The sequence below is a fragment of the Lytechinus pictus genome, chromosome 3 (genome assembly GCF_037042905.1).
Source record: "Lytechinus pictus isolate F3 Inbred chromosome 3, Lp3.0, whole genome shotgun sequence".
Lineage (NCBI taxonomy): Eukaryota > Metazoa > Echinodermata > Echinoidea > Temnopleuroida > Toxopneustidae > Lytechinus > Lytechinus pictus.
This window is the reverse complement of record NC_087247.1, coordinates 45,197,924-45,270,012: the sequence shown is the minus strand read 5'-3', so window position 1 is coordinate 45,270,012 and position 72,089 is coordinate 45,197,924. Positions and strand designations below refer to the sequence as shown.

Sequence of the window (72,089 nt, the reverse complement as noted above, 5' to 3'; positions counted from 1 at the left end):
CAGTCGACTGGACCATGTGTATACCGGACTAAGAAATATCGGAGCTACATTAACGTAAACGTTCACCAGTACCGTACATTAACCACAATGCGCTTGCTCTCTGCGCTGCATGCATAAAGCACAGCTTTTTAGCTACGTAGCTCTTTAGTTTAATTTAGGTAGACAAGGAGATGCATCGCATAGATGAACTGCATATGCTTGCATACGGTATGATCAGGCTAGGCTCGGGGAATTTTTGGAAGGGCGCCCCATTTGCGTTGTTACCGTACATAGATCGGTGGGCGGCGGCTCGGCGATCCTGGGGGGCGGGGTGAAAAGTGCCCCTCACTTTTTAAAGCAATGAAAAAGTGCCCTTTTTATGCAAGATGAGTGCATTCCCCCTCACAAACGTGTACAGTGCCCCTTTTACCTGATAAGGACCCGTTTTATGCGTGAGCAAGTGCCCCTTGCGTTCCTACGTATAAGTGTCCTTTCTTGAATCAGTGCCCCTTTTTACTCAAGAATAGTGCCCCTTAATTCGAACGTGTTCTGTGCCCCTTTCGTACCTGAGAATGACCCATTTTATGCCGTTATAAGTACCGTACGTGTTTTGCCTTCTGATAGTTGCCCTTTCTCGTATCAGGGGCTCGATCACGAACGGTTCACCTATATATCTCACGCGCCCGGGAGCTGGGCCCCTTTCACCTGAGAAGGACCTGTTTTGCGTGAGCAAGACAGTGCCCCTTGCTCAAGTGCCCTTTCTTGATTCAGTGCCCCTTTTTACCCAAGTAAAGTGGCCCTCACGAACGTGTTTTGTGCCCGTACCTGAGAATGACCTGTTTTAATTATGCCGTTAGCAAGTGCATGCATGTCATTTTGCCTTCTATAATAGGCGCCCTTTCTCGAATGAGTGCCCATTTTGTACCCAAGAAAACCCATCAAGAACGTGTTCTGTACCCCTTTCTCCTGAGAAGGACCTGTTAATGTGTTAACGAGTTCCCCTTTAGAACAAGAAATACAATATTTTTTTCATTTTTATATGTTACTATATACTTATGAAGGAAAAAAACTTGTAATTATTATAATTTATGTGCCTTAATTTTCATTAGTCATGTGAGTGGGGTAGGTAAGCAGTGGGGGCCTTTTCACAACCAGGAAAAGAAAAGAAAAAGAAAGGGAAGTGGAAATATAATATTATAAATGCTATGTAGTCAAAATCTATCACAACATTTTTTTTTCATTATAAAAATGTCAGAATTTTTGCTCGCTTGCAAAGTTAAAAATTTAACGTGATACAACATATCTAGTCGCCTTAAAATTTGTTTGCTCATTACGCCATTGTAAATAAGTCATTTGTTTTCTTTTTTTTAAGATAGTGCCCCTGTCACAAAAAGTGCACTTTTTTCCATGTGCCCCCCCCCCCCCTGCAATTTAAAATTCGCTCCACCGCCCCTGGGTGTAAAAATAGGGGAATGATCGGCGGATGCCAGGTACTGATCGGGTGCAGAGAATAGGTAATTCGGCATACTCCTAGTTTAAAGATATATTCTTCATTCTGATAACATTTAATTGAGGAAAAAATTTAGAAATGTCAAAATTGCATAGTATAGACTTATGAAATTTCACAATTTTGAGAGCTGACGCATTTATACTCTCACTCATCCTCATCCTACTCCCTGATCACACCCCTCCCGCGAGAGAAGCCAGTGATGACTTCTGGGAAGCTGGTGGGGTGCCAGACTTTTGTCTTATTTTCAATTTTTTCAGTTATACAGGTTCCACACAGCCAAATTCCAAAAAATCTCCATAATGCATGATCAAGCTGCCATTTTGCTGATCCAGTATGGTCGATCCAGATCTTGTGGGGGAAGGGGCTCATCTACCGGAAGAAAATTTGATTTTTTTAAATACAATACAAAGCACATGTTTTCAGTGACTCATGAAGAGGATGCCTGGCAGATGTACATCTCAACGACCAAATAATGCGAGCCAGAATTGCGAGCTGAAATAGTTAATCAGTCTATGTAATCATAATATTGTGCGAGCGCGTAGCGGGAGCTAGATATTCAGTACACTTTTTTTTACTTATCCTGAACATCTGAACATGATGCGTATCTCGCTGTAAATCGAGCAAAATCTTTAGGTTTATGTTTTGACATCATTCATTTTATTATCATTTCATTTCCATTCAAACATAATACAACGAAATATAAATCAGATACAAATTTACGAATTGATATTTTAAAGAAAAACAATATTGAAATGGGGGGGGGGTCCACCTAAAGCAATTAATGCTTTAAGTGTAAATCCCCATTCAATGCAAAAATAATTGGGCACTGAGCGCTGACGTCACAATGGATCGATGAACAGGTGATTAATCAGCTGTAAGTATGAGCTGATTTTTCTCCTCATCTGCACCAACTGCAGATCCGATGTCTTATTTTATGAAGCTAATAAACTGGAATTATTCCATGAATCATCTTTGTTTCAATTCCTCCACAATTTCAAAACGCTTTACTCAGTATAGTGCTGCAAAGTATGACGAATATGACCCCGAGTTTGAATAAATATTAATGGTATATAGTGGTTTGGAATTTTTCCTTACATATAGATACAAAGCTTTCCACGCGTTTTGGGGTGCTCTATAATGAGCACGTTTGCTCTAATAAAAGTGATGATAGTTTGAAAACAAGCACATGAACCCATATTTTTTAATGTTTGCACCTTTTAGGTATACCGTCTTTTACAACTTTGCAAAGTTTGGTGAAAATGATATGGGTTTTGAGTAAATAGCATGCAGCATTTATTTTACTTCTCAAGTGTGTTATAGAAATGATTATTGATTGTATAGGAACTGAGAGTGCTGTTAGACTTAAAAGAGCCCCCCCCCCCCCCCGAGGGGAGGGGGCAGTCAAATGTATTGCTGTACACATGCGAGACCAAATTATTTCCAACGACAACCCCTAAACGAGTTTTTTCTCTGTGTGCAAAATAACCCCCTAAACAAGTTGTCTGACCTCGGGGAAAAAGCTTGGGGAAAATAACATACCCTAATCACGTTAGGATAGTCTTTAAAAAAAAACTTTGGAAAAAAACATATACCCTAAATACGTTTGACCCTGCGATTGACCATTGACCAGTCTTTCAAAAGCACCCCTTTTCTTGAAAATGGTGTTTTTATATATACCCTTTACGAGTGCACGCGAGGCCTGCGTCCAAAACTGAAAAAACACCCCTTTAAGGACGTTCCACAGTTAAAATGATGTCCATGTCATTTTCACCAAATTTTGCAGAGAGTTGCTTTGGTATCTATGCATTATGAAAATGCAAAAAATAACATAGGTTCATGTGCTTATTTTTTTTCTACGGGTCTTCAAAGTCGCCGTATTTGAATGATATGCAATCTTGCGCAATCGAGAGAATTATGCCTCTCGTAGACCTCACGAATTCACCAAGTGAGTTTAAATCACCTTTACTCAGTGGATACCGCATCAAACTTCATCAAACTTTTAAGATATATAACAAAGTGTATACCAAAGTAAGAGAAAGTCTTTTAATTAGTAAAACTATATCTATTTGGAGTCAGCAGCGCCCTCATTTGGCTAAATTGTAGAGGAATGCATATCAAAGGTGTATATAGGGAAGTTAAAAATACGGGGTCCATGTGCTCGTTTTTTAACTATGAGTGTCCAAAGTGATGCGAATTGGCATGAAAATCGCCCAAAATGCGCCCAAAACGTGCAAAATTCTCTTAATACCCTCTAAAATGCAAATGGTTCCATATTTCGCTCCAAAACATTCAAAATCCATGTCATTTTCATCATACCCCTGTAGATTTGTAGAGGAATATATTCTAAAGGCATTAAATTATTAAAAATATGGGGTCCGTGTGTTCGTTTTTAAAATATCAGTGTCCAAAGTGTTGCGAGTTGGCTTGAAAGTATTGAAATCCACCTAAAATGCGCCGAAAACGTGCAAAAGTCTATATAATAATACCGTCTATAAAATGCGAATAGTTCCGTAGTTTTGTTCCCAAACATTCAAAATCCATGTCATTTTCATCATACTCTCTACATTTATGGAGGAATATATTCTGATGACGTTAAAAAATTAAAAACATGGGATCCATGTGCTCGTTTCTAAGCTATTAGTGTCTAAACTGTTGCGAGTTGGCTTGAAACAGCCCAAAATGCGCCGAAAATAAGAAAAGTCTGATAATACCGTCCAAAATGTCTAAAATACGAATGGTTCCGTAGTTCTGCTCCCAAACATTAAAAATCCATGTCATTTTCATCATACTCTATAGATTTGTAGAGGAATATATTCAGAAGACGTTAAAATATTAAAAATATGGGGTCCATGTGCTCGTTTTTTTAACTTGAGTATCCAAGGTGATGCGAGTTGGCATGAAAATCGCCCAAAATGCGCCCAAAACGTGCAAAAGTTTAATAATGCCGTCTAAAATGCGAATAGTTCCGCAGTCTTGCTTCCAAATATTGAAAATCCATGTCGTTTTCATCATACTTTGCACATATGTACTTTTGCACCTGAATATTCCAAATATGCAAAAATTAACATGGGTCCATGTGCATGATTTTTTGCTATTATAGAGCTTTAAATTTAACCCAAAATGGATGTTCTTAAGAATTGCGCATCCAAACGAATTTGGCATGTTTAGACCTCACGAGATCACAACATTGAGTTTAAAGCTCTATTACACAGTCAAAACCATGAAAATTTCATCAAATTTTGCAATATGATTAATAATTGTATCCATGAGATGGATAATCTATCTATACTGCTGTCAATTGTTTGCTCATTTAAGTCTATAAGAACACTCTCAGTTCTTAGAAATTGCAAGAAAGATACTAAACCTCAAAAATTTCAAATTTCAATAACAAACTGGAGAAGTAACAGAAATGCTGCACTTTATTTAAAACCCATGTCATTTTCACCAAACTTTGCAAAGTTGTAGAGGAAGGTATACCTAAGAAGTGCAAACATTAAAAAATGTGGGTTTATGTGCTTGTTTTCAAACTATCAGCACTCTTATTAGAGCAAATGTGCTTCTTAAAACACCCCAAAACACGCCAAGGGCTTTGTATCTGTGAGGAAAAATTCCGAACCACTACCATTTACATGATTTATTTTATTCAAACTCGGGGTCGACATGTTCATCATACTTTGCAGCACTACAGAGAAAAGTATTTTGAAATTGTAGAGGAATAAAAAGAATGGTCCATGGAATAATTCCAGTTTCTTAGCTTCATAAAATAACACATCGGATACGCAGTTAGTGCAGATAAGGAGTAAAATCAGCTCACATACCTACAGCTGATTAACCACCAGTTCATCCATTGCGACATTGTGGTGAAAACGAGCACATGGACTCACTATAATATTTAACGTCTTCATAATATATTCCTCTACAAATCTAGAGAGTATGATAAAAATGACATAGATTTTTAATGTTTGGGAGCAGAAATAAGGAACCATTCGTATTTCAGACATTTTGGACGGTATTATATACTTAGACTTTTGTGTTTTTTTTTTTTTTTTGCTGTTTCAAGCCAACTCGCAACTACTTTGGACAATGACCTAGTTTAAAACGTGCGGACCCTATTGTTCCTCTACAAATCTATAGAGAGTGGGATGAAAATGACATCGACTTTTAGTCTTTGGAAACAGAACTATTAACCATTTGCATTTTAGACGGTATTATTAGACTTTTGCATGCTTTCGGCGCATTTTATGCGATTTTAAATCCACTACTCGCACTAGGCACTTTGGACCTCATAAATTATGTTTATCTTCCCTACTCCTTCGCAATGCATTCCACTACAATTTTGCCGAATTTGATCATAAGAATGACATGGATTTTATATAAGTGCAGCTCTATAGGCCTACTTTTTTAAATGTGCGATCGAGTAGTCTTTTGAAGATTTAGCATATGCACCATTCTTGTGAAATGAGGGCGCTGCCGACTATTATAAAAATTAAAAGGTACAGTTTTCTAATTAAAAAATATTCTCCTACTTTGGTAGTCACATTACGTATCCTGAATGACGTCTGATGAAGTTTAATTGCGATATCGACAGAGTAAAGATGATACTTATTTGGTGAATTCGTGAGGTCTAAGAAAGACATACTTTTTTTTCTCTTGATTCCGCAACATTTCATAATCATTCAAATACGGTGAATTTGAAGTCCCGTAGAAAAAAATAAGTACATGAACGAACATATATTATTTTTTGCATTTTCATAATGCATAGCTAGATACCAAAGTAACTCTGCAAAATTTTGTGAAAATGAACTGTGGAACGTCCTTATTATAATATATATGAGCGATAATAAGAAGGGGGACTCCCGGGGGAATTTCGAGAGGCATATGCCATAATATCGACAATACAATATAATAATCAAAGTAGGCCTACTTAAATGACTTGAATTACGACAAATATATTGAAGCACACTTTGATCAAACCATGGACCTAGGTCCATGGTCAGACGTATAGGATCCTGTATGAGGAAAGGAAACCGAGTCGGAGGAAAGGTCCAGGGGCCGCGGAACGGTTTTCAAAGTGGGGGGGCTGACCATGCTAAAAATCACAATCATATGGTCATTTTTACGTTTTTGTACACGGTTTTGGAAAAAAGTGGGGGGGCTGAAGCCCCCCCCCCCCCCGGTTCCGCGGCCCCTGGTCACTTGGTGTGGCCCACGTCGGGATGTTGACATGACGAGAGATCCCGCCCAGAAGGAAAAACCAGTAAGACCAGTAAGAATTTTTACTGGTTTCCAGTATAATTTTACTGGTTTCCAGTATATTTTTACTGGGCCAGTTGATTTTTAACTGGACCAGTAAAAATCAACTGGATACCAGTTCCAACAATTGCATTCCAGTTGAAACAAAGTAGTAATACCAGTTAAATTGTTTTTCGTCAAACTGGTGTTACTGGTCCAATAAATGGTTTCCAGTAGATTTTTACTGGTTTCCAGTATATGTTTACTGGACCAGTTGATTTTTAACTTGACCATTAAAAATCAACTGGAGACCAGTTCAAACAATTGCATTCCAGTTGAAGCAAAGTAGTAATATACCAGTTAAATTGTTTTTCATCAAACTGGTGTTACTGGTCCAATAAATGACTTTATTTCAAGTTAGATCATTTGACGAATTATGGAAAATGAATCTTGCAATTCAGAGAAAGTTATTATCATTATCATTTATCATTGTTATCATCATTCTTATAATTATAATTATTATTATTATAATTATTATTATTATGATTATTATGATTATTGTTATCATTCTTAATACTGTTATCATTGTTATTGATATTGTAATTATTATTAATATTATCATACTTATCAAGTATTAACATTATCATTAAAATAATTATTTCCTTTAATTATGATTAAGATCAAAGCAAGATATATATTCCCCTGATATAGTCAACTGGTCTAAAGTAATGCATTGTTTGAAATTGAACTGGTCAAGACCAGTAATTCTGATGATGCTGATCACAGGTTTACCTCATTTGCATATTTCCTATTTTTAACAGAAAAATCAGGATTTAGAATGGAATATCCATGCAATGGCACTCATTGCTGTTTAAAAACTTTCTAAATAAGTGTGTGAACTAATTCACAATGAAAATGTGTATAATATCATATATCACATTTAAAATAACAGCAGAAAGATTAATTTACTAACCATCTTTTCCATCACATTTCACTGACCATGGTATAACAAACCAAATGCATGTAATAAATTGATCCAGTAAGACCAGTACGAAGACCAGTTCGACCAGTTCGAGGACCAGTCAGACCAGTAGAAAATACCAGTAAAGACCAGCTTGAATTGGGTCAGTAACCAGTAACAACCACCAGAAACAAGACCAGTATAATATTCCAGTAATTCAAGACCAGTTTAATTTTTAACTGGACCAGTACAATTTTAACTGGACCAGTATGACCAGTTAGACCAGTAAACCTATGTTCCAATTTCCAGAGTTACCAGTTAAAATTCTACTTGTCTAACTGGTCCAGTAGTGGAACTGGTTTTTCCTTCTGGGCGTCATCTTATCCTTAATTTTGCCTAAAAGATGTAGACATGACGAGATGATTATAATAACATCTTACATTTTAAGCTTCCATACAAACAAGAAGAAGAAATCAATGAAATACCGGAGGCTGTATATGGGATTCTTTGCTCGATCGAGAAAAAAAAAATAGCAAAAGTACCATAGCGCATAGCCAAAGATACACGAATCATTCCATTCATCACGATGTCGACGGATGGCAAGTATTTTTAAATTAATAAGGATATTATTATTTGTTTTGTCTTGATATGATAAAGATCTAACTTTGGACAAAGTTTTAAGATCGCAAATTCATAAGGCAATCATCAAACCAAATTGAATTTTAAGATACAAGTGGACCTCCTGGTACGCAGAATACTACTACTAGTTCTCTACTCACTGCCAGACTCTAGAGTCTAGTCTAACGTTGTCCCACATCTAGGCTTTCGTGTCAGCTCAGTCACGATCAATCCTACCTCAATTAGGGTTCGCAAAAAGTCGGCTGATCTACTCAGCAATATTGCTATGGGCAAATGAAAATCCAATGCACGTGCGTAAACAGTGCTCATCGCAACCCATCGTCCGTTATCTGGATCTGGATGTAGGTCTAGGCCTATACGATCATGACGATGCAGGGCCCTCCTTAACCCAGGGAGCGGGCGGGAGCCAGGGGCAGGCACTCTAGGCGACACCCCGATACTTACCCGTGTTAATAAACTGGGACTCCACTCAAGCGCATTTGGGCCGCCCTAGCTTAGAACTAAGCATTGATAATGATATGACTTAACAAAATATATCTACAAGGTATGTATAATCTATTTACTACTTTGATAATGTTTAAACGGTACTCGCCAGTTCTTTTGATGTATTTTCTCCAGAATTCCCACGGATTTGTCCCAAATCTTGCGACAAACCACGTCGCGGTAGACAGCTGTACATTCTTTTTTATTTATAAATAGAGCGCCCCTTACGATAGTTGTTAACAACGCGGCCAAATCGTTAGGTTTTTTGCACTGTGTCCAAGGCGTTTTTATTTTGTTTGATTTTTTAATAAATATTTTGTTAAATAGCGATTTTTACGTGAAATATTAAATTTATATCACAAAATATTTTTAATTGTAGAGATATATATAATATCATGCAATAATTTATTCTATATATATTTTATAATAAAATTTATAATTGTTGCGGTCTTTAAAAAAGGATAGTCGATAGATCAGGTGATTACTACACGTATCACGTGATCTGAAAATCAGCTTCATACCGCTTTGATTGCACTCGACGGTGACCGGACTGACTGCCAAGAAAAGATCGAAAAAGGACTCAAATGTAAGTTTCCCTTTATTTTATTAAATGTTAAGTAGGAATAGGATGATATTTAATGGGCAATCTTTTAATAAATGATAAACAAACGAGGAAAAAACTCGTATTTAGGGAGTAATATCATACTTGGGTGCAGGAAACAGTAACGGTTTTACTTCTAACCTGTTTTTAACGCATTGTCGCCTATGAGGTCCATACATGCTAATGTTTGGACCTCATTGGTACTAGGAGTGGGGGCAGGGGCTTACCGTGTATTTGACCACTCTAAGCACCAAGGCTATTAATTCCTGTGTTAAAAAAGTGAGTGCACGCGAATTAAATGTTGGACTTAAATTACTTGATCTTACCATGGAGCTCCATGACGAAATATGTTCTTAAATTAGACTCTAGATATTACTAAATTGAAAAAATGTATAAATAGTACTCGCCTGGTCTTTTCTTGGGGTATTGAAGCCTTTTTGTCCAGAACTTGCTCAACTTTTGCAGCAAATTTTGTCGCCATAGGGTTGTGCACATTCTCGTTTAATACTGGTTGTCACGTGACACGGCAATGTCGTTAGGCTGTTTGGCCTGTATTCAAGGCGTTCTATCCGTTATGATTTTATATTGAATGAAGCTAATTCCATCAGGTATAGGCCCCTATCAAGTCAAAATCGATACAGGGATCGAGAGGGGGGGGGGGGTGGAGCCAAAAATTTCCCAGTCACATGGTATGAAAATGATATTTTTTATGATTGTCCACGATCATTAGGGCAAACCCGTGTGTGGCAGTACGGTAGCGTGATGAGTAAAAAAAAAAAATAATAAAAGAAAGAAAGAGGGCCAATGTAGGCATACATGGCGCGTGGGAATAAAGTTGCTTTATATGTTCCAAGCGAGTGAAGCAAGCGAGAAAAAAACTTTTCGTGCAAATCTAAATTTGAGATAGATATCTTAACTTACACTTTTCCTTTTCTTTTCATTAATTCCCTTCATTTCTTTTTTATCTTGGTTGTAGAACTTTCGGGTGCCCCTAGGCCTAACCCTTTCATCGTGTACCCCCAGTGCAATATCAGCAGGTGGGTCTCGATAACTCTGGATATTTAGCAATTAGACCTATTTATAGAAAAACATAACGTTAATGTTTTGACCCCTTCCCCCCAAAAAAAGGAAAAACAATTATAAACTAAGTTATATACATCCCCCTTTTCTCATTTCGCTTTTTATTTTCTCTATTCCCTCCTTATTTTTTTTTGGGGGAGGGACCTTTTTCGGGGGGCACCGCCCCTAGCTACGCGCCTACCAGATGAAGAGGCGAGCGAGCAAAACCTTTGTCACTTTTATTACAAATATCAATTTTGCAATAGATTTTGACATAACATTCGGAATTATTCTCGCATGCATTTTTCTTTCCTTTTGCTTTTTTATGGCCTTTTATTTCTCTTCCCTTTCTCTTTCTGTCTTTCTTTCTTTCTTTCTTTCTTTCTTTTCCTTCCTTCATTCCTTTTCTCTTATCCCGTTTTTTTTTTGGTGAAATCCACTGGACCGGGGATCAAGGGCCAGCCTGCATGCCCCCGGCGGTTTACGCCTCTGCCGTGGATGTAAGCTATATATACGCATGATCTTAATCTTCATTATGATTCAAACTATATAGAGGCGCATCCAAGATTTTCCAAATTAAGTAGGGGGGGGGCGGGGTGAATTTTCTCAAGTAAAATTTGACAACTCCCAAAAAAGGTTCTTACTAAAAAAAAAAAACCGGTCATTATATTGTCTCGCGTAAAGTTTGACAAGTTAAAAAAAAATGGTCACTCAAAATGAAAGTCATTTTGTCCGCGTAATATTCGGCAAGCCCCCCCCCCCCCCCACAAAAATAAGAAAAGGGAAAGTCATTTTGTCCACGTGATATTTGGCAACCCCCCCCCCCAAAAAAAAAAACAAAAAAAAAAAAAAAAGGTTTTAACTATAGCAATGATCGAAGGTCATTTTGTCTCGCGTAAATTTTTTTTATAAAGTTGTCACTAAAAAGAAGGTCATTTTTTCCACCATTGATTATATTTGGCAAGCCCCCAACCCCCACCCCCATAAAAAAAAAGTTTGTCCCTAAAAGTGATGTATAGAAAGTCATATTGTTAATTTGTTCCCAGTAAAATTTTGAATTTGGCAATTAAAAAAAAAGGCAAAAAAGAGAAAAGAATATGAACGAAATATCCCCATTACAAATAATGCTGTACGTGATTCTCATGAGGGGGGGGCACATAACTAGTATTAATAACATATTTAATTCCAAAATGTTTACTATAAATCTCAAAAGGGGGAACGGGCAGAAATGCTCACCCCCCCCCCTCCCCCCCCCCCCCCCCCCGCCACTGATTCCAATCAATAATGACTTTTCTCTGCAATACTGATGCTTTGAAATCAAGATACTGAAGATTGATACGCTTAACATAAATTATGAACGTCTGACAAAAAGATAACCAACCGATCACCTGACCGATCAGCTGACCAGTACGCGTATCACTTCGGAGTTGATCACTCGTCGCAGCTGTGTGGAACGCTCACCGAAAATCAATAAATGGGCCTGAAATGTAAGTTTAACAATAATCGATTTTAATTTCAACTATTTTTACAACTAAATAAAGGTTTGCCGTCCGAATGAAAGGTATATCGGATAACTCTAACTTGTATTAAGGTGTACATTTACCAAAGTCTTGGGTTGGAAATCAGAACAGCATTGTCCAACCCATAATTTGGGTAATGTCGCCTATGAGGTCCATACATGTTAATGTTTGGACCTCATTGGTACTAGGAGTGTATTTGACCATACTCACGGGACTAGGGTGATTTATGGTCTAAATATTTCTCCAAATGAATTGTGAAAACAGAAAGTATACAATTACCATGATTATATGGATGAAGGTCTAACGAGTGGCAGTTTCCACTCATTCAATGAACAAGGTTATGATATAACCTTGTTCTCTTCTTCTTCTTCTGGAAACAGTACAGTCCACCGTCTGGTGTATTGTCGTACTGGTGAAGTGCAGCGTGCAAGTGTATGTACATTATTTGATAAAAAATTGCTTACAGCGTGCAAGTAAAAACAGTTGTATCTCCATGTGTGGCAAAATAAGGATGGCAATGTTTGGCTTATTTTCTCTTTTTCTTTGGGACAAATGCTTGATTTTTTTTACACTGACAGTTTACATTACACCTATTTGTCATACAACTTGGCCCTTAAGTAAATTTGATTCTTTAAATTATTTTTTTCTTAATTAAAAATAGAGATAAAAAATGAAAATTTTCTTGCCATATTATTTTCCACCAATAGAGGGCGTACACAAAAATATGCCCAAAATTAACGTTTTTGAGCGCTCTAGTGAATACAAAAATTATTCCCAAGTTTCTAATGAAAAATAAATTGCAACTGTATTAAAATTAGTAATTTTGGTCACAAAAGTGATATTTTAATCATTTTTTAAAGTGTGTGCTCTGTACAGCATTGGCATGCCATAGTCCAACCTGTAGATTCCCCACAGGCAGGGTGGTTGCAGTGAACAAGTGGCAGTTTCCTGACATCTGGGCACAGACTGGAACCTCAAAAAACGAAAAGTTCTCTCCTTCTACCCCAGTCTCGATCAGCCATTTTGTTACGATTTTTAACAAAAATGGCCGATCGAGACGGGGGTAGAAGGAGAGAACTTTTCAAGTGAGGACTTTTTTGTCAACTTTTCCCTGGAACGAAACATTGTGTATGGAATGATTTTTCCTAGCAAAATTTCACCTATTAAGGAGGGGGGGTCTAGTATACTGGGTCTTGTTTATTTTTTGTATTGAATGCCCCCACTTTGGAAAATCCTGGATGAGCCCCTGTCAAGGTGATGATGTAGATGAAACTAAACTTGAATAGGGCTCCACATTAATGATTTTCAAAATTTAGCCATTTCATATTTTCCTGTTTACCATGTGAGGTGAATTATTCAAATGCTTTCTTTCTCCCGCCACCATTGCTAGCACTGAAAAGGATCCAGTGGCCCGGTCACCCCCCCCCCACCCCCCTGTTGGCGGATTAAAGACCAAAAAAGGGAGAAAGAAAGAAGGAAAAGAGAGGGGAAAAGGAAGAAGGGAGAAAAGTGAATAAAATTAGGGAGGGGAGACTTTGATGATTAAAAAAAAAATTTAAAATTGATATTTTCGCTCGCGCTTCGCACTCGCATTGCTCATTTTCGATGAGATATATACATATTGCTCAATAGGCTGATATGGAGCTTGAAATTTCAAGCTTTGCAGTCAAAATACAAAACATATACTGTCAGTCAGCTAGGACATTGAACTTTCATTATTCTGTTTGATTAATGAATCAATAAAAAAGTGCTTTGTAAAATATTCGTTTTATGATCTGAGTATAAACATTTTTAGCTCACGCTGTGCCCTAGCATTATTTGATTTGTGGAGTACCTATTCTATTCTATTGTGGAGTACCTATTCTATTTGTGGAGTACCTATTTATTCCATAAATTTCTCAAAATATAACTTTTAAGGTCTGATTGTCAAATCCTATCTGCTAGCATTGCGCACAAGCGCTTGAATTGGTGAGTTATGTATACCTCAAATATTATATATAAATCAAACAACTTAAAATCCCCTTTTCATGACAGTTTATAAGAAAAATTCGCTCGCAATTGCCGTTCGCATTAATTTTTAAAAGTACGTTAATTAATGCATCCTATTCATAATTACAAAAGTGCTTAAAATGTCCACTTTTAAGGCTTTAATATCAACAAATTTAGCGCTCTCATTAGGTTTATTAGATTAGTAAATAAGATAACAACATTTTCATTAATTCCCGTAATTAAATTGTCACTTTTTTCAGAATGGAAGATTGACATGTTTCTTTTTGTGCTTGGGAAGAGGAATCGGAAGACAGTCATTCATATGATGAAAAAATGTTCTTAGAATGTCCCGGTCCTAGGCCAGAATAACTTCAGTTCGTGCTTTGCCTTCGCCTCATTTATTAAGAGTGATCCATGTCCACTTCACAATTATTTTCCTCCACAGCACTTTAAATAGTGCTTAATTTGACCTTTTCACATCGGAATATCCAATATTTTCAGTTCGCGCTTCGCGCTCGCATTATTGATTTCCGTGATAAAAAGTGTATTTAGACTTTCACAAATTCTAGAACACGCATGTTTATTGAGATTGGCTGCTTATCCTGTATTGAAAATATGATTTAATTATCTCGCTTCAGATCAGAATATCAAAATTTTTCTTCTCGCGCTTGCATTATAAATGTAAGACGATAACCAATTACCCATTAGAAAACATGAATATAAAATAGTGTTCCGTTTTAATCCTATAAATCTCAATTTTATCCGCTCACGCTTCATGCTCGCACTGTGTACCTATATCACTTATTCTGGTCATGATTACACAACGTACTAGTGCTTGGAATGTCCATTTTTATGGTCAGAATTTCAAACATTTTCTGCGCTCGCATTATTTTGATTCATCATCTTCATGGCTAACTGTAAACCGCCATTAGCAAGTCCCTTTCCGATCAGGCCAGAACGTATATTTCTCTCTTTTCTTTTTCTTTTTTTTTTTGCTCGTCCTTCGCGCTCGCATCAATTTTAGTTAAATACGCACCTTGTTCAAGTTCACAAACATTGCCCAGAATGTTCAAATTTGATGATAGAATACATGAAATTTCAAAAATATTTTAGCTCACGCTTCGCGCTCGCACCATAGGGGCTATAAGATTATTGTACATGTATATTGTTTTTTGTGTATGTTGTTTAATAAGAATAAAGAAGTGACTGTTGGGACTACCCCTATCAACTTTGAGCGGCTGATTGTGGAATATATGGGTGAAAATATTTTTCGGCCCCTTCCCCGGTTTATTTCCAATTTGTCTAATTGCCAACTCGTCTACTATCGTTTGGTCCATCAGTTTGTCCACTCACCTCATGGTCTTTTTTCATTTAGTCTAATGCCATTCCATCTAATGACCAGTTGACCCGACAGCCATTTGCTCCATATACCATTTTATCTAATTGAACTATAAGTGTTAATTGTGCAAAATGAATGAAAATAAAATGGGTATTAGACCAACCGGTTATGAGACTAAATGGTCATAGACGAGATGGTTATTAGACGAAGTGATGATTGGACCAAATGGTTAATGGACCAAATGGTTGTAAAACGAAATGTTGATGGACAGAATGGCATTAGACTAAATGAAAATAGACCATGTGGTGAGAGGACGGGTTGGCAGTAGACGAATTGGCAATTCCCCCCCCCCCCCCCTTATTGGCGATAGATCTGCCCCTGCACTACTACTTCTTTCTTATCTCATTATGATCTCTCAGTTCCATTTCCTCTTCCTCCTTTCTCTCTCACTCCCCCTACGAGGACTCTTTTATCGTATGCATGTCTTCCTTTAATTTCATTCCCCCTCTCTCTTTCCCTCTCCTGACTGCTGTTCCTTTAGTTAATTCCCCTCTTTTCTCTCAAACCCCCTTTCTGTCTCCACATCTTTGCCCCCCCCCCCTTCGGCTTCTCTCCCATTTGTAAATTTCATTCAATTCTTAACAGCTTATTCTACCCCTTTCAATATCTCAACATGCTTCTGTACTCCTCAATGTGCTCAATGTGTGTTACTAAAATAATATATATATCAGGGAAAAAAATACTTTTTTTTTACAGGAGCCATTTTTCTCACTGGTCACAAATTTATGGGAGCCACTTTTCAATTTCCAAGAGCCATTTTTGTCTCGCCTGCGTAGCGGAGCGAGACATCTAGGTATCACTATTTCCGGTGTCGGCGTCGTCGTCAACAATTGTGTTGTACACCCAATAACTTTCTATAGCTTCGAGGTGGGATCACCAAATCCATACCAGAGGTCCATCTCCTGAAGGCACAGGTCAAGTTTGAATATGAGTCGAATTTAAATGAGGTCAAAGGTCAATGAACTTTCCATGACTGGCACTGCTGTGTTGTACACATAATAACTTTCTATATCTTCGAGGTGGGATCACCAAATTCATACCAGAGGTCCATCTCCTGAAGGCACAGGTCAAGTTCGAATATGAGTCGAATTTGAATAAGGTCAAAGGTCAATGAACTTTCCATGACTGGCTCTGTGCTGTGTTGTACACATAATAACTTTCTATATCTTCGAGGTGGGATCACCAAATTCATACCAGAGGTCCATCTCCTGAAGGCACAGGTCAAGTTCGAATATGAGTTGAATTTGAATAAGGTCAAAGGTCAATGAACTTTCCATGACTGGCACTGTGCTGTGTTGTACACATAATAACTTTCTATATCTTCGAGGTGGGATCACCAAATTCATACCAGAGGTCCATCTCCTGAAGGCACAGGTCAAGTTCGAATATGAGTCGAATTTGAATAAGGTCAAAGGTCAATGAACTTTCCATGACTGGCACTGTGCTGTGTTGTACACATAATAGCTTTCTATATCTTCGAGGTGGGATCACCAAATTCATACCAGAGGTCCATCTCCTGAAGGCACAGGTCAAGTTCGAATATGAGTCGAATTTGAATAAGGTCAAAGGTCAATGAACTTTCCATGACTGGCACTGTGCTGTGTTGTACACACAATAACTTTCTATAGCTTCGAGGTGAGATCACCAAATTCATAACAGACGTTCATCTCTTGAAGGTACAGGTCAAGTTCGAATATGAGTCGAATTTGAATAAGGTCAAAGGTCAATGAACTTTCCATGACTGGCACTGTGCTGTGTTGTACACACAATAACTTTCTATAGCTTCGAGGTGGGATCGCCAAACTCATAACAGAGGTCCATCTAAGTCATATAGCATACATGTAGTTTTGACATGCAGTCTCTTCATGACTGCAATATGCAGGCGAGACAACGCTTGGCGTTTGCCTTGTTTAATTTGCTAGAGTCATTTTTAAAATAAAAAAAGGAAACATATTTGTAATTATTATCATTTTAGACATGTTAAATTTGAAGTATTGTTTGTTGTATTTTAATGTGCCATCCGTACTATTTCTTTATTTCTTTTACCAACAAAAATAATGATTGCAATAATGCCATTTGATTTAATGTGCCATCTCTACTATTTTTTTACTAATAAAAGTAGGCCCTAATGAATGATTTACTTAGATATATATTGCCATTTGTCTTTATTCAGTGCTATTGCAGAAAAATCTGATTATCAAATTTTTAATGTGGCTGTGTGAGTGATCCTGAAACTTTGAAAGAAGAGATAAAGAAAGGTTACTATACAACTGTAAAATAATACATGAAAGGCTGGTATTCAATATGTAATAAATGAGGAACGTGGTATGCCTCATAGCTGAATGCTTTTTCACGTGACTAGAGCCTGAAATGAACTGATCATCAAAGCTCACAACTACCCCTTTCCGATGGGGACCGGAGCGAGCAGCATATGCACGACAGGCCTGGCAGTAGACCAAAAGCTTCAGTCTCTGTATTTTGGTTGTTCCGCTGAACTGCGTTGGCTCACTCACCAATACATAGACTGAAGACCTTGGAGGCCCGTACGTAGACAACGTATTAGCAGTAACGTTAGATCTAATATTCGGAAACCCGATTTTCCGATCGTTTTTTTTGTACATAAAATGACACATTATGAAAAAGAAATTACATCCATATTTAAAGGTCAAGTCCACCCCAGAAAAATGTTGACTTGAGTAAATAGAGAAAAATCAAACAAGAATAATGCTGAAAACTTCATCAAAATCGGATGGAAAATAAGAAAGTTATGACATTTTAAAGTGTCGCTTATTTTTCACAAAACAGTTATATGATCAACTCAGTGATATGCAAATGAGAGAGTCGATGATGTCACTCACTCACTATTTCTTTTGTTTTTTATTGTTTGAATTATACAATAATTCATTTTTTACGGATATGACAATTATGACCATCTTGTTTGAACCACAAAATGTTAAACAATCAAATTCCACATGTTAAGGGAGGTATGAAACTTTGCTCACATGACATTGAGGAGAAAATTCAAATATTTCATATTTCATATAATAAAATACAAAAGAAATAGTGAGTGGGTGATGTCATCGGTCCCCTCGTTTGCATACTGACCATGATGTGCATATAACTGTTTGGTGAAATTTAGCAAAACTTTAAAATGTCATAACTTTCTTATTTCAGATCCAATTTTGATGAAATTTTCAGTGTTATTCTTGTTTGATTTTTCTCTTTCTATTAAAATCATATTTTTGTTGGGGTGGACTTGTCCTTTAAGAAAAAATGTATAAAATTCAGAAGTATCGTACCTTAGACCGCAGTTACCGCTAATTCCTTTCAAATGATATCGAAACATCATCTTCGATCCTTTCGTTGGTCAAGGTAAGTTGCCATCTTGGATGACGTCAGCATCCTTTCAGACGTATTTACCAGTCGCTTTATATCGCGATTTGTGCCGCTGCTTTGCGCTTGTAATCTACGTGCGTGCGTTCGGAACTTGTCGCTCGCATTGATTAGCCAGGATATCGAAAATTCTAATTGGAAAGCCTTGATAAAAAGCACACCTCATTGAACGTAGAGGGCAGCAACACACGGCTGCCATTTTTTCATCTACCGTGCGTACCGTACTAGTGCGCTCACTGCGCTGAGCTTTGTGAATGTGAATGGTACATTACGTGCACGTTATTTCTGTGGTTATAACCCACGCACGAAGGGAAGACAGCCGACTTATGGCCGAGCTTGTTACTGTACACAAGATCACAGGAGCGATTTTTTTTTTCCCGATCGCTCTCTCTATTGGGTTTGCAAGTGCGATTTCAAAGCTTACGAGAGCGAAATCGCTCAGCGCTCCCGTGTATTTTTTTCCCTGATATATATACTCCTCAATGTGCCACACACACCTTGAGAGAGAGAGAAAAAACCCAAGAGATATATGGGCAGAAGTAGCAAACATGGGTCAAAGAAAGAAGCATTAATGGTTCAAGATTATGGGATTCACAGAATTGAATGCATCTAGACTATATACATGATTATAATGTAACATTGGTAATGGCAGTTAAAAGGAGGATAATCCTTGTGACTTGGCCTTATAAAAATTTTGGCTCGCGATTTGAGCTCGCATTAACGGTTCAAAATATTACCTGATGCATCCTATTCATAATTACAAAAGTGCTTGAAATTTCCAGTTTTCATGCCATAAATATCACCAGATTTCGCGCCTCATTAGGCATTAATAGATAAGATATTAATTTAATGGTTAAATTTTCATGTTAAAAGATGTATTTAGAATGCCTAGATTGTAGGTCTAAATCGGAAACACGCGCGCGCATGTTTATTCAGATACTCAACTTGTTCTCTATTTAAATCATTATCCAGTTTCAAAAAAAAAATTCTGCTCGCGCTTTGTGCTCGCATTATTTATGTAGAAGAACCCCTATTACTCATCCTTTTCATGATATACAAAAGATGAATAGAGCGCCCCGTTTTTAGGTCTCAATCTCGATTTTTTTCCGCTCGCGCTTCGCGCTCGCATTAATTGTTATATAGCGACGATCCTGTTCATGATTACAATAATTGATTTTAATTTTCCATTCTTTATGTAGAAATGTCAAAAAAAAATCGGCTCGCTCTCCGCGCTTACATTATTTTATTGTTGAAATGTGTAACGTCTCCATGGCTAAGTGCAATAAGCAGTCCTTAACAGGTACCTTTTTGATCAGTTCAAAACGTATATATACAAAAATCTTATGCTCGCGCTTTGCGCTCGCATTATTAAAGTAACAACGATCGCCAATTACTCATTCTTTCCATGATTTACAAGACATGAATAGACATGTCTCGTTTTTAGGTCTAAATCTTCCAATTTTCCGCTCACGCTTCGCATCAATCACTAAGTTATACCTATCCTGTTTAACTTCCAAAAATTGCCTGTGATTTCAATTCTGCTCGCGCTTCGCGTTCTTAGTAATTATTTAGTTGCACACACATCTTTTTCATGATAAACATTGCCCAGAATTTTCAAACTTTACGAAAAAATACATAAGATTTTTTAATGAATTAGCTCGCGCTTCGCGCTCGCATTATATGAATAAGGATTATGATATTATATATATTTATGTTGATTTATAAGACGAAAGCTAAGAAGTGACATTTCTTCAAAGAAAAACATAAATCATCTTCGCGCGGCCGATCGGGGAAAATGTGGGTGAAAAAAATTCCCCCCCCCCCTATTGGCGAAGGCTGGATCCACCCCTTCATCCTATTTATTTCTCTCCTTCCATCCATTCTTCCAGGAGATGCGGAACAGTTTTGAAAATGGGTGCTAAACCTGAAATTTTTTTTAAATATTTCTACCAATAAAATTGTTAATGAAAATAATTCGGTACAAAAATCTACGCCATTCTTCCTATTTTTAAACTACTTGAAAAAAAAGTGGGAGGGGGTCGGCCATGCCGCCACTGCTAGTAATATGATTATACCATCCGTCGCTATAAAGATGCTTTGAAGAAAAAGCACAATGATATGGGGCAGAGTTCTAAGTCTTCATGCCCCAGACTGTAAATATTTTGACATCAACTAACTCTAAAAACAAGTGTTTATGTTTTATTTTGTATTATTCATTTTTTAAGTATAAGGTAAAATTATAAGTCTCGGAGTGTCAGTTAATGCTGCAACAGCTGTATAAGGCCTACTCTTTTGCAGCACTATCCAGCTACCGCGGCGAGGACGTCCTCCGAGAAGGTAGCCATATCAAAACTAAAAATAAAAGTCCCCTTAGATTACTGGTGGATCCAAGGGGCATCGAGAGCCAAAATCGTAATTTGTAATATAAACATGCCCTTTTTACCCAAGCATGCCCCCTTGAAAGTGAGGATATTTATATATTTTTTTACTTGTCAAATTTTAGGGACGTAATGACTTTCAATTTTTGGTAAAAACATTTTGTAATGCTTATCAAATTTTCATCGGGAAAATGTGCCCCCCCATAGGCCCTGTCCCCCCTGAATTTGAGGTGGGGGCAACCCCCCTAAATTTTTTTTGATAACCTTTTTTTTTGCTTGTCAAAAAAAATTTCGGTCCCCCCTAAAATTTTGGATGATAACCTAGCTTTTTTTTTTGCTTGTCAAAAATTTTTGGTGGTCCCCCCTAAATTTTGTTGGCTTCCACCGCCAATGGTGCTCCCCTTTGGAAAATTCTGGACCCTCCTTGCCTAGATATAGATGTTTAAAGAATTAATTCATTATTTTGAAAATCAGAGTGCCCCCGCCCCCCCGCTGGTATCAGAATTAATTATGAAAATGTCAATTACCATGTGTGTCCTGTAAAAAAATAATTGATGAATTAATTTATTCATTCATTCATTGAGAACTAATTTAAATTCATTAATTAATTCCTTCATTCATTTATTAATTATAAAATCTGAGTCCCTCCATCAGCCCCATGCTTTAGTTACAGTGTCACCACGGCAGAAAATTTATGTCATATCTAATCCTTATATCAGCAAGAGGTATGAACATACTATCCGTCACCAAACGACTGCATTTGAGTCATTTATTTTCCCTTTTCTCTTCTTGCAATTGTTGTTGTTGTTATTTAATCATTGTTTATTTGGATAAGCTCGGATCCAAGACTAACTGGGAGCGTTCGTTCGAGTTGTGTATTTGCGTAATAATACGCCGAGGCGAGAAAGGACACGCCCACAATCCCTCATTCAGTGCCGAGCTCTGTGCATACGTGTCGCACGAAATTTCAAAATGAAATTTGTACACAAATCTGTCACAATTTGGACCATCTTAAGCCTCAGATTTACAGATATTTAGATCTCTTTGGAATACTAAAAGTCATTCACTGGGGGTTTTTTAATATGCTGATTAAGGTGAGGTACTTTTCGATGCTTTTAAACATAGATTTAAAAACTTAGATTTTCCTTTTGAGATCCCTACCTCAAGTCATAACCTTGTTCATTGAATGAGTGCCTCAAGTGATGTCTGCGCAGGCTCCACTCCACTACACTACGCTCCGGCCAGCGCGTTTCCGTTTTACACCCTGGCAAAGGCAATCTCCGCAAAAATAGCTACAAAGCGACTAGTGAAGAGTCTACGTTTGTTTACATTATCAGCTGGGCGCGCAATGCAAAAGTCTGCACCAAAGATATCTGCAGAACATGTGCACTACAGCTGAGCTTAATACTTACAAGTTCAACACGAATGTTTGCCTTGATCATATTATAATTATAATCAGTTGAAGTAGTAATAGTATTATTTTAGTAGTATTATTCAGTAGTAGTCGTCATAGTACATGTAGTAGTTAATGTAGTTATACATTTATTATTATCATTATTATTATCATATCATGATAGTAGAAGTAGTATACTCTATTATCATTAGCATCATTTTGAAACTGTTATAAGATTGTTAATTATAAATTGCATAGTTTGTTATCAATATTATTATCATTACTGTTATTATTATCATCACTTTTATAATTATTATTATTATTGCTAGTGTCATTGTTATGAACAGTAATAGTAATAGTAGTAGTAGTTATAGTGTTATTAATTATGAAGTATTACATTTTTTGTTCCTCTTCTTCTTGTTCTTCTTCTCCTCTGGCCTTCTTCTTCTTTTTATCATCATCACTATTATTATTAGTAGTAGTAGTACTATCTATAGTAGTAGTAGTAGTAGTAGTAGGAGTATTGAGTATTGTCATCATTGTTAGTAGTAGTAGTATAGTAGTAGCAGTAGTAGTATCGATGGTAGTAGGAGTAGTAGAACTAGTATATTTTAATTCATCGTTTAGAATCATTTTGAAACAATTATAAGTGGAAACAACTGGACTTCTACATGCTATAGATTCTCCTTCGTTTTGTACTATTGTTATTATTCCTGTCTTATCATTATTGTTACTGCTTACTAAATTAATTTTGGCTATTGCCCGAATTGTAGGTTTTTCACTTGTTGAGGGTTGAGACAAAATTAACGCCACTGCAAAACATGTTCGGATTTAATTCATATACTCAGAGATGCCAAGTTCAAAAAAATGTTATGCGTGAGATTTTCATGACTCGGCGTCTCTGCGCGCGTGCGGCCAGTACTTACACTTGTACGTTTCGAAAAGGCGCGCGTGCGAGATATGGGCTTCATCATGATATCGATCCATACTACAAAACCATGCGATGCACGCACGCGATTCATCGTATCACGTACTAGCTGTGCGCTGACTGCACTCTCGATTCGTCTCACGTGCCGGGGTAGACGCGACGGCTTGCGCAGGCGGTCAGCCAGTGCGTATAATCTAGCGAATAATGCTACTTTTTCTCTTTTTTTTCTGTCGGGTCCCAATGCGTGAGAAAAATGGGTGCCATGCGTGAGATCGTGAGACGGACCCTGGATGCGTGAGTCTCACGCACAATGCGTGAGACTTGGTAGCTCTGTATACTGCTCTCTGTACATGAAGTGCCGTGGCCATGTAGCCACTGAACTCTGTGCTGGAGTTCAGTGGCTGTGTAGATTGCATGCGGTGGTGTGGGGAGACTCGCCAGTGCTCAATGCATGCGTCATATCTAACCAGCGACGTGTGTAGACTCTTCACTAGTCGCTTTGTAGCTAATATTGCGGAGATTGCCTTCGCCAGGGTGTAAAATGGAAACGCGCCTCCTGCCACCTACCCGAACCTCATGCCATGGTCCAAAACTCGCTCTGATACTACGAGTGGCAAAGGTGGGGAAAAAATGCATAGACTCTATTTATTGTAAAAATCCTACACCGAAACTAGCTTAATAAGATAAAGCTTATATTTATAAGAAGCTTACTTTTCATCCTAATTTCACTCCATATTATTATCCATCCTCCGGTTAGCCTCAAAATTGGTGATTTAGTCGAGAGCCAACATCGATTTCCTCACACGTAGACTATAAATAATTTGCTGCCGATTTCAAAACATCGCATGCGTGAGGGTCTGAGCTCAGAACCTCGCGCATGCGATGTTTTGAAATCAGCAAATTATTTATAGTCTACGTGTGAGGAAATCGATGTTGGCTCTAAGTCACCTATTTTGAGGCTAACTGGAAGATGGATATGAAAAGTAAGAAATTAAGCTTCTTATTCTTTTTAAGCTAGTTTCGGTGTAGACAGGCATAACCATCGTTTCTGGGGATTTATTTAACGATTTCTGACATTTTACTATCATCCCCATTCATTTTGTCTAGATTTTTATATTTTTTTATTACCCTCCTTGCACCTATCTGTCACTCTTGCTGTCAATGTTATGACCCACTGCCTCAGATACATTCTTAAAATTCATCATATTCACTTAGAGAAATTACTACAACACAACAACCAACCTGCGGATAGCCGCTGATCTAGCCTGGAGGCTTCTGGGGAGTAAAAGTCATAGTACTATACGTAGGCTTACTCCCCATGAAGCCTGGGACGGATAAGCATACCTCCCTGTAGAGGCTAGGTTTTCCCACGGTGAAACTAGACCTAAATCACCAATTTTACGTTTGGTTTTGCGCCCAAACTAACGTACATGGGCCAAAACAATATTTACCCCCAGTTTTTTAATAAAGTTCCTTATATAGTAAATTTGAAAAAAGATTAAGAGCACAAGCGTTTACTTACCCAGTCTGTTTACGTCGCCATTTTGCAGTCTTTTGTTATCGATACCTAGATACCACACGCGTGTAGAGCTGCCAACTTAGATTTTAAGAAATACTTGCATCGGCCGATAAATATCACAAATCGTAAAATACTTGTTTCGGTCGATAAATATCATAAAAATTGTTTTATGATATTTCACTACCGCTACCGCTACACTACGCTAGACCCACCTGAACATCAATCAACAAAAGCAAATCTACCTAGTTTTTACTATGATATTCTTTGTAGCTGGTATATTTGGAGTAAAAAACATTGAAAATGAAATCATTTGGAATAACAGCAGTATAACTTTTAATAAACGTATGTTGGTATTTGAGAAATGGAGCATGCAGGTATAATTAGGGTAAAATATGTTATAAGAAACCGTCATTGGTTAGCACCAAATATTTTGAATAAATCTGTCTATACTTCTCAGCTTTTATTTGATTTACATGGAGAATATGCTAAATTAAAAAAGTCTTTTCCTGTCTATTGGTTGAATAAATTGTTTAAGGAGAATTATATACTCGATTAAAAAAAAAAGTGAACAAATTTTAATTTCATTAAAAAGTGGAGTACTGTACAAATAACTCTAAATTCTTTACCTACAAGAAAGATATATTCGTTATTATGTGCGGAGGTATCCGAAGAACCAGGCGTTGTATCTTTTTTTTCTAATCTTTTCTCATTACCAGTTTCCTTTAATTGGAACCATGTATTTTATTTTAGTTGCATTTAATTGTAGATAACAGAATTAGACAATTTAGTTTTGAATTTTTGAACAAGATTTTACCCTCAAGACATAATTTATTTAAGTGGCATGTAGTAAAAAACAACACATGCAATTTTTGTCTCACCTGCATAGCAGAGTGAGACTATAGGCGCCGCTTTTCCGACGGCGGCGGCGACGGCGGCGGCGGCGTCAACACCAAATCTTAACCTGAGGTTAAGTTTTTGAAATGACAGCATAACTTAGAAAGTATATGGACCTAGTTCATGAAACTTGGCCATAAGGTTAATCAAGTATTACTAAACATCCTGCCTGAGTTTCATGTCACATGACCAAGGTCAAAGGTCATTTAGGGTCAATGAACTTAGACCATGTTGGGGGAATCAACATCAAAATCTTAAAGGAGAATGAAACCCTTGAAACGAGCTGAATCCATATAAAAAAGAAAAATAAAAGAAACATATTGTTGAAAGTTTGAGGAAGATTGAATGAATAATAAGAAAGTTATGAGCATTTGAATATTGAGATCACTAGTGCCATGTAGATCCTCCCATCGGCAATGCGACCAACATCTGTGCTGTCACACACGTACAACTCCCTCATTACTTTAGTACTTATTTCACTTATATTCTCACTTTTATAGAGTCTAGGCACATTTTTGTTAAACAATGTGATATGTCTCTTGTTCTTGATTGGTTTGAATAAATTTGAACTTGAACTTGATTTGAACTTGAACTTCTCTTTATGAGATGACAAGTACAGAGGTTTCACAACATCATATCATTGATGAATCGTTTGTCATATGATTAGAATGAGCAAAAAGAGATGTTTTGGGGTATATTTTCAGTGTTCAAATGGGAGAGTTGTACGTGTGTGACATCACAGATCTTGGTCGCATTGCCAATGGGAGGATCTCCATAGCATTAGTGATCTCGACATTGAAATGCTCACAACTCTGTTATTGCTAGTCCTATTTTACTCAAACTTTTGTTGATCTCATTCTTTGATTTTTCTGCTTTCACAAAAGCTAACTTGCTCCAAGAGTTTCATTCTCCTTTAACCTAAGGTTAAGTTTTTGAAATGTCATCATAACTTAGAAAATATATAGACCTAGTTCATGAAACTTATACATAAGGTTAATCAAGTATCACTGAACATCCTGCATGAGTTTCACGTCACATGACCAAGGTCAAAGGTCATTTAGGGTCAATGAACTTTGGCCGAATTGGGGGTATCTGTTGAATTACCATCATAACTTTGAAAGTTTATGGATCTGATTCATGAAACTTGGACATAATAGTAATCAAGTATTACTGAACATCCTGTGCAAGTTTCAGGTCACATGATCAAGGTCAAAGGTCATTTAGGGTCAATGAACTTTGGCCAAATTGGGGTATTTGTTGAATTACAGCCATAAATTTGAAAGTGTGTCGGTCTAGTTCATAAAACTTGGACATAATAGTAATCAAGTATCACTGAACATCCTGTGCGAGTTTCAGGTCACATGATCAAGGTCAAAGGTCATGTAAGGTCAAAGAACTTTGGCCACGTTGGGGGTATTTGTTGAATTGCCATCATATCTCTATAAGTGTATTGGTCTAGTTCATAAAACGTGGAAATAGAAGTAACCAAGTATCACTGAACATCTTGTGCGAGTTATAGTAGTTTTCAAAATCAGCACTGCTGCTATATTGAATCGCGTGATGCAGGTGAGACGGCCAGAGGCATTCCACTTGTTTCTGGAGAAGTTGATACCACTTTTCATTTTATACTGTATTGAAAATATGTTAGATTATTTTGGAAAATTATAGAAAGATTGGTATTTTATATTTTCAAGATTATTATTTCTATAGATGAAAAACATTAATTATAGGTTATGATCTGCAAAATTCCAGCTATGTTTTGTGTAATCTATAATTTTGTGTTATTGTTCAATTTGTTATTTATCAAAATTATATAAAAAGCATATTCAAAGGAAAAAAATATGCAAATTCTTTATGGATTGAATTCAAGCTTACTATGATTATTTATTTAGAAAGTTTATATCAACAAAGAAAAAAAATCTGAATTTTGAAAAAATGTGATATTCAAAATAGTATTGCATTATTGAATTGAATTGATTTTTTTTTTGTATATATATATATGTACATGTTATTGTGAATAAATGTGAATAAATGCCTCGATTAAGAGGATAAATGAAAAAAATCATATAACTTGACTCTTAAGTAAATTTGATTCTTTTTTCTAAATTAAAAATAGAGATTGAAAAATGAAAAATTTCTTGCCATATTACTTTCCAACAAAAAAACTTTCCACCAAAAATAATCCCAAAATTCAAGTTTTTGAGCGCTCTAGTGAATACAAAAATTATTCCCAAGTTACTAATAAAAAAATAGATTACAACTGTATGGAAATTAGTATTTTTGGTCACAAAAGTGTTATTTTCATGATTTTTTTAAGTGCGTGTTGTGTTCTGCATTGGCATATCATAGTCCTACCTGTAGATTCCCCACAGGCAGGATGGTTGCAGTGAGCAAGTGCCTCAATGCAGCTCCGCAGGGGTAGGCTTGATCATGGGGTTTATTACGTGCCGCCGCGCACAGAAAAATCAAGCCATAGAAGTCGTGTGTTGTGGACGCCAGAAGTGGCGTCGCAGCACACGCGACCCACTAGTTAGAAATCCACTGTGGCTCTTTGTGCGAGGTGACTTACCTTGCACTACATGAACCACGAGATCTAGTGTGAGTGACCTCAACTTGATGTTCGTGTATAGTCGCGTATTGTATTACAGGACACTATCATGATTATGGACGCGCATATTACTGCGTACGAAAACAATTTTGTACTGTAACTATTGCACAGTTCTATTTCACAGAGCAATACATAGAACAAGATTGCAAAAACAAGGCAAAAAAATCCAACTTTTACCTTATTTATCTCTAAAATAAAGTACGGGTTGTGTGGTCCAGTGGTTAGAGCATTGGAGTCATAATCGCAAGGTTGTGAGTTCGAATCCCAACTCTGCCATTGTCTCCACTTTGATAAAAAGGCCCGAGAGTGATATCTGTCGTCTATAACGTCAGCCACTATGACTGATTAACCTAGACGTAAAATGTTTCATAGGTAATTGGTTATATGCCAGCTTGGCGTTTACCAGCAAAATGCTGTCCTGCCGAGTTCCTACGAGAGTTACCACAAACAGAAACAGAAACAGAAAATGACAGAAAATGCTTAAAATATCATATAACATAGTTTTGCATGAACAATTGATATATTTTCTGACGGAAATATGGGCCTGATTTGACGAATTTAAATCTCGTCTGCGCGCCCCTTCGATCGAATGTTGAGGTGTGGTGTATTGTGGGTGATCATCGACGGCTAGCTAGCTAGTTCTCGACTCAAGGTATACCCTTGCGCGAGGTTTACCGTGATAACGTGATAAGAGCCGTCAACGATCGACAGCGCATCGATAGATCTTGATTAGCGTCACGATACGAACAAGCATAGTAGCCATGGAACATGCAGTTAAAAAAGAAAAAAAATAAAATTAGTCAGCAAACCCAAATTTATTACCAATATCTGCTCAGATTCGATGTAAAAAAAGCAAACTAAAAACTTAGAATATACCCATGATATGATATATGAAGAAAAAATTCACACTAATTCTTCCTTACATCATTATAATCAAGAATATCTTTACCCATCCGGCTCGCGTCCGCAATCATGATGTAATTTGTCACATGCGAAAATAATTGTTTTTCGTGGAGGGGTATGAGGCAAGTGCGATGCAAAGAAAATGATTGGTAAATATAAAAATAATTTTATCATATTCATAATTTTCATACTATTTGGAATAGCAAGTGCGAAATTTTCATGATTGTATTTCCTCTAATCTAATTGTCATTTTTAAAGCACTGAAATAAAGGTGTCCGGCAGTAGGATACACTGCCATACTGTAATGTAGGCTCCACTTCACCACCGCTACACCTACCTGTGTAGTGTAGCTGTATTGAAGTGGAGTGGAGTCTGGAGCCTACATGAACATCACTTGAGGTAGATTAAGCCAGTGACAGTGTATGGTATTTTTGGATCGTATTACCAAAAACTTTTCATAAATTCAATCATATCATACTCAATATTTTCTGAAAATGCATCAGACCTCCACCAAAAATAAACAAATACCTACAAATAAAGATGTAATATTTTTGCCAAGATATGTTGCCCTTTTTATCAGCTTCCAATCACTCTCTTTCGAAAAATTTTGGTCACCACTCACCTGAGCTGAGAATGGTATTGTATTGCCATCAACACCAACACCGAACTTGAAATTAGCCAATAGGCTTGACCTTTGACTTGCTTCGTTATGACATAGACCTCTAGCTAGGATGAGCTACATTATGAGGAGCCATTTTGTAGAACAATGTGGAGAAATTATTATTAAACAAATAATAATTATCTTACATTTTAGTTGGTAAATAATCACCATATTTTAATAGTTTATTGTGCAATTTCAAGCATCTCAGCCAGACTGTACACTGGTAGCATCTTAACAGAACGTCGTAAAGGGATATGGGATTTCATTTATTGCTCCAGGCCTCTGGAACTCCTTTCTTCACTCCGTGAAATTGACAACATTGAGCTCTTCAAATTGTCTCTCAAAACTCACTTATTTCAGCAGATGTGTAATAATTAGCTTAATTGGATGAGCCTGCACCTACCTGTTTGAATGCTTTTAAAAGAAATATGGCGCAATATAAATGCGTTGGATCATCATCATCATCTGTCGAGGCTCAGATGGGTTGGAGTTGTGATTCTACCCTGCTTCCACCCTCGCGGTTGGAGGGAAAAAATTTTGCAAAATCCTTCCTGAATAATTCTTCCCATTATATCAATAAGAGCTTCTTGATAAGAAGGGGTAGTTTTTTCACTTTTCTCACTTTGCCGACTTCGTGTAACGCTTTGCATCGATTTTGTAGATGATTTTGGTATCCAATTTCAGAGAATGTCTCCACTTTGGGAGACCATTTTTTTTTGTTTACATTATATGAGGCAGCTCTAGGGATTACCTAGACCAAAAGCTTCTGTCTGTATTATATTGGTTGTTCCGCTGAACTCCGTTGGCTCCACTCACCAATTACAGAGACCGAAGTTCTAACTCGATCTGCACAGGGACTCAATGGCCATATTTTTATGTATTCAGTTCGAATAACCAAGGGAAGTGGAAGTTGCGTGACAGCCGAAGTATTAGTCATTGTTTTTTTTTTCGTTTTAAGTTTATTTTTTCCTGTTTTGGTGCATTTCAGGCCAAAATGGAATAATAATCTTTATTTTGGTCAAGTTCTATTTATATATTTTTATGAAATTAAGACAGAAATTGATGAGCCCCGTTGGAGGGATTTTACATTGTTAACCTTCAAATGGTAGCTGCACGATCGCGAGCCATCTGTGTAGAAATTTAAAAAATAATGAATGTTTTTAAAATCCTCGAAACAGCCGGCTGCCAGCTGTCTAGGGATTGCCTTGCTGGCAAACAAACCTGTGATGTGCAAATTCCTCGTGAAATTTACTCCTCTTCACCATCTACTATAAAATTTACATCAATTTTATTTTACAAACAGTTTTATTTTTATCTGCAATAGATTCTTTACACACAAATTAAATGGGATTTTAATGTCAGCAAGACAAACTTTTGGAAGGGAATAACTGCCTTGTTGGTGTTGTTTCTTTTATCCCCAATAGGACAGATTGTCTCCCATATTGGAGAAAGTCTCCAATATATGCGGTGTGCCTCTAATTTTAGCTGTTTAGAATGTTTTGAAGTCATCTTTGTCTGATATTTGGCACTGTTCAATATTTGTTCACTTTACCTAGGATTTTCCAAAGGGGGAGGGGGACAATTTTTGTTCAGAAAACAATTTAACAAGCCCCCCCAAAAAAAGTTCTGGTTCTGACAAAATTAGGGTTGAAATCAAAGTTTAAATTAAATTTGATAAATCTCATCTTTTGCTGGGGATGAGGCCTAAGTATTATTATTCGTTATGTATAAAAATTCAATTTTACTAGTATTCAGGTGAATGATAATTGAATATCCTTTTTTTTTTCATACTTACAGAGGAAGTGATACGAAAAAGGCTGCTTATTGAAGGAGAGAGTGGAGGTGATGATAGAAGAATCAGTAATCTACTCAAAACCTTTGTGAAATGGTGTCACACGGATCAGAGCAATGAAGAATGGTTAGTTTTCTGTTGATGATTGTGGCATACTGTTCCTTGCAAAATCATTTGAACCCCATAATATATTAAGTAATCTATTCTAACAAAATTTTGGTTTAGTTCTGTATGGAATGAAAGAACCAACTAGATGGTATGTCAACGAGAAATTTATAGCCTCTTATTTAATTAACATTAGGAATCATTTCCATCTTTGCATGAATGGGTATGGTCAATCAAGTGAATAAATGTCATTACTGTACCTTTCTGTGATCACTGAAGCATACCCTGTAATGCTCAAATGATGCTGGCCTGTTCATTCAGGTTTTTTTATTTTTTTTTTATTGAGGACATAAAGCCTTCAATTGATAAAGGATTCATAGTATTTCCTTTTCAATTCATGTCAGAATGAACAAACTCAGTTTAAATGATAAGAAATGTGTATCAAATGAAAAAGGATACTTCATCTATCGAAAATTTGAATGATCAAATCATGATCTTAGAAGGTTGACAAAATAAATGCAAAATATCGTAATGTTGCCACTATTTGTTCATGTATGAATGAAAACAATTCCTAATCGTGATTAAATCAAAGACTATTGCCTTATTATGAATTTATATATAAACTGGGTTCCAAAAGAAACTGATCAAACTTTCAAGGGCACTGCACAAATTATAGCTCCATTGTCAAAATGAACAATATTTTTACACAGGCTAGCTTCAATACTCTAAGCACATGTCAATGATTAAGAGATTGGTTTCAGAATCCAAAGTTACAAAATGGCAAAAGAAAGACCAATAAAAATGAGATGAGATTAACCCTAAAAGGACAGGGAGGGGGGGGGGGGCTATCAGACAATGATTATGCCGAAAATGGCTCATTTTTATACTTCATGTACAAAGTCTATGGGAGATGAAATTCATAAAAGGGTGATTTTTTTTATTCTGATTGATCTGCTTGATTAATTTAGGGTTTAATTTAGTTGTTAAATGGTTTTTAATAATTTCCACTGAAAAAAAAAAAAAAAAAAGGGAAATACTTTAGAAATTCTAAAAACAAAGAGATACATAAGGAAAAATTTGACAGTTGCAATTTTTTGTAGAATCCTTTAGATAAGATTACACAGATGACATCTGGGAACAAAAGAAAATTTGAGGTGAAATTGGATGTTAAATATACAAATAATGTTTTTCATTAATATATATGCATATTTTGTCCATAATAAATAATAAATAATTAATTTTGGAAATTTTGTTTGTACTGGCTTGTAGTTAATGTGGTAAAGAATTTCAGCACAATCACATGAATGGCAGCCAAGATGATACCCCCCCCCCCAGTCCTCAATACATCTCAAATAGCCTACCGTAGTCCTAGGGTTCAACAAACGTCCCTATTTATCACACATGTGCTTCACAGGAATGTTAAAGAGATTGACTTGATCACAAAAAGCTACAGGAAGTTTAAATCAAAATTTTAAATGACTGGAACAATCCAACACACACAGATTCCAAGGGGAAGTCCCGGTAAGCGGGGGATAATCTGATGGTTCCATGACATTTGCTCCGGCAACAATTGCTCCGATTGAAAATCTTCACGTTAAGCCAATTATAAAACTTAATCTCTAAAACTTAATAAACCCACATCCTTATCTTTACATTATTTTGATCCAAAAACCCTATTACAATCCTAAATCTAACCCTATGCCCTCAGAGATATAAAGACCAGAGCAAATGTTGCAAGAGCAAATGTGTCACCAATCTAAGAAGTGCTCTGTGGCTAATATGTTAATATGTTTTTGATAAATTTTAATTTCAGCACTGCTGCATATCAGAAGATGTTGATGATGCTATGTCAGGTAGACTTTGCCATGGAAAGGACTCAGATGATTCATCAAATGAATATCAGAGAAATGTCCAACTATGAAGAGCTCTACTCCACAATTGGTAAGTGACTTCTTAAAAATATAAAGTGGACAAGATTCGATCTCTTATTTAGAAAAGGCCAACTGTGTAAAGTATATTGTCACTTAGTGCAACTTTTGATTATTATAGATAAAATCATGTTTTTAAATTTTAAAGTTGATCTCTTTAGTTTCTTATTAAGAAGTCGAGGTGAACTAACATAAAACAACAAGCTAGAAATGTGACTTTGTCTGCAAATGTAGATACCTTGATGTGTCTTGAAGGAACTCTGATCAAGTAACACCAACAGTGTTAGGGTGCTTCCCCATAGGGATTAAAGCCTAATAAAGTAAGACAATCCAATTAAACTTTCAAACCATTGTCTTATTCTTACTTACACAATAAATGAATCACACATCCTTAGCAACATTTATGAGGGGATTATTGGGTTAAATAATCAAAGAGCAACCTCTTTAATTCACTATTCATTCAAGATACAGACTACCGGTAGCTATTAAATTTGCTAGCAAGTGAAAAGTAAGATATTAGTTCTAAATTATAAAAGTCTACTGGTACTCAACAAGACAGTAACAAATTTGCTTGGGCTGGTAGTTTTTCTAAGCTACAAAAGCAATTAAGAAGGTTTAGTTTCACATGAACCCCCTTGAGGGCAAAATATATTTAGCATCAGATTAAGCTTTTTCAACTTTTTCATTATCCCATGACAATGATAAGAACGCAACATCAAGGATGCCCACCAGCAGATAAGTGCTTGCAAGACAGAGCTACAAGATGCAAAGAGAGAGAGAAAGAATAGACAGGAGTATGATACATTAGCAAAGGTTATCCAGAAACAACCTGACAGGAAGGAAACTTTGAAGTAAGACATCTTTCAATGTTTACTCTTTAAAAAAATTTCTCTGGGTTGGTATTGAATTTATTGTCCAAATTAGACATATACAGTGCGTCCCAGAAAAAATGAAACCGAGATTTAGCGATGATTTATCATAACTTAATCATAAAAAAAATAGACAAATGACCTACCAATGACCTCCTCTTTCATCTGATATTACTTAGATAATTCCTCATTCACGCATGAGTGAGCAAAAACAATTTGAAGAAAGGATACCAAAAACTCATTTGGCGGGGGGTATCTGAATTTCAAAGAGAAAATCACATGACTGAAAAGTTCAATATCTGCTCTTTTATTTGATACCTTAATCACAGAAAATGGTCAAGAAGTAAAAAAGTTATGATCCCTCGAAACAATGCTTGTATTTCCATAATTTCATTAAATAAACGTGTTTTCACTGGCTACCCACAGAAGCTATCGCACGGTAACAAAAGACTTAATGCATGGCTGATCGTCAACAAAACGGAATGTCGAGAGAGTTTGAACGCTAGCCTGTAAAACCTCTTCATTTTATGAAATTATTGAAATTCAAGCCTTATTTCAAATAACCAGAACTTTGTTATTTCTTGACCATTTTCTGTAATTGAGGTATCAAATTAAAGAGCAGATATTGAACTTTTTAGTCATGTGGTTTTCTTTTTAAAACCCAGATACGGCCCGCCAAATTAGTTTTTGGTATCCTTTCTTCAAATTGTTTTTGCTCACTCATGCGTGAATGAGGAATTATCTAAGTAATACCAGATGAAAGAGGAGATTCTAAGCTTTAAAATGGTAGGTCATTTGTCTATTGTATTTGTGATTAAGTTATGATAAATCATCGATAAATCTCGGTTTCGTTTTTTGTGGGACGCACTGTATATACATTTTTTAATCATTTCAGAGATGGAAAGTACATCAGTGTGTAAGATTTTATGCAGCAATTATGTTATGGTGTTAGATCACTATGCTTTGTGTATTATGTTTTGGAGAAATATGATTGTGATGCTGCAATTTCTGCCTATTCCATATATATCTTTGCATTGTAGTCTAACGCATATTCAAGGTCCCTTACCTAAAATCCTACACAATACTGATTGTTGGACTTGGAATTTCAGAAAAGTCACAATCATGTTATCATTGTCCCATATCCCAAACTCCTTGCTATCTCATAAATATTGTTTTTTTATTTACTTGAATTCATTTAATTGTAACTGCTCTATTTATTGTCTACGTAATTTACTTTTATTTCAATAAACAATTAATACTTTGATTGTCCCTTTGTCATCATTATAGCAAACTAAAAGAGCTGGATAAAGATCTTGGTGAATTAAATAGCACTAAAGAATCTTTGGACCAGAAGGTAAGAGTTTATATCAATCAAAAGAGAGTAATCATTTGAAGCAAAATATCAGTATTCAGAAGGACAGGTCATACAAATTGCATAACTTTGTGACTTTACAAACAATTTTGATTACCTTAGGGGCACAAAGTGTTATTTCTTTAAATAAATTATGTTACAGTGTAAGTTTTATTTCAAAATATATTTAAAGTGGCAAAAAAGAAAATGCCCCCAAATTGTTACAATAATGATACAAATATTGATTTCACCAGTGCATAGCTCAACTAGTTAACTCTAATTGGTCCCTATACCCAAGACAGGGATCTCTGGAAAACATTATCTTTTATTGGGGTGAATATTTTTGTGTACTTTCTGTAGAAAATATATGTGTGGTTTTTTTTAATAAAATGGGTCAACTTGGTACTTTCTTTTCATTATCTTTTATTTAGTTGGAGGATAGGAAGAAGCAATTCCATGTTCTCATCAGTGCTATCCATGAGCTACAGAGGATATTAGACAGTAAGTTCAGTATTTAAGAAAATCTGGTTTAAGGCTTTTTATAATTTTTAATGGATGGCTGTTCTATGAAATATGTTCATGCAAGTGCTTAGGTTATTCAGATCATATATGTACAATTGATCTGGTCCCCGTTTTTAACAAACAAGTAAACTATTGCATTCATATATAAAAGGTAATGTGAATTTGGATTACTATTTAATCAGCAATTTGTACAAAAGTAGAAGGCAATAATCATTAACTTATTAACTTCTGAAGTTGATGTCGTAGAAGCATGTGAGTTGTAATTAAGTTTACTGGCAGTAACAATTTAATAGAGAGAATGGTTGGTAATGGGTGTTGTACAGGAATCTTCAATATTTGTAAGTAAGCAATCAAATGACTATATGTCCTTACTTACAGACCAGGGTGATGTTTCATAAAGCTGTTACTCATGACTTAACTCACTACAGGTAAATCTCTTATAGGCATTAAATTGGACAGTCCACTAGTTTGATTCCCATCAGCTACAGTTGAAATCTGACCTTTGTTGATTTAAAAAATTGGCATTTTTAACACACATCTGAAATGGAAAATTCAATATTTTTACAGTTTGATAAGGACTGGGAAATAGATCAAGGTCAAAAGTAATTTCCTAGTCAAAAAAATTGATGAAATTTGATATTTCCTCTTAGTTCAAAGAAAATGACCGAATATATTTTCCCCTTAATGCGTGCATGGATAAAGAAACAAAATGTATCTATTGTATAGGTGTTAATACAAGTATGTTTTCATATTGTAATTTGATTATATTCAGATGCTATTTCAGTGTCATAAAGTCAGCAATACTGTTACATGTATATCGATTAAACTAATGTAGGCAAGACTGCCCAGGGCGTTCAACTTGTTTTTGCTAACATATCACCCAAATGCTTACTTTTATATTTTTCCATTACTGCATGAAATTAGCATCAGATTTTTTTTTTAATGAAAATTTGGAATCGCTTAAAATCATGAAGATTACAAAATCACTAATTAGTTATAATGATACAGTTCCTCCTTTTAAACATGGGATCATACTGAATCAAGTGCATTTTGTTTCATGAGAACATATTGGTCAGAGAATCAAAGGGGTTGTTATGTTTCTAACAAGATTAGATTATTAGTTTCCAAAAAGATTTTCATTCTAATATGACTTTGTTCTAGTCCTTGATTATCATTATTCATCATCATTATTTCAAACATTTTCTTTGATTTGTGTGCAGCTGATGATGGATCCCAGAAACTCAATACTACATCAGACTCCTTGCTCAGTGACACCATGGATACTTCCTTGACAGATAAGTGATGCTACCTCACACCCCCAGAACATGATTAAAAACTATTTAAATATCAAGAATTGTTGTGTAATTGGATTTCATGAAGACTCCAGTGTTATCAGAATTACACAATCCTTCATGCATTCATTTCCTGCAGTGAAGAGGTTACATCATGGAGATTATTTCTATTCAGTAAGTGGATACCATCTGAGGATATCATAAGCCTTGATTTTCAGCGGATGAAAATGTGGAAGTGTTATAAGGTTGTCACTATCTGTTGTGTCAGTTTAATAAAAACTGCCTTTAAGGTTGATTTATCCCCTTAACTAGTGAAGAACCAACTTGCATATTATCACTAGAAATTTCATGAGTTTGGTTAGTGCTACATCTGGGCATGGTTGCAGGAAAGTAATTGTACAATGCCAAGGATCCCTTCATTTTTTTTCATTCTTAAGTCTAGTGAAACAGGGCCCATATCTATTTTTTATATTCTGGAAGTAATGGCTTTTCTTGCTCACAATACCCCCGGTCATATTTCTGAGAATTCTGACAAATTTAATGCTAAGATTCTGTGAGTAATACTATATTCCAGCAAATGATATTGCATCAATTCAGAAGCTCATACAAGGGCCCCGTTTTACAAAGAGTTGCAATTGATCCGATCAACACAACTATGGACGGCCAGCCACTTTAACATCTGTTATGCATGTTTGTTTAAAAAAATTCTATGATGTATATTCATGCATTCATTGTTTTCTTGAAAATTCACTGTGCTTCTCTTTGTTTACAAAGGATATTGTGCAAATTTCCTGTAGAAAAAATTATGACACTGATGAATTTCCTTAGAATTATGATTGATTGGATCAATCGTAACTCTTTGTGAGACGCTGCCCAGGAGCTTATAACTTGTCATTGATTGAACAACATACAATCAACGTTTTTGTCCCACAATGCATCACTGACTACGTGCGCAAGAGCATAATAAGGACAAGAATTGGAAATCAGTCAATGTGATAGAACAATTAAAATGGTACTCATATTTCACAGCATTGATATTAATGTTGATAAAATAATTGCCTTTTCTCTTGTTAGATTTGAAAAATTGAAGGGAACTATGGGAGTAAAAAAAAGTTATGTATGGTTGGATTTTCAAAGTACATGCTTATTTCAAATGAGGAAATAGCTACAAGTCTTGACTCTTATTCAGAAAGCTTGTCTTTTAGGCTATTCCAAGTAGTCTGACATGTTTTTTATATTATAATTTATACTACACTGTCAACATGATCATACTTAAAAAGGGATGGTGGATCACAATTTTGAAAAGTTGTTGCAGCTGCATATTCAATTTGCAAGTTTTTTTCTGGCATGAATTAATTAAATTGTTATTCATAATGAGAATGTTGACTTCATTTATTACAGAAAAACAATTTTTTTTAAGGGGGCAGATTCCCCTCCCTCTTTACATCCTATTTTAAAAATCCAGTGCACAATGTTTTATGTTATTTTCTTTTTACAGTTTTATATGAATAAATTGTATGAAATTTGAATAGTATTTCAGAAATGTCATTACTCCAGATTTTTAGATAATAACGAAAAACTATTGCAAATACAAATCCACATTTGATTTGGAGTTTGTAATGCATAGTAAGCTCAGCATTGTAATAGATTCACATGAGAGACCAATTCGATAAAAAATGACAGCAGTTTAAGTTCAAAGAATATTTACATTTATTCAGATATATATTCTAAATGCCATTCAAAAGCAGATTCAGGATATAGGTAAGTAAAAAAAAAAGAAGCGGCAGTATTAATCATTTTGCATCTTAGCCATAGTACAGACAGGTATTACAAAAAAAAACAAATACTCCACATACTATACACAAATCAGTCACAGCTTGCTACTTGTAGTACAATGATACAACTATAAAATCTACACACAAAAACATAATTGAAAATTAAATATAGTTGAAACTTGAAAAAAGAGAATGATGATAATCTTGCAGCAAAGAAAGTATGTTTGTTTAACAGATACTTTGTCGTAGTATTTTCCACTTCCATTTAGAGTTTCGATTTTTGAACTCATTTCTTAATCTAAAACTTGGAAGATAATTTGCCTAAATAGTACAGTATTACATCTTCAAATTGGCCAACTTCTTCGACTACCCTCAAAAGTACTATATACATTTTAAAAGGAATTCTGGATTGGATATTCACTTGTCAACAATGAACACTTTTATTAGTTTCATTAACTTCTATGAAAACAAGTTGCAAAGCAAAAGGTTATACAAAAGTCTTAAAAGACTAAGTTCACCCCCAACAAGTTGATGGAATAAATAGAGGAAAACCAAACCAGCATACTCTGAAAATTTGATCTAAGTTCTTAGTTTCAGATAATTTTAGTATTAAAGAAATCACAAATAGTGAGTATGTGACATAATCCTCTTTCCTTGTGCACATAATATTTTTTAAAGTAAATATAACTCGAGTTGATTCAAATTTCATATATTTTACAGTATTGTGCTTGCTTATCTTGATCAATTTATTCAAATCAACCTGTTGGATTTGACCTTTAAACTACTAAAATCCCAGTAGGTGATTGGCTATGTCTAAGATTGCAATGAAGCTCATAAAATTATAATTTGATACCAAAGATGTTGATAGATTCTTAAATTTGCACCACATTGACTTCATCTGGCCAGCCCAAAATTATATTCAGATTACAAACATGACTTTATCTGGCCAGCCCAAAGTTATATTCAGATTACAAACATGAAACACCTAAATAAAAAGCATTCGTTTGATAATATTTTGGTGATACCCCAAAACCTTCTGTCGACAAAAGGTTGCCTCCTCAATATCTGTTTCTGAACACAATGGCGTAATGAGTCAAGAATATTGAGGGTACATAAGATGGTGTAAAGAGCAAAAAAGAAAAAAAGTTGTGAGTGAGCCAGAATTTTGATCTATTTGATATGAAAATTGATTTTGCCATTATATAAAAAATATATTTAAACCTTTTCCATTCTATTTTCCCCTCTTTTCTTGGTAGTGGACCAGTGACAGTACATGATTATGACTCTAAACAAGTTTGATTATCCATGTCCTGAACGTTTTTTTACCTGCCACCTACAACCTAGATTTAGTGTATTGTCGTTAGGTACCCTAGAATAAAACATCTATGGAGAGAAAAATGTTCTTGAAAGAAGTCTCATTGATATAAAATACTGTAAAAATCATATTTTTTAAACCTTCTGGAAATTCAAGAGCAAACATATTACAATTTCTTTAACAATGCTGAAGATGCTCCAATAGACACTCTATAATACAGTTAAACAACATGGCTTCTTTTAAAGAAGTCGTAGATGGATAGTCTTTTTAAATGCAACTTTTTACATACCTATCCTCCAGAGAGCTTAAATACCACATCACAAGAACCACTACTAATAGCTCACAAATACATTGAAACTTGTTCTAAATGAATAATGGAGTCCATGAATGCCTTATCCCTCACCAACAAAGTGCTTGATGTAGAACTCCAAATGCCACCTGTGTGCAGCATAAGTTTGTTATTACCCTTTGGTATCCTCAGTAGTTGGTAGTTATAAACTGGTCAGACTGCAGCCTTGGTGATCACTATTAGCAGGTGGTTTTCATACAGTTGCTGAATTAGCTTTGACTGCAGGGTTACTTTGAAGTCTCTTTGAATTACTTTGAGCACACGGCACACTGCAGTTCATGGCCATCAATGTAGGGACCACAAGGTATACCCCCTCCTGTTCCACACACTCCTTCAACTGGATATAACAGTGAGCTATTGCCATCTTCGTTCATGGTGCCTGGCCGGGACTCCGCTGCCAAGTCCACACAGGTGTAAGAGGTTCGCACCTACAAGAATTAAAGTAATTGTTTTGATAATATTCAAATTAACGGTGGGGAATGTCCTCACCACACATGAACTTCTGTGCTGTCAAAACCTCTATCCTGAATGGTGCACAGCCCCCCCCCCCCTTTAAAGATCTTCAGCAGAGAACAAATTTATTAAATAAGTGCTTCTTTCCAGTGTATTAACCCTAAAAAGATTGGGCTATATGAGGACGGAGAGGCCATGATGCCCCCCCTTCTGATCTCGGCCGCCATTCGCACGATCGCGCCAAAATTTGGCACGCACATTCTTTATCACATAAACTACAAACAAGTGTAAAAAAAAATCTTAAAATGATTATTTTTCATTTATTATGAATAAAATATGCAAATTTATTCATGAAAAATATTATTTGCATATTTAACACCCAATTTCACTTCAATTTTCTTCTTTTTTTGCAGATTTTCTCTTTGTAATCTAATCTAAAGTTTCCACAAAGAAATATTGCAGAGCCAATTTCTTCCTTATGTATTTCTTTGTTTTTGAATTTCTTAAGTATTTCATTGTTTTTTCAATGGAAATTATTACAGACCATTTAACAGCTAAATTAAACCCCAAATTAATTAAGCAGACCAATTAAAACAAAAATAATCGCCCTTTTATAAAATTCATCTCCCATAGACTTTGTACACAAAGTATAAAAATGAGCCATTTTCGGCATGACATTGTCTCGTAAAAAGTCATGTGACGTCACGAATTTGGTCTCGCAAGTTGCACAAGACTTCAAAGAAAAAAGTCATAAAATTTTGCAAGGCTATCTTTTTGCGTTTCAGAAATATCATGCGAAGCGTCAAGGGGGGGGCATCATGGCTTCCCCCTCCCCCAGTCCTTTTAGGGTTAAGCGATATATTAAAGCAGATTATTATATTCTTACTGTGTTCTCATCTGCCAATGTTTGATTTCTTAGGCCTTCATCATAATCCAGCTACACCTCAGTTGGCATCTGACCAACGGTTACTAGGCCAAACAAATGTTATGTTTCCTCAAACACATCATAATTTGCTTTTTCTGGGATCAGAGTGGAATATGTCATGTGTTTTTATTGCATGTTCTACCAAAACACATACTAGTATATGATTCCAGATCTTTGATCCTGGCAAAGATAAAATATAGAACGCAGTATCTTGACATTAATTCATAAAACTCCAGTCCTTTTTTTTTTTATAGATGTTTAGATATACTATGTGGTAATTTTGATGATGAAGATTTGTTTCCTTCTGATGTTTCCGGTTCGCTATGTTGCGCCCTTGCCAGATTAACATGATGCTGATATGCAATTCAGAGATACAATGTATTCTTGGAGACTACTTTTTACATTAACCTACTCCACAGAGATTTTATTTTATTTGGTGGTGGTGATTTTTTACCTGATTGCTAAGAAAGCATGAATGCTTGTAAGCAAGCAACCAGAGGACCGACGGCTTAAGGTCCTCTCCGAAGGACCTGGGGTGGTATTCTGAAAACGTTCTTATCTTTGTTCTTATCTTTGTTCTTATCTCAATGAGATAAGAAGACGCTAAAATCATTGCAAATCGGTATTCTGAAAATCTTCTTAACGCGTTCTTATCTCTGTAAGGACTGCCTCCTTCTTATCTTCAACACGCCCATTTTTAAGATATTACCAATCAAAATGCGCTTTATATTGGCAGTTTAACCAATAAAAGCGTTCCTTATGTAAAGAGAATATCATGGGCGCTGCGCGTGCACTGTTTCTTGCGCACTGCGCGAAATAGGCATTTTATACGCAATGACTGATTATTATTTCGAGACACGTGCACAAAATAAAGAAAGAAAGAAAGTAAAGAAAAAAGGTAAAGAAAGCAGTTACGAATAAGAATAAAACAGGAAGAAACAAGTAAAGTAAGTAGGTAAGTAAGAAGACAGAAAAGGGTCAGAATAAAGCAGAAATTTAAAAAAATAAAAGGATCAATGCAGAAAACAATGAAAGAAAGAAAAGGTAAACGAAAGAAAGCAAGCAAAAGGAACTTTAAAGAAAATTTTAAAAATGAAAAGAAATAAAAAGGAAATAATACAAGAAAAAAAAAGGAGGAATACATAGAATGATAATCAATGATAAAAAGAGGAATATAAAATTGAAGGAAAAATAAAGAAGGAATAGGAAAAAAAACTTAAAGGGAAAAAAACGAAAAAGTACAAAATAAACAGATTAAAAGGGATAAAATGAAGGAATAAAGAACCAAAAAAAGTTAGAAAAAACGAATGAAAGAAAGTAAAAAAAGGAAGGAATAAAAATATGTAAAAAGTGAAGGAAGAGAGAAAAAGGGAAAATGAAACAAAGAAATAAAGAAAGAGAGGGAGAGAAAGAAAGAGATAAGAGAGGGAAGATAAAAGATGAAAGGAAAAGTAAAGCAAAATTAAAAACTAAATAAAGATAAAAAGAAAGGTAAATTCAAAGAAGGAAAGAAAAAGAAAGGGAAAATAAAAAGGCAGGAAAAATGAAGAATGAATGAAAAAACGAAGAAAGATTAATGGAAAGAATAAAGAAAAAAGTGAAGTATAATTTACCCTAAAAAATGAAGAAATAAAAAGATTACAAAAATAAATAAAGTGAAGGAAGAAAGGAAAAAAAAACAGAAAGAAAGAGAGAAAAGGTGAAAGAAAAAAAAACTTAGTAAAGAAAAAAAGGGAAAAAATCGGAAAGGGAAAATAAAAAAGGAAGGACCCCTCGGTAGACCAGCAGCACCATGATTGATGTTACTGAGCAGGGCCATCCTCCCGTTTTTCATTTACCAATTCACATGTATAATTTATATGTATTGTTATTTGTTTTTAACGGAAATAAATCCAATTTAAAAAAAAGAAAAAGAAAGAATAAATAAAATAACGCAAAAAAAAATAAGGAAGAAGTTAAAAGATTCAAAAGAATAAAACAAAATGAAGAATGAAAGAAATGAAAAAAGACAAACAGATAGAAAGGAAGAAAAAGCGAAAAGAAATAGGCCTAAATGAAATAAAGAAAGACAGAACGAAAGGAAGGACGAAAGAAAGAAATAAAGAAAAAAAGAGACAGGCAAAATAAAGGGTGAATGAAAGAAAGGTTGGGAGGAATACTTGTTACTACCAGTGGCCATCGATTTTTAGCAAGAAAGAAGGCGGACAGCGTAAGATGTGATAACCCTCTAGCTATCTTAAATATTATCATAAATATCGTAAAGAGATAAGAAAGAAAAAAGATAAGAACGTTTTCAGAATACCACTTATCTTTATTTTGTTCTTATCTTTTAGCGCGCTTTTGTATCATATGCGCGAATTATAAATTTACGCGCTCAGCATCGATGGAAAGCAAGATAAGAAAAAGATAAGAACAAAAGATAAGAAAAAGATAAGAACGTTTTCAGAATACCAATTTGAGAACGTGACGTAGATAAGAACAAAATTAAGATAAGAACGTTTTCAGAATACCGCCCCTGGTACTGAGGATTAATGCCTTACCAAAGGGCACTAGTGCACCAAGTGAGAATCGAACCCGGGTCACCGGGATACGAATCCCCCGCTATCGCTCACAAATAGTTGAATATTACTTTAAGTCATAATCTTGAAATGTGTAATCTCACTGATGAATAGGCAACTAGTGCGTATCCCCTGGGCATGATCTGAACAGTGGGGTAGTGCATTATATCATAGGCGGATCCAGGGGGGGCCCGGCCCCCCCCCCCCCCCTATTGGCGGAGCAAAAGAAAAAAGGGGGAAAGAAAGAAAAAAAGAAGGGGAAACATAAGAGGAGGAAGACCAGTGAATAAAATAAGATTTATGTCACTATATAAAATTTTGTAAACGTGCACCCCCCCCCTTCTCCCCCCCCCCCCCCTCTTTCTTGTAAACGTGCTTCGCGCTCGCATTTCCTTTTAGGTGATATCTTGCTCAATATGGAGCTTAAAATACCAAATTTTGAAATCAATATACAAAGCATATTACAGCTCGGAAATAGAACTTTCAATATTTTGTTTGATTTACAAATTGATTTTTAAAAAGTGCTCTGTAAAAATTTCTGTATTATATAGTCTAAATATTAAAATTTTCTGCTCGCGCTACGCGCTCGCAAAATTCAATTTGTCAAGTACCTATTATTTTCCTGTTTTCCATAAAGTTCTCAGAATATCCCTATTCAGGTCACATTGTCAAAACGTATCAGCTAGCGCTGGACGCTCGCATTTTGATCAATTGGTAAGTTATTTATATCTCAATATTAATTCTATAACAAACTACTTAAAATCTCAATTTCATGACAGTTTATCCAAAATTTCGGCTTGCGATTTGCGCTCGTATTGAATGTTGAAAATATATGAACTCATATCTTATTCATAATTACAAAAGTGCTTTAAATGTCCAGTTTCAAGCCATAATATCCAAAGATTTTGCGCTTTCATTAGGATTATTAGATCAATAAATAAGATATTAATTTAATAATCAAGCTACTTTTTTCAGATTGGAATATCAAAAAGTTTCATCTTGCGCTTGGGAAGGGAAATAGGAATTTTCATATGATGATATAATGTTCTTAGAATGTCCAAGTCCTATGTCAAAACTCAAAGGAATAATATTGAAACATATCGGCTTTTTTACCTGATCCATATCCACCTCACAATTTTCTTTCAAAGTGCTTGAAATACAGAGCTTAACTTGACCCTTTTCAGATCGAAATATCAATTATTTTAAACTCGCGCTTCGCGCTCGCTTTATTGATTTTCATGATAAAAAAAGGTATTTAGAATGCCCACATTCTAGATCGCGCATGTTTTTTTTTTCAGATAAGCAGCTTGTTCTCTATTAAAAGCATTATCAAATATATCAAAAGTGTTCAGCTCGCGCTTTGCGCTCGCATTATTAATGTAGAAATATTTCTAATTACTCATCATTTTCAGGATTTCCAAAACGTGAACAGAGTGTCACATTTTTAGGTATAAATCTAGAATTTTTCCGCTCGCGATCCCATCAATTGTTTTGTTATATACTTATCCTTATCGTGATTACAAAAAGTGCTTAGGATTTCCATTCTTCAGGTAAACGAAAATGTCAAAATTTCAAGCTTGCGCTTTGCGCTCGCATTGTTTGGTTGTTGAAATATGTAAGGTCTCCATGGCTAACTGCAAAGTCGTTAACAGATCCTTGTTTGGTCAGATCAAAACGTATATTAATAATTTCTGCTCGCGCTTCGCGCTCGCAGTAATTATTTAGGATACACATGGTTTAGGATCACAAACATTGACCAGAATATTTAAATTTAAAAAAATAAGGCTTATGAGATTATTATATATTTATGTTGATTTATAAGAATAAAGCTTAGAAGTGACTATTAGGACTACCCCTTCAAAGAAACAAACAAAAATCAACTTCGAGCTGCCGATCAGGAAAATGTGGCAGAAAAAAATTTCGGGCCCCCCCCCCCCCTATTGGCGAAGGCTGGATCCGCCCCTGTTATATACCCACCTTGGAATATGACTTTGGGTCACACTTAAATCTTTGTGGAAACACTATACAAGAAGTGCAAAAGATGGGATACTAACACACACACACCCATCTGATAGATGGACAAGTGCCAAAACCAGTACATCCCGTTTCCACTTGAGCATTCATACCAATGCAAAAAAGAACCAGTAAAAGTTTATAAGTCAAAGAGATTTTCCTAATTCAAAGAATCACTGAACATTGCATGATAAATCAATCACTTATCAATCCTTTGATTACTTACATTGTTGTTTCTGCTTGACATTAGGATTCCTCTGTATTCTCTGGTCCAGTTTTCAGGGCATGTGATCCTACCAGGAAGCATAAGAACTGCTTGACGACCTCCTCCAGTCATACAAGCTGCACAGGGTACATCCTGCAGGAATGATAAAGATACCTGACAAGTCTGCTTACAGTTCCTCTGTTATAATCTATTTTTTGCTCTCCCTCTTTCTCCCTCTTTTTCTTTCCCCTTTTTTTTGTCTCACTCTTTCTCTTTCTCCTTTTTTCCTTCCCTTTTTTCACCCTTTTTCTCATGAACTATGAAAGCATGATGATGATAATGAAATAGAGATTGGAACACCAGACGGCAGCTTTCTTCACACTTAAGACCACATCACTTTAATCCTTCACATATTTCTACAATCAGATGAGTGGCCCATATTGCAGAAAGAGTTGAGATTTTTTTAACCCATTACAAAAGACCCAAAATAAGTGCATCTCCAAAGTATGTGACTCTGATATTTCGAAAAACATTTTTGCCCCCTTTTTTTGGATATGTTTGATTTCAAATCTCTCTGCAACACCCCATTGAAGTGTAACATTAAGGGTTATCATTTAATTGTATCTCTTATGTTACATGGCACAATGGTGATATTTTTATATCTAATTTTGGATGCCATGTGCTTTAGTCCAGGCTACCCCACTCATCTGCCCCTTCCATATATTTGGTAACATAAAGTACAGTAACCCCAGCTACTTATGGATGGTGTTTGGCATCAGGGGCCTGTTTCATAAAGAGTTGCAACTGTTGTAAGTTTGCTATAATGGCAACTACCATGAAAACATTGATTGTGATTGGCTGCTGAGCCCTGTTACCATGGTAGTTGTCATAATGGCAAAGTTACAACAGTTGCAACTCTTTGTCAAACTGGTCCCAGAGTTGTTGCTCTTCCTTTATTTCAGCCCCCCCCCCCCACTATAAAAACAAAAAACAAACCCAATGATAGTAATATCTTGTAAACATAGACCAGCTGTTACTTACATGGCCATGAAGATCAGATTGAGAGCCAAAGTTATTAGCGTTTCTGTACTCGATACTGTAGATCTTTCCCCTAGCATCCTGTTGATCAGGTACACTCGTACCGTACTCCGGATCGCTCACCATGCACAAGATGTTGCTACCACTTCCTTTATTCACTGACAAGCTGCTGCCCGATGCTGCAAAACCTACCATCAGAAATTAAGTACACAGTCTACCATTTGATCATATTAATGCATATTAATGACAATCTATGATCCTCTTTGTAAGGACCCACCTGCTAGTCTCCACAGCAGTAACTGTTTCTTGTCAGATTTCATTTTTAATAATCTGGGGCAGCGCTCCAGTAAGGGGCTACTGCTGATCTATGATTTTTTTTTCCAAGTAAAATATATATGGAGAAAAGGTGCTTAAAAATTATTGTAATCTTCACAATACTACTATTTATTGTTGTCAAAAACTCATCTATGGGTCTAACATGCCCTTGTCAGCAGTAACTACAAATATTGAATTTATATTTATTCTATTTCTAATACCGAATAAAATTTTTGAATCTCATTTAATATATTACTCGCTTTCCTCCCATGTAAACATAATAATTCCGGTAGTTGAGGACGTTATCAGACCAGTCAACATTCTTTTCCCTTTTCCTCCCTTTCCCATCCCATATGAAGTGGAAGGGGAAGTTCCCACTACTAAAAACCTTCGTATCTGCAATGATCTAAAGTCTGTATATTTTCCAATATTATATGCATCCATGATGTCTTTAAACTAAAGAAACAACACTTGATACTTACCAGAATAAATAAGGCTGGACGTAGCAGGGCAACTCGCCTTACCCCAGTGATGGTAAACAGTTCCTGTCGCCAGCTTAGCGGAAGCATCCTCGGCGACAACAGCAGCGGTCCTTGGCGCCCCTTCAGATCTGCTACCGGGACTCTATTTTGCCAAAAAATCAACATATGGGAAATGAGGCGAAAGGAAGAAAGTACGTTTCTTTGATAAAGATAAGATTTAAGTAAAATGCATCTGATTTCAAAGGAAAGAAAGGATGTGGTATTTCTTTATCTGTTGGACATGTGTATAGATTGAAAAAGAGATAAGGAAGTGAGTATAGACATCACCCTCCGTATCTCTCTCTGTATGTCTATATTTTTATTGTTTTATTGACATTTTAGATAACGTTTGTTTACACAGAAAAACTGCTTTTAACACCCTCAGCGAATCAGCAACCTTGAATATATTCAAACATTTCTGAACTATTTTTACGTTATGCCTTAAACAAATTTTCATAATCATAACAAAGTCAAGATGTATTGAATGAATTAACCTGTCGTGTGCCTTCTAGATAGATATTGATTGTACCCCCAAAATATATCAAATTTATTTTTTGGACCTTATGGATATCAACAAATATGAATTTGTCAAAATAGTACCAAATCATACCAAGAAGGGCGAATCGTTTGGGGGAAAGATAAATCTTCACTTTCTTAAAATTGTTGCAAACACAAGGGCGATGACAGATTTATAGAAGAGATGATCACCCCCATATGATTATTCAAGATCAAGAAGCTAAAGAGAGGGAGAAAAAAGGGAGAAGGAAGATATTAACAAAAAGAAAGGTCCGGGTCGCGTAACATTCCAAGGTTAATTTATACAATCTCTCTTCATGAGAAGGGGAAATGACGTTCCCTTATGTCGTCTTGCTTCTCCTCCCAATCAAAACGGCACTGTTCCGCCCCTTGGAAATGTATGCAAAATAACACTTTCTTTCCCTTTCTTACGTGTATCAGCAAGTTGCCATATTTAAAACACGATTTTTTTTTTTTGGGGGGGGGCACAAAAATGAGGACTGTCGAACTTTTATTCATAAACATCCGTATTCGTATTTAATATTTAGGATAAATTTTGTTTTTTTTCCGAATCGTGAATATGAAATTGAATGGATGGATGGACATTCACCAACAGCTACATGCAGGTCCTATATGCAGCTCCTTTACATAATAGGCTTACGTGATAAAAATATTTTATGCTGTATGCTGCATTTTGTAACAGGTTTAGAACCTGGTAATAGCAAGAAGATTAGATCGAGATTTATGAAGGGATCAATTCGACCATTGGCAATAGTCATAAACCATATTCCCCGAATCTATTTTGATTACTCAACTGGGACCCGTTGCATAAAACTTTTGCCATAAAAAGTACTCTGGCAAACAAAATTATGCCACTGAAACTTGCTTATTAAAAAACTCTGGCAAAAAAATTGCCATAGTTTTTCTTTCAAAGAATATTCCAATTTCCTCGCAATCTTCATGGTGACCAAGGTGACGGCTCAGAGCTTCAGAAGGTTTAATTAGAATTATTCTAACGAGATTTTGTCTTTCCTCAGAATCAAGGTAAGTGATTATATTGGGCTTATGAATCAGAAAGGTTCATCATGACTTTCGATTTCATACAAAAGGGTAATTGTCGGAAATAACGGAAAGCTCACGGAATTCCTTTCAAGCGTCAAAATTAACAAATGCCCTTAAATGCTGACAAATATTCACGCTCAGAAGAATTTGCAGAAATTAATGTTTTGAAGTGAAATATAATTTGGGCTGCTTATATAATTTTCCTCATGAAAATATATGCATATGCTAGAAGTTTATTTATAAGGATATAGATGTAATTGAACTGAAAAGTCCATGTATCTTTAAACCATGCATTCTATTCCGATTCTACGGATAGTCGGGGTATAAATATACGTAATACCCCTTTCATATTGCGCTTTTCACCGGCGAAGTTCGCCAGCGAAGGGGAAAGTGTCCAGTATGAAAGGTACACAGGAGAACTTCACCGGTGAAGTTCGCCGGCGAACTTCTCCACCTCTAGAGGTGGAGAACTTCGCCGGCGAAACTGTTTCACCGGCGAAGTTCGCCGGTGAAAAGGCCAGTATGAAAGCAAACCGGAGAACTTCTCCTCTTTAATGACGTCAGAGGTCAATTTTTTTCTCTTTCGAAGTCCCCTGTACCATGGACCTATTACGAATGGACATTCAACGAGAGCATTTTATGACCACCACCTGTTTCCAGCTGTCAAAATTGCTGTCTAACCCTTAACTTTCTCTTTACGCGGTTTTTACAACGACCGCCCGGGGTGATTGTTTACACAAGCTCCTTTCGCCCGATGATCGTCACCGATCGATCACTGGCCCTCTTTCGACCAAAGACGGTCATGTTGTAGCCCCGATTGCCAATAGGGAAAGTCCTTACATTACCTAGAATGCAATGCGCAATTCATATCCGGTTTTTCAGTACATTTTTTTAGGCTCTCTATAATGTGCGATTGTCGTCTGTCCATCAAAAAAAATCCCGTTAAATTTCATCAATCCTGTGGAATTTTATGCCCAAATGAAAATCAACTTCTGACCGAAGGTAAGCGCTACTATCGACATCGATACTGTCCGAAAAAGCTGAGATTTTAACGTTTTTCCGCAGATTTTTTCGTCGAATTTCAACTGCTTTTTTGCCGTAGATATACGGATCTGCAAGGTGATGTCAATGCATTTCATTTCCGGTTGTTAGCGATGTACGTAAAAAATACGTTTATGCACGCCTGTTTTCTTGTTTCTGCTATCATTTTCATAGCGCTAACGTTCGCTGCTGTGCGTTGCTTTTGATAAAGTGAACGAACAACATCGCAATGGGTAGGAGCAGCGTACAATTGATTTCCGCTGTCAATCAGTGAGAGCATGTTTTACGACCGGCTTGATGGGTGTCAGCTGCCAGCGCTCTGTTTATAAAAGGATTAGCGGCGACGGTCTCTGTGTCAAAGGAGGGGATTCGTTGAATGTCCATTCGTAATAGGTCCATGCCTGTACCGAGATTCCGCGCACGATAGTTGCAAGCTCAGCTGAACGCTATATGGCCAAGTAGATCTCCTCGAACATAATTTTTTTTTTTACTAACAATATTTATTAAAAAGCACTTTTTATATGTATAAAATGCGCTAAAATATAAAAACAAGGTGATATTGTTTGTTTTATCGTAATACTTCCAAAATATGTTGTAATTAATTTTTTTGATATCTTTTTGTAATAGGTAAGAAGTAATGTTTACAATTTTCTTTCGTTTGTTCTGCAATCGCCTGTTGACTTTCGCCGGGGAATAAATGTCAGTGCGAAAGGGTACATGTTTTTCTTCGCCGGAGAAGTGAGGAATGCGAGGCGGAGAAGTTCGCCGGTGAAAAATGAAGAGGGCAGTATGAAAGGGGTATAAGTTTCATCAAAACCAACAAGATTAGTATCATAGACATTTTATGAAAAAATCTTGAAGATGGAGATGAATGCTGAGAAGAAAAGCTTGGAGTCTGCATTCTCCTCTAAAACAGAAAAAAAAACAGACAACATTAAGGGCCTTTCATTCAAAATCTATAAATTAAATAATCTTTTTGAAAGTGACAATGTATAATCTTTGTTTTGTTAATGTGTCTCTATATCATCGGAAGTTGTTATAGGATGATGCGCTCAAAAAGGAGCAGCCTTTCCATTCATGCAGGATGTTGCATTCATAAATATTTTTTACGAACAAAAATGGTGAGCAGTTTACTAATGATCATCCTAAACTTGGTTTATATATATATTTTTAAATCCGGTATTGAATGAATATAATTCAGCCGATCTACAAGTAAACTATTTTCTTGACTATTTTGTAACAGACCAAACATTATTTTCGAGTCTTACTTCGTATTGTATTGTTCCTTCTTCGGTTTGCCAATATATTCTGATTTTTTTTTATTCAATTATTTCATTTCATATTCATAATTATCTAAAAAATTAACAACAGTCTCTTTTCGAACACCAGTGCTCGCGGGTTATTGCGATGATGTCGGTGATGCCTTCACCAACTTGTATACACTGTTCTTAATGTGATTTTCAAGTTGGAAGGAAAATCGATGAGAATGATTAAGACTTCAATGTGTGGAAAGCTCGATGGGGACCCCAAAACTGTCTGTTTGACATATCAGTGAAGATTCCCTGTCTATCCATTAAATTGAGAGGTACATGCAGAGCAATCTACTCTCACACAAAGAGCAGCATGTTGCCTGATGTACTAATTTATTTCCAATATGGAAAGAGAAATTAAATGAGTCACTATTAAAGAGGACAGTGATGCATTCATTCAAAACAGATTTTAAAAATGATTGATACATTTTTTAAATTTCAGTAATCGATGTCATTTTCGATCATACCGGGATATTTTTTTCATAATTTTGATAATGGTTTCAGAAAATGTCGCAGGACGTATTTTCTAATCGCAAATGTGATGGGGTATGTGGTATTTCTAGTTATTTAAACTTAAGTATGTTGACGTCTCGTAGATACAAAAATACCAAAAAGAAAACATAATTTCTTATTCAAACTGACGATAATCTGACATTTCACTCAACATGTATATCTTAATCCCTATAATTGATAGTGAGTCATTTAAGACTGCTTTAAAGATTAATTCATTTTGGAGTAGACATGATTCCAATTTTTCAGCGAGTGAAAATTTTGCCTGCATCGTCAATTAATCATTGGTTGTATTGGTTATACATGAGGCTAAACGATAGTCCACACCTAATATGTTGGAGAACATGCAGATAATAGACTTCCATACTCGTCTTTGTTTGTGACTGTATGTGTGTTCATTGCCAAGGAAATGTAGTAATATATATTCACAATAAACTTGCCTCAAAATGAAAAAGAAAATCAGTGGTTTCTTAATTAACTTTAAAAATATATGCTAATCCATTTCGGTAAATTGCCATTTCGTCTACTGCCATCTCGTCCACTCACCACATGGTATATTTTCATTGAGTTTATGCCATTCTGTCCATCAACATTTCGTCTAAAAACCATTTGGTCCAATAACCATTTTGTTCCAATCATCACTTCGTCTAATCACCATTTAGTCATTGACCATTTCGTCTCATTACCAGTTGGTCTAATATCCACTTCATTTTCATTCATTTTGCACAATTACACTTAGTCCAATTAGACCAAATGGTATATGGACTAAATGGCTATTGGACCAACTGGTAAGTAGACGAAATGGTGAGTGGACGAATTGGAAATTAGACCATGTTGATAGTGGACGAACTGATGGTACACAAAATGATAGTAGACGAGTTGGCAATTGGACGAATTGGCATTAGACGAATTGGAAATAAACCTCATTTCTCTGACTATAGTCTGCACTAAAATAGTGCATCATGTTGTTTTTGTTTGAGAGAGAGAGAGAGACAGAGAGGTGGGGTGGAGAGAGGTTGAGAAAACTAAGACTTTGTATTTCTGATCAAAATGTAGATTCTATTCCCAAAGTACTTTTATAATTAACCTTTCTACTCAGGGACTGTAAGCAAAACTTGAACTACTCGGGAAAAAAAGAGACAAAAGAATCAATATTTTGACAGCCCAGTTTTGAACTTATTTTGACAGATGCTATTCCATTTAACCTGGGTCGACAGGCTGTGATTGTTTGATTTAGCAATTTGTGGAAAGTAATTTATTCTGTTTGGACCTATGATATTAAAGCCAGATAAAGGGGCGGAGAATGGCTTTACACAGGGAATAACGTGCATGATGATGTCAAAGAGAGAGGGTTCTTTTGGTTTCGCCACCCCCCCCCCCTTGTTCCTCACACATTTCACTATACCCTCCACCCCTCATGGATCCTGCTAGCATTCATCGGGGTGGGGTTGACACCCTACCCTGCCCCCAATTTCCATTTCTATACCCTTGGCTGTGATAGAATGACAGGTGAATCAAAACAATCAAATGTCGAAATGTTTTATTTTGATGATCTGAGTTTGTGATTGTAGCTCTGGAATATCGGTCAAAAGACGGAAGGGGCGGTGGTTGACACAATTTTCAGCTACATATATACAGTTCTATTATATACTAGTACTAGAAATTCATCAAAAGACCCACATAATGTAAAATATATATATAACTTCATTTATTCATACCTCATGTCTAATCACGTCAAAAAATATAAAAGAGTGTTTTTTACACCCCAATGGTTATATAAAGACTCTTTGTAATGTTCCGCAATACACAAAGACCTTTTCTTTCTATCTTTCTTTCTTTCTTTCTTTCTTTCTTCTTTTTTTCTTTCTTTCTTTCTTTCTTTCTTTCTTTCTTTCTGTTTTTCTCTATTTCTTTCTTTCTTTCTTTTTTCTCTCTTTCTTTCTTTCTTTTTTTTCTCTCTTTCTTTCTTTCTTTCTTTCTTTTTTCTCTCTCTCCCTCTTTTTTTTTCTCTTTCTTTCTTTCTTTCTTTCTTTCTTTCTTTCTTTCTTTCTTTCTTTCTTTCTTTCTTTCTTTCTTTCTTTCTTTCTTTCTTTCTTTCTTTCTTTCTTTCTTTCTTTCTTTCTTTCTTTCTTTCTTTCTTTCTTTCTTTCTTTCTTTCTTTCTTTCTTTCTTTCTTTCTTTCGTTCTTTCTTTCTTTCTTTCTTGGTGAACCTATTTCCTTGGTTTCACAACTTCTTATACGCAGGCATGCATATTGATTTCATAATTAATCTTGATATGATGAATCAAGTGCAAAGATAAACGACCGCTAAGTTCTTAACCTTGATTTCTGGTCCACTTTCTGCTCTTTGACCAGAAAAAAATCACTTCCTTTCTGAAACACAATTACTTTGTGCAACAGGTGGATAGCATCAAGTACTGGAAATGTTTATCCTCTACATTATAATTCCCATATTTAAACGTATTCTTTTGATAGCAAAGATCGGTCCAAACCAGTTCAAAGTTGGTTGACCAGAGTCAAACCTTTCGACTTTGTCCACTGTGAATTCAAGTGCGATCATATAATATCAAACTTAACTTCGCAACCCCATGCATCCCCTTTATGAACTTTTATGACATTGCTCAGGTGATGTTCTTTTCAGTGTTATTTTTTTCTTCTCATCATTTTTAGGAGGGGGTGGAGAATATTGATTAAAAAATGATTATCGTAAGGTTCATATTCTGTATTTTGATGGTGATTTTGATAAGCGAATCGGTCTAAATATCAACAGTTATCAATCGGCATATGCATATTACGTACATTGTGTCAATGTTTGCATTGTTTTATTTTGATATTGTCATCCTTATAATTTTTCATCAAAACATTTCCTCTGTATTATCCTGTGCCGAAGGTTGCATATGAATGTACTGATTCCACTATCACAATTATCATTAGCTCTTTTTTAAGTATTATGACGTCGAGTAAATATTACTTTTGTGATTTAAACTGAATTTGATATCAATATGATACTTTCCGATTTGAAAATTAATTCTGAAACCAATAAAATTATTCAATTTTATTATAGGTTTTTAAACACAAGTCATATTCATTTTAAACATTGTGAATTTTATTCAAATTTACAACAATGACTAAAACAAAGGTAGTTCTTTAGTGTGATCATTCCCCATCATAAATAATACTTATTTCTAACAAATTATCTTAACTACTTGACAATGAAATTCAAAAAAATATTACCATCCCTCAGCCTGTTAGTATAATTTATATAACAGTCCCAGATATTAGTTTTAATGAGAGTCACGTGACAGATGACTATTGTTTCCATGCAATAGTTTCCCCGAAAGTATATAAAAAGCTGTAATCAGGTATGTGTGTTTCTTTTGGCACGAGTAAAACAAGAATGGCCAATAATAAGGAAACTGTTGTGGGTATTAGAAAAAACTGGTTTAGTTTACCTGGCCCATGATGTTTGATTTCATAACATAAGTGATTCGCTTTTTCTCATGTACCAAACTCTGGATGGGGGTATATAAATCACATTTACACTCTGGACATTTTCATTTAACAAAAAAAAAACATTGGCTTAAAGGACAAGTCCACCCCAACAAAAAGTTATTTCAAATAAAAAGAGAAAAATCCAACAAGCATAACACTGAAAATTTCATCAAAATCGGTTGTAAAATAAGAAAGTTATGACACTTTAAAGTTTTGCTTAATTTCACAAAACCGTTATACGCACCTCCTGGTCGGTATGCAAATGAGGAGACTGATGACATCATCCACTCACTATTTCCTTTGTATTTTATTTTATGAAATATTCTAATTTTCTCCTCATTGTCAAGTGAAACAATGACTAATTCCTCCCTGAACATGTGGAATTAGCATTGTTTAATAATATATGGTTCAGTCAAAGTTGGTCCTTATTGTCAAATATGTAAAAATGAAATATTGTATAATTCAAACAATAAAAAATTTAAGAAATAGTGAGTGAGGGACATCATCGACTGTCTCATTTGCATGTCACTGAATTGTGCATATCACTGTTTTGTGAAAAATAAGCGAAACTTTAAAATGTCATAACTTTCTTATTTTACATCCAATTTTGATTAAATTTTCAGTGTTATGCTAGTTTGATTTTTCGCTATTTCGTCAAATCAACATTTTTCTGTAGAGGACTTGACCTTTAAACGAAATCTAGCATATTTCTTCGGTAAATATGTGAGGTAAAACATGTTTTATTTATAATTTCACACAACAAATTCAGTCAGCAACTTCTTAACCAAAATGTTGGATTATTTTTTGGTTAGCCTTTGTTTCGAGTTTCGGTTAATGGTATGTCTCTTTTGGATCAAAGAATTAAGTTGAATAAATTCAATTTTTGATGTGAAATCAGTTTCAGTTGTCATCAAGAAAGACGTCGAGACCTCGACTACGGATATTCGGCAGGAGATACAGTCCAATTAACCGTATACATAACCGGTTGTGATATTGTCAGCATATAAATTTCCTCTTCCTTCTATAAACTGCAAAATATCTTTCTTGCATTTTTTTTACTATAGTAGGCCTATTTTTTCAGAAAGTATTGTATATAAGAAAAAGAAGGAGAAAAGAGTGAGGATAATCGATGGTCAGCAGAATTATTAAACACAAAAGTGTGACAAGAATTGTTTCCCTTTCCGGAGTAAAACTGTGTCAATTATATCATTTTAGATTTTATAGGTCGCAGTTGTTGAAAGATGCCTTACAGGAGGATAGTTCAGAAATAATATACATTATGAGGGGGAAGGGCCTCCAAAACAAGCATACATCAATAATCATTGAATGAACTCTTAACTTGAGCCATAATGTTTGGCCCACCAAGCCGATGTATTTTTAATAAGAAAATGTACTAAAGGAGAGCATCAGAAAGCATGAACATGGTAAAAGAATAGAAATACTTCTGATTGAAATCATTCCCTAAAAAAATCAAAGGACAAACACGCACACATACATTATCTTTTCAGTATAATTAAAGTCTATTTATCGCAGAACCACATTGGACACAAATAAACACTAAATGCAGAATACTGAATATGCGGCCCCTGCACTGAAACCTTTGTTAAAAGTAAAACCTTAAAAAAAGGTATGAGGGATTCTAGGTAAAAACCCCGATAACAATGGAAACACATCGAGCATTCACGCCTTATTATTTTGAAATAATTACAAAATGTATCAATATAACGTATCCTTCGTTTAAAACATCTAATGAAACATACCTCCATTGTGTTTCTGAGCTGGTCCATTGCATGTGTGTGGTTTAACACCTGCATTTCTTGAGCGTGGATGAGTTCCCTGTTTGTCATTAAGATAGAGTTTGCCCGACATAGCTCCACGTAAACAGCAATCATTCCGAGTAATGCTCCCAGTGAAATAAAGACAGCTGCTATTGTACAGTATGGTAATAGCCACCTGTTTAAATCACAAAATTATATATAATTATATGGAATATAATAGTACCATCCGCGTGATCTACACCAGGCGGGTGTTTCATAAAGCTGTTCGCAAGTTAAGAGCGACTGTATAAGAACGACTGGTGATCCTTTCTTATGGTAAATGGTATATTCATTGGCGATGGTTTAGCGCGTAAGAAAGGTTCACCAGTCGTTCTTAAAGTCACTCTTAACTTATGAACAGCTTTATGAAACGGCCCCCTGATTAAAAGTCGCGTTTAAGGACTGAGGTGGCTGTCTTGTACATTTCATTTTTTTTTCAAAACTCTTCTAATTGTTTTTTAAGTTACGGGTATTTGCATCAACCAAATTTTTTATCAATGTTATAAATCTCTCATGAAGCAATGAAATCACCGTAAAAACTCGAACATATCCGTTATGAATTATATTGTTATCAACTTTTTTAATATCATGGTAAATTGTGAAGAATTTCTGCGGTCTTTTTCATAAAGAGTTACAACTATTGTTCCTTTGCAATTTTGGGAATTGCAAAACTTAATTTGATTGGTTGTTGAGCCACCATGGTAGTTTTCATAATGGCAAAGTTACAATAGTTGTAACTCTTTAATAAACGGACCCCTAGCTGGCGAAATGCTCAAATATACAGTTATCCTTAATTTTCTCAAAGTATAGGGGTCACCCTTTGATTGTCTTGTTCTTCTGTTAATATCTTTGCAATATTCTATCATTTTCTTTCGATATCATTCCAGATCGAGGTCTTATTAAGTTATTTGATTATCGTGAATAGATCAACACAATGTGACATTCTGATGCATTTTACATATATTTAACAAATTTGAAATAAATTGAAATTGATAAACGTGATATGTTCATTACCATTATTATTATCATTTGTTTGGCGTCACCTGTGCCTGGGAGGCGAAAAGCAAACTGAATCACTTTGACCCGCAGGTCTCTTAATCAATCTTTTTACCGCATAACTGATAGACCTATCCAAATCAATGATGATTATCTCTTCTCTGATGTAGGGTCTATTGTACAAATTGTTATGGACTTCTTCACCATGTCCGCTGTGCGAACTTGAAAAATGATAGCTTCTCCCCCCCCCCCCTATAGTTCAACGTGGACCACTTTCATCATCCAGCGAGTGTTTCCCATAAAATAATACAAAATAAAATGAATAAGAATTGGACAAAATGTTCAACCCATGCAAAGGACGTATCCCTGCCCCCCTGACGAGCTTGAAGACCTTTTTTTGCCCCCCCCCCCCCCCCATCCTGACGAGCTTGAAGACTTTTTTGCCCCCCCCCCCCTGACGAGCTTGAAGACCTTTTTGGCCCCCCCCCCCCCTGACGAGCTTGAATACCTTTTTGGCCCCCACTGACGAGCTTTTTTTTTCTGGTTCGAAATCCTATATTTGTGATTGAAGACCCTTTTTTTTTTGCTTGTCAAATTTTTGGGCAGACGGTTTTGCCCCCCTGTGGAAAATCCTAGGTACGCTACTGCTTCTCCGGTAACTCTGTCATAGCTGACGAGACGATGCACGCTGCTTACTTTTTGTCCTGATCATTTTCAGCCATTTTCCCTTTCTTCTCTTCCGTCCTCCCTCGTCCCCATCTTTAATCTACTTTCTTTCATTTCTTCTCCCCACGCTTAGGCTATCTTCATGAAAGACGTCTCCTCGGACTTTCTTCATCTGTTTCAGGCCCTTTTACCTATTCATTATTCATCAACTACTTTTGAAAACTATTTTTTTCACTCCCCTACGCATCTCCAGTCTGTTCGAATATTAATGTCGTCACCCTGTCCTTCACAGAATGTATATCAATACCACTCTAGTCTTCGATGTTGTCTGAATAATGGCATAAAAATTTGGAAAATTGATTGCAGTATCTTTCTCGCCTGTAGAAAGGGATTACAATTACGAAGTACGTCTTCCCTCTCAAAAGTGATAACTGCGTTTATAAAAACAACTACTGACCACAACATGGCAAGGGCAGGGGTGTCGATCCTGGTGTGCAGGTGGGGGGAGGGCGATACCCCAGTGAAAATGTTTTTGGGAAAGAATATCGATTTGCACACCAAAAAACTAAAATGATAAATAAATGATAATAAATATGTAATGTACAATGCAAATATACGTTTCAAAAAGTATAAAAGCACTATAAATCCATTCAGCTTGAGAAAAAATACTATTTAACTAAACATACAAAATTGTCGATTTTTCGGCGCACTCAGTATGCGTCGAAAATCTATAATACGATTTTAGACATAATTATCTTTCACGTTTGCGCCCCCCCCCCCCCATCCGATTAATGGATCGACACCCCTAGGCAACTGACATTTCGGTTTTTGATGATATTGATAAGTGATATTTCCAATTATTCAAACATAAATCTAATTATAATCTATCATCTTTAAAAATCGCGCATCTCGAGACACAACTGTATACGCACCTGTGTTTGTTCATCATGTTGTTTCGAATGAGTTTGTCGTTGAGATGACTATCGAAGTGACCGTAGTCGAAATGGACTTGATCTTTCTCACAGACGACGGTAGTCGATGCTGATGATCGGGAAGAACAACACTGGTCGGATTTCCCTTCCATGGAACCGCAGATAGGATTTTCCATACGTCTTTTTTGAAGTCCAACGTTTGGATTTTTAGAGTCAATAAAACGATTTCTTAGCAAGTTCTCACAAGTTGTGATTCGCTCGATTACTTGAAAAAAATAGGCCTTAACTCTTATTTTTAAAGCGACAAGAAGTCTTAATTAAACTGGTTCGGTTAAGGTGTTTCCAGAACAATTCCACCCGGCCTATAACGACTCAAAACCAGGTACTGATGCTCAAACTAATGAAGCAATGTCGTCGATTCATTTGCCATTTATAGCAGCAGATCGCAGAAATTGATTTTTTTTCTTTCTTCAATGAATATTAGAGGTTTTTGTTGAAGCACCTCTGCGCATGCGTATTGCATTAGATTTGCGATATGCAAGAGTGTTCAGCTCTTCCGCTTTACTATTATTTTGAAAACAGACGCATTGTGATTTTGAGAGCGACCTCATGCGGTCCAAGGTTACATCCTGAATGATACCAGGGAGGGGTACCTATAAAATCGTCATTACTAATTGCAAACAATCATCCATGACCTGTAATATTAAAGTCAAGAATTATTTGTAATTTTGAAAATCTGCACTCTAAAATACGTAGATTTGAAATAAATCAAGTTTAGCTATGGATTCTGATCAGTACTACTTCAAAATAGGCCTACACAATATTTTAATGCTTCGAATCAAAGTACTAAATATTCATAATCCCTAGTAAAATTTTGTTAGAGAATACAAAAAAACAATATCCAAAGAAGGTAATGGTTAATTTTTGAACGAAATGCGGCAAGTAAGACTACGAATTTCCTACAAAGTTGTAAAATATGTCATTACTATACCTAGACCCATATGGGATTTCATATTGGGCATATAAGGTAATTTCATCGCAGATAAAGACAACTCCTCGTCTCCTCCACGTGCTCCAATACATAAAATTAATACTGTATATTTTAGAATAAATCACCAAGAACGTTATTATTCTTTTACGAGGACATAGCTATATAATAATAACTATGTTCTTTTTATTACTGTATTCAGCGAAAAGATCATGGCCGTCCATTCGTTTGCTAGTTCGGGTGATCAAAATAGGATATAACATGCCTATATTCAAATATGATTCCTTTTCATGTCTATTGTACAAACGAGCAGAGCCGCCAGAGCGATACTATATTTCCCAGTGGACTTTATACCCCTGGTACCCCGGCTTGATTAATACACGACTAGCGGCGTACAGATGGGGACTTGGCCCCCCCCCCCCCCCCCCCAAAAAAAAAAAAAAAAAAAAAAAAATGAAAGAGAAATGGAAAGAGAAAAGAGTGAAATATGATGTTATTTTCTGGAAATAATGTCAAAATCCATTACAAAATCTATATCAAAACCCTTCACCCTCTATATATAGTGTCTGAGTGGTTTCATAAAAGTGAGAAAATAATATGTATTATAATGGTGTAAATGGCATGTCGTAATTGAAATGAATTTGGTCAACTTGAAATAGGCCTGAATTGAGAAACATCACGGAATTCGATTTATTCTATTTTGCAGCTTTTTCAAAATGTTTGTATCTTAAATTTGCGATTGATGACCTCTACAACAGGCCAGGGAACGAATTTTGAAGAGGGGGTGCTGGTTTGGAACCAAAAAAAATGATGAGAGAGAGGAAAAAAAGTTTTCACTCTAAAATGAAGGTAATTTGGGTTAAATTTGTTAACTTTGACTTACCAACCTGATTTCCAGGTGATGCTGCTTATATGGTTATGGAAAGCTTAAAAGTGTCACCCAGATTTTCAGATAATCATCTCGTCATGTATACAATCCTTGAAAGGATGATGACAAGATCTTGGATCTTGTCATGTCTACATCCCGTTGGAGAGATGATCAGATGCTAGATCTTGGATCTCGTCATGACTACATCCCATGTGAGAGATGATCAGATGACAAGATCTTGGATCTCGTCATGTCTACATCCAGTTGGAGAGAATGATCAGATGTCATGATCTCGTAACTCGTCATGTCTACATCTTTTAAAAGAGAGGATCGGATGACATGATCATGGATCCAAGATCTTATCATCTGATCATCTCCTCCACAGGATGTAGACGTGAGAGATCCAAGATATTGTCTTCTCACCATCTCTCCCACAGAATTTAGACATGACGAGATCCTAAATCTCGTCCGTGGCATTTTTTCTAAGGGATGTAGACATAACAAGATTATTATCTGAACATCTGGGAGGCACTTTTAAGCTTCCATATATGTGTATAACATACGCAGCACTCCAGTACCCCGGCCCGTATACCCATCTCTGCTGCATCACACATCATAGGTGGATCTAGGGCACTGATTTGTATACAGATCATGGATCCGGGCCTTCCGGGGGCCGCAGAGGTCGCCCCCCCCCCCCCCTAATGGACGCGCAAAAAAAAGAGGGGAAAAGGAGAGAGAAAAAAGGAGGGAGGAGAAAGAAGCAAAATAAGAAAAATGAGAAGAGGAAGGAAAAGGGTTGAAAATAGACAATCTTTAACTAAAGTTACTATATCAATTTTTCACACTGGCTTCACACTCGCATTGCCTGTTTATTGAGAAGTTTAATGTCGCTGAAGATATTCCGTTTTGAAATTGAAAAAAAAAATCAGCTCGCACGTACGGTACAGCTTTCAGTATCTTGTTAGGAATCGCGGTCGTATACTTTCAGTTTAAACATTAAACTGTCCAATTTTAGGTCTGAAAGTAAAAAGTAATTCAGCTCGTGTTTTTCACTCAGTTATCATAAAGTTTGATACCCATTCTGTTCATGGTTACAAAAAGTGTTTAGAATGTCCAGTTTTCAGGTCTAAATATGAAAAATACTCAGCTCGCGCTTCGCGCTCGCATGAATTATTGGTTAACGTACCTTTCTTGTTCATGATAAAAAAAGTGCTTAAAATTTTCACTTTTCAGGTTAGAAAATCAAAACAGTTTCAGCTTCCATTTCGTATTCGCATCAGTATTTTATTTTTAATTTATGTACCTACGTATACCTCGTTCATTATATGCTCATGAATTATAAAATTTCTTTTAAAATGCATATATATATATACATTCGAAGATGATAACTCGTAAACTGTCAATTTATAGTCGAGAAAACCCCACGCTATCACAAAGGAAATTATACTTTTGCCATGTTTTTATCTGAGCTCACCATTCATGATTTTATTCACACCATAATTCAGAACACAATAGCTCAAATGAATGATTAATCTGCGTTTGAGAATTCGTACAAAACGACACAATACCATAATATTTAACGTTGGCAAAAAGGGAATTGTTGCTTAAAATTTTGAGGACAGGGAGTCCATGATCTGAAAATAAGTTCATCATTCGGATGTGTAGCGGAAAATAATGGTTCCGTTTAACGATCTGAGATCAATAGGGCATTCGGTTGAAATACAAGATTCACTGGAAATAATTATGGCTTCATGTTTATATTTGATTTAAACAGGCATCTTGTTCCTCTATGAGGTCAAACAAACTTGTTGAATTATTACAGGAGATTTTTTTTGTCCCCATCACCTAAATAAACGCTTGTAAGTCTTGCGCAAGTATAATTAGAATGTAAAAAATATGTTCATGCTGCTCAATTGGGAGTAAAGTATATGTTTATATGATTTGAGACATTTTGTTAATATTCTTGTCAACATTTTCTGTTCAATATTCGCTGTCAGATTTAAAGGGATTTCTGTGAAAGTAAATACCATACTTCGCGTTCTGAAACATTTTATCTCATAATCATTACGCTATGTGCAGTCTATTTTGTTTTAGGTGCACTCCAAATTGTAAATTGTGTCTTTATTTTCTGTATAATATCCATGTGAATTTAAATTCATTTCATTTGAATTTTATGAAGTATAGAGGGTAAATTCTAGTAACATTATTCTGACTTGTTATGATTACAGTAAAAAAAAATAATTACATCTCTATATAAAATGATCACTGAGAGTGAATTGAAAAGATTTTATGAAATGTGGATAAACGTGATGGAATCATATGTCCAGAAATTATATTTTACCTGGCATGCGGTAAATAATATTTTGGTCAATTTAAATGCAAACTGGTGATATTTAAAGATTGATGTTGCTCGTCGGGATAGGGTGGGGAGATCTGCTGCTGATTTTTTTTTTCACCATGCTCTGGTCTTTTTTTTTCCACATATTAAATAAGCAGCACAATTTTATTATTAATACAAAAAAACATTTAACATAATAACTGCTTTTATAGGTTTTGCAGGTTTACACATAAACATTGCTATAATCATGGTAATTCAATGGAATCGCGTCGAAGCAGGCAGTAATTGAGCTATATACACTCGGAAAACAATCTGGTTAAAATTACTAGATTAATAGTCAGCTGGATGCAACCATTTCATAGTCTTAAGCGACTAAAATTAGACGATGAAATAGAATATGACTGAAATTTAGTTGCACCTAGCCGATCTTTCATCTAGTCATCTTCCTTGTTTTTTGGTATTTAGTTGTTTTTATGTGAACAACAACAGGTAGAAATCAGGTGAGTCCATGACATTATTTCTTCAGTTCATTTACAGCCATGATCATGACGAGTGTGGTTTATCAAACTGTTCTGACCACAAATAGGAAGTTATTTTGACCACAATCTAATTAAAAGGATATCGAACTGACCACTAAATTGTCATAAACTGAACTTGAAACCTTACGGTCACTCAAATAATGATACAATCAGGAGCTTAAACAATGACAAAAAAAAAACAAGTGATCATGTTTCCCTATGATCTTGACTCCTTATCTGTCTGAATAATTCTGATAACCAACTAGAATATCTGATTTGACCGATAAAATCGACATATTTCGGGAAACTATAAAATTGAAATTTACAGTTCCTCTTTTATCTACCTTTCTCTCCCCACCTCTCTCCTCTCTCTCACATTTGCATGTATTCGGAGAGGGGCAAAAATTGAACTCCAGTAAGAAAAATAGAAATGCTTTCATTTCACTGACCATAGTTTAAATACAGCGTCATTGAACATGTTTTATTTGTTAAGACACAAACACGATGGACTGAAAATGTTTTAACACACTTTACAATTTGTTCATGATATATGTATTTTTTATCATATCCTTTAAAGTAGATTAAAGTATATAGTTCCGAGACAGCAGTACATTGATTTCATATTTTATGTCTATTTTCTTAAAGAAAATCTGTTAGGGTCCTAGTTGACAATCTTGTCTGAGACTGAACATTTTTTTTATATAGTGCAAATAGCTGTTTAAAAAAAATTAGGAAAATCCTGTTGGCTGCCAGGAAGTCCTGGTTGAAGGTGACTTTTTTTAGTTGACAGATTTGGTTGAGCCACTATCAAAACGATGATCATATTCTGACAAAGTTGGTTCCCTATCTGTTAATAGGAATTTGAATCATATATGAACCCCCTTATCAAACTGCAAAATACATTTAAAAAAATCATCACACTTTCGATGATGAATATAAGAGATATTGAGCCCAGTTTTCGGTACCTATTATGTTTTAATTTAGAGGGATTGTGCCTCCACGACCCACGTGTCACGTCTTTACCTTGACCTTTCTGTCATTGGCTTTCCATTAATGATCAATGGATGAAATAAATGGGTGAAATTATTCCGGTGTCATTTTTATGTGAACGTTTAATGATAAAATAACAATATTTTGCCAAGAATATACAGAAAATTATACTAAGCACGCTTTAGTACTCTGACGCCTTACAATCTTATGTAGAAGTGTAGCTTATGGACGCAGTGAGGAGAGCTTCATATAACAGAAACTATTTTTTGTTTCTTTTACTCATCCTCAGGCACTAGTCGGTGGTATTTTCTTCCTCTTGTACATATCATTGTTGTCTTTTGCCTGGAAATAAAATAAATAAATAAATAGGTGGAAGGGACATTACATAGCGAACGAAAAACTTTAAATAGTCGCAAGCAAGCCAGAAAAGGGGATCCATTTGAAATAAAAAGTTTGATAGATCCAGAAAGTATTTTACAATTTTCTTTTATTTATATTTGTTTTCTTTTTCTTCCACCTTTTTCCAGTTATTGGGTGCAAAATTTGAATGGGGCAAACATCGAGGAGGCAAGAAATTGATTTGGGGTCGACTGCCCTGCCCCCACCCGCTTCCGGCACCTATATTTTAACTTTAAAACAATTATGTTTTCTAACATTATTTTTATTTTAATACAATTATGTTTTCTAACATTATTTTTATTTTAATACTAGGGTCACTACGATGACCATCTTTTATTTCCGATTCATAGCTGTAGTATGGTGGCATACAATGGTTAATGAACAAAATATAATAATCCTCTGGAACTTTGCATTATCATTAATCAAATAATCATAGTTATCCGTAACTTAAGGAATGTTTTACCAACGCGTAATGTATCTTTTCAAAATCGATTAGCGCCTATACTAATTTTCAAATGAAGAATTCGTAAGCCACTTATGGACTTTTAGTCAGGTCCAGATTTGAGAAAAGTAGACTGCCTTAGGCAAATCGTGTTAATGCTGAATTAAGAAGTGTTTTAACATAATTCGGGGGCGCTGAGTCCAAATAATGTTATTTGCCAACCTTGAATTTAATGTTAAAATCCTCAAAATGGCAAAAACAATATGGCTGCAATTCTACACCCTTCTTGCTCTATTTTGACCCCCAAAACTTGCAACAATAATATTTTTCAATTGTTGTTGGTACTATTTGATATCAGGAATAACTTACTAAAAATCTTTCAAAATCCGCATCCGGGAAAGTGGTTATTTTCAAATGGCGTCTAAAATGGCCGCCATTCACTGAAAATTAACATATCCAACTCTTTATCCACCTTAGACATCCATTTTCGATGCATATTCAATGGTGTACGTGGTAAAAGGTCTACTGATACAGGTAGAGTAAACAGAAGCACGCCAGGTACCTGGAAATCCAAGATGGCGTCCAAAATGGCTGCCATAGCCTAAAAATTCACAATTTATCTATTACCTACTTTAGTGTCTTTAATTTGGGTTTTATTCAATGGTGGTTTTAAGGGTCGAGTAGTATATTGGGGAAAACTACAAGTAGATTCAGCGATCCACTATGTCCAAAAATCCTAGATGGCTTTCAAAATCCGAGCCTAAAATGACTGTTGTTATCTAAAAACCCTAAAAACCGACATAGTTTGTTTAATATCCGCCTGGGAAATATGATATTGGTGTCTAATCCACGGTTTAAATGGTCAAGTAATATGTTGGGACAAGTTACAAGGACAGTCAGTGGTCCTGTATGTCCAAAAATCCAAGATGGTTTGCAAAAATGGAGTCTTAAATGTCTGTCGTCAGATTAAAATCGACACAGTTTGTTTCATATCCGCCTGGCTTATATGATTTTGGTGTATAACCTGTGGTTCGAAGGGTCAAATATTACATTGGGACAAGTTACAAGGACAGTCAGTGGTTCCAGTATGTCCAAAAATCCAAGATGGCTTCCAAAATTGGAGTTTACAATGACTGTTGTTACCAAATAACTTACATAGATTGTTTAATATCTGCTAGGGGTATATGATTATGTTGTCCAACCCTTTGTTTAAATGGCCAGGTAATATGTTGGGACAAGTTACAAGGACAGTCAGTGGTCCTGTATGTCCAAAAATCCAAGATGGTTTGCAAAAATGGAGTATCAAATGTCTGTCGTTAAGTTAAAATCGACACAGTTTGTTTCATATCCGCCTGGCTTATATGATTTTGGTGTTTAATCCATGGTTTAAAGGGTCGAGTAATACATTCGGGCAAGTTGCAAGGATAGTCAGTGGTCCACCATGTCCAAAAATTAAAGACGGTTTCCAAAAATGGAGTTTAATATGGTTATTGTTACCTAAAAACTGACATAGATTGTTTAATATCTGCCTGGGGTATATGATTATGTTGTCTAACCCTTTGTTTAAAGCTTCAAGCAATACATCATGTACATTAGGATAAGTTACAAGGACAGTCAGTGGTCCTGTATGTCCAAAAATCCAAGATGGCTTCAGAAAAAAAAATGCGTCGAAAATGAGTCCCATTAAGTTAAAAATAGTCATAGCTATGTGAAAAAAAAATATTTGGTGTCTATATACGCTATTTTGGTTTGAAGGCTCAAATAATACATCGGGACAAGTAACAAGGATGGTCAATTTTCCGTTTTTTCAAAAATAAAAATCCAAAATGACTTCTAAAATTGCGTAAAATGACAGTTGTTCCCTACTCATGAAAACTTAGAATATATCTAAACACTAAAATGATGTGTCTTTAAGTACTTATCAGCTTTCTAACGGTATTTTTTAGGTAAACATGGTAAAAGTGTACCCTATATATCTTTAAAGTTTATTTTTTCAGGTTTTTACACCACCGCCTGATTTTGTACCTTGTAACACTTATTTAAAGAGCCTTAAACACAATAACAGAGACACCAAAATAATGGTTCTACATGGGATAATATAAATTATGAAGTATTGTATTTTTTGTATCAATGATGGCCAATTTGAATGCAATTATGCGAGCCTTCTTCAATTTTTGGACAACAGCGTATCCCTGCAATATGTCTTAACCTATATTATTTGACCCTTGAAATCATGGGAAAGATACAAAAATGTCTTTAGGTAGACAGCATATGCACTTTGCATCAATTTTTTAAAGAAACAGCAACCATTTTTTAAGTCATCATGCATCTTTTGACAATCTCTACCACTAAAAATCTTGAATTTTTTCCAATGTATATAATTTTCCCCTTGGAACCATTTTTTTTTCTTTTTGGGAGAGTCCCCAAATTACGTTTACTAGGTGGATATTATATAAATTTGGACCATATTAAAGTTACAATGTCCTTTATTGACGCCATTTCGGAAGGTAATCTTGGATTCTCTGACACACTCACTGGCTATCTTGTAAACAACATGTCCTGATGCATTTCAAGCTTTTTAATATAAACTAATTTGTTGACGCTGCAGCAAGCAATAGATTATTTTAATTTTTGGAGTTGATAGTACAACGTACGACTGTCGTTTTGGACGCTATCTTGGATTTCCAGGTACACTGGACGACATTTTTTAAAACTATAATCTGTCTCAATAGATTTTGTTTAACCTTAAGTTTCATGAAATAGATAATTATACCCTAAAAGTAGGCCTAATGACATTTCAAAAACTCAACCTCGGTTAAGATTTAATGTTGACTTCGCCGCCGCCAAAGTCATTGCCGCCGTCAGATAGGCAACGTCCATATCTTGCTTCTGCTATGCAGGCAAGGGAAAATCGGCGAACATTGAGTAAAAGTTGTGATGTGATTTTGCCAGCATCTCCCAAAAATTATCAAACATTATTTTGGCCATATATTATTTGTCAATCAGCAGCTGTGAATCACGGCAGCCATCTTTGAATTAAAGATGGCTGACGAATCAATCAATCGGATGCTTTATGTTTACAACCCTTGGTATAAAAAATATAGCATAGACCCATGCACATTTCTGAAACATAATCACCTATACAAATTGTTTAAAAGGGGAAACCGCATTCAAAATGCCGCCATTTTGTTTTTTGCCAATGTGACGATGAAAACGTCGGAATCAAGTTTGGCAAACAGCATTTTCGGATTCAGCACCCCTGAATTACCATAAACGATGGATAAATCAGCATTAACACAAAATGCCTAAAGAACTTTTTCTGAGCACATTTTTGAAAATCTCGACCTGACTATTTGAAATTACCCACCTCTTGTGCCATATCTTTTCCAAACACGTTCTGGTTTTACAAATAGCTTCGCTCATGACCTTTTTAGTCGAATATAAAATTAGGACGCCATCATACAGCTTTCTCTCCAAGCGTTGTACCTGAATTAAGAATCACATATCTTCCTCTTCCTCCTCCTCACTCTCTTCTTCTTCTTCTTCTTCTCCTTCTCCTTCTTCTTCTTCTTTTTTCCTTTTTCTTCTTCCTCTTCATCATCATCATCTTCTTCTTCTCCTTCTTTTTCTTCTTCCTCTTAAGATCATATCCATTTGATTATTATTGAAATAAAATTAAATTCAAATTAAAGATCAAGCCCACCACATTAAAAAAATGTTGATTTATATCAATAGAAAGAAGTCAAACAAGCCTCATAGCGTTAAAATTTTTATCAAAATCAGATGTAAAATAAGAAAGTTATGACATTTCAAAGTTTCGCTTATTTT

General features: G+C 35.6%; 2 protein-coding genes across 3 annotated transcripts; one reads left to right on the top strand and one right to left on the bottom strand.

Annotated features, from left to right (window-relative positions):
• Window positions 1-30,521: 30,521 nt before the first annotated feature.
• Window positions 30,522-39,437, top strand: LOC129257160 (THO complex subunit 7 homolog). 2 transcript variants are annotated; one of them, XM_064097152.1, is made up of 7 exons: window positions 31,843-31,967; window positions 33,760-33,887; window positions 34,581-34,725; window positions 36,031-36,097; window positions 36,526-36,595; window positions 36,995-37,044; window positions 37,837-39,437. In XM_064097152.1, the coding sequence occupies exons 2-6, from the start codon at window positions 33,779-33,781 to the stop codon at window positions 37,012-37,014; spliced, it is 411 nt and encodes a 136-aa protein (XP_063953222.1). In that variant the 5' UTR covers window positions 31,843-31,967; window positions 33,760-33,778; the 3' UTR covers window positions 37,015-37,044; window positions 37,837-39,437. The 2 variants fall into 2 exon arrangements, with proteins under 2 accessions (XP_054751402.2, XP_063953222.1); XM_054895427.2 differs by lacking the exon at window positions 36,995-37,044 and having other exon boundaries at window positions 30,522-31,967.
• Window positions 39,438-39,594: 157 nt separating this feature from the next.
• On the bottom strand, window positions 39,595-71,717 carry LOC129257161 (uncharacterized). Its single transcript, XM_064097151.1, has 7 exons — window positions 71,629-71,717; window positions 61,719-62,413; window positions 59,068-59,260; window positions 49,337-49,478; window positions 48,543-48,727; window positions 47,523-47,654; window positions 39,595-41,775 (listed from the first exon to the last, which is right to left on the bottom strand). Exons 2-7 carry the CDS (start codon window positions 61,892-61,894, stop codon window positions 41,596-41,598), a joined length of 1,008 nt encoding a protein of 335 aa, XP_063953221.1. The 5' UTR covers window positions 61,895-62,413; window positions 71,629-71,717; the 3' UTR covers window positions 39,595-41,595.
• Window positions 71,718-72,089: the final 372 nt, after the last annotated feature.

Excerpts from the sequence above, each read along its gene's own strand:
- LOC129257160 (XM_054895427.2), top strand. The coding sequence starts at position 33,779 with ATGTTGATGATGCTATGTCAGGTAGACTTTGCCATGGAAAGGACTCAG. Across the intron at positions 33,888-34,580 it reads AGAGCTCTACTCCACAATTG|AACGCAACATCAAGGATGCC; the intron begins GTAAGTGACTTC and ends GACAATGATAAG. Across the intron at positions 36,098-36,525 it reads AAGAATCTTTGGACCAGAAG|TTGGAGGATAGGAAGAAGCA; the intron begins GTAAGAGTTTAT and ends TCTTTTATTTAG.
- LOC129257161 (XM_064097151.1), bottom strand. The coding sequence starts at position 61,894 with ATGGAAAATCCTATCTGCGGTTCCATGGAAGGGAAATCCGACCAGTGT. Across the intron at positions 47,655-48,542 it reads AATCTGATCTTCATGGCCAT|GATGTACCCTGTGCAGCTTG; the intron begins GTAAGTAACAGC and ends TCATTCCTGCAG. Across the intron at positions 41,776-47,522 it reads TGTCAAGCAGAAACAACAAT|GTGCGAACCTCTTACACCTG; the intron begins GTAAGTAATCAA and ends TAATTCTTGTAG.